We start from the raw sequence: 71,855 nt of genomic DNA, 5'->3' as shown, positions 1-71,855 counted from the left end.
TCGAATCGAGAACCCAGATATCAATCCAAATCACTATGCTCAATTAATATTTGACAAAGGAGGCATGAATATACAATGGAGTCAAGACAGTTTCTTCAATAAATGGTGTTGGGAAAATTGGACAGACACATGCAAAAGAATGAAACTAGATCACCAACTTACACCATTCACAAAAATAAACTCAAAATGGATACAGGACTTAAACATCAGACGGGAAACCATAAAAATACTAGAAGCATCCACAGGCAGCAAAATCTCAGACGTATGCCAAAAGAACTTCTTCACTGATACTACCCCTAGGGCAATGGAAGCTAAAGAGAAAATAAACAAATGGGACTACATCAAAATAAAAAGCTTTTTTACAGCAAAAGAAACCATCAACAAAACAACAAGAAAGCCCACAGTGTGGGAGAACATATTTGCAAATGATACCACTGATAAAGGTTTAATCTCCAACATCTACAAACAGCTTATACAACTAAATAAAAGGAAGATAAATAATCCAATTAAAAAATGGGCAATGGACCTAAATAGAACATTTTCAAAAGAAGACAGAAGGAAGGCCAAAAGGCACATGAAAACATGCTCAAAGTCACTAATTGTCCGAGAGATGCAAATCAAAACAACAATGCCGTACCATCTCACACCTGTCAGAATGGCCAACATCAACAAATCAACAAACGACAAGTGTTGGTGAGGTTGCGGAGAAAAAGGAACCCTCGTGCACTGCTGGTGGGAATGCAGACTGGTGCAACCACTGTGGAGAACAGTGTGGAGTTTCCTCAAAAAACTGAAAATGGAACTCCCATTTGACCCAGTAATCCCACTTCTAGGAATATAACCCAAGAAACTAGAAACACCAATCAGAAAGGATATATGCACCCCTATGTTCATAGCAGCATAATCTACAATAGCCAGAATTTGGAAACAGCCTAAGTGTCTGTCAGCAGATGATTGGATCCAAAAACTATGGTACATCTACACAATGGAATACTATGCTGCCATAAAAAAGAAGGAATTCTCATCATTTGCAGCAACCTGGATGGAATTGGAGAACATCATGCTGAGTGAAATAAGCCAATCAATGAAAGAGAAACACCACATGACCTCACTCATTTGTGGATAATAAAGAGCATTATAAACTGATGAACCAAAAGATAGATATAGAGACAGTATATCAACAAGTAGACTGTCAAATTACAGTGGGGAGGGGAGGAAGATCTGGGGGAGATAATAGATCAACTGAAGGACTTTTATACATGAATATAAGTACAACCAATGGACACAAAACTCTGGGGAGGGAGGGGATGTGTGGGAGGGAGGGAGGGGGGCAAAAAAAATTCAATAAAATATATTTAAAAAAAATACAGAACAAGCATCATCCAGAACCACCAGAAATCTGGCTTAATGGAGGCCCTACAACTAGAGAAGTAAGGAAGCACCCTGAGACTGATAGGAGGTGCATAGGCACAGAATGGGCTGGGCTGGCACCCATGTGTGTCACCTTTCTAACCAGGAGGGAATTTGCCTTGGTGGAGGCCACCCGGAGAACCAAAGAGTCCCAGCCCCCACTAGACGCCCAGCCCAGGGTCCCCGAGCTGGGAAAAGAAGTTGCTATGGGCAGTAAGAACTATGGACTGTAAAATCCAGTGCAGATAGGGGCTCAGTGACACAGAGGCTGCTGGAGACCCAGCTGCTCCTCTTAAAGGCCAGCACTACAAACTGAACTTACAAGCTTCTGCTTCCTCTGAACTCCACTGCTCAGTGAGGCTCTGGGGGAACCCAGACACATATGAGGAGAAACTGGGCTATTTGGCATTGGGGCAGGAACTCGGTGGTGGCTTTCTTAAAGACAGAGGTGGTTGCAGTTGTCATCGTTCCTGTGTTGGGCCCTCCCCAGTTGCAGGGCTGACTAGCAGCCATTTCTGTTTGCTCAGCCCTGGTGATTCCCTGAGACCCTGCCTCACCCAATTTACAACCCTACCCAAGCTGTGGCATATTATGGGCCTGTTCTTTATCAGGCTAAATCCTGTCAAAGGAGCTGCAGCTGGATTAAGGATCCCTAAACCTATCAATAAAAGGCCCAAGCCCCAGCCCCAGCACCAGCTTGCCTTGCTTCACAGTTGGGCCTTGTCTGGGCACCTCCGAACCCAATACAAAGAGGAGAAATCTTCAGATCTCTCTGTAGCTCCTGCTGGATGGCCCCAGGCAGTGACTGGTTTTGTACCTCCCTGGAGACCCAAGAGCCAGTGTACCCAGTGGTCAGTGTGAGACCACACCAGATTACAACTCTACACATCCATAAGCAACACACTCAAGGCGCAGACTCAGTGAGAACCAAAGCCCCACTGAAGCAAGTCCTGCCCCATAAGGGTGTCTCCTACATAGCAGCTTTCCACTGTAGTCGCAGTTGGTCCTCATAGACAATTTGCTTGGAGGTCAAATCCTCCCAGTGACACCAATAGTAATCAAGGCTCAACTACAATAAGACTTTGCACACAGCCCACAAAGGGGTGTATCAAGAGTATCAACCTCAGGTGATTGGGGAGGCTGAGCCGCTGGGCCCTATAGGACATCTACTACACAAGGCCACTCTATCAGTGTGGGGCATACAGGAGGCAGCCAATCAATGATTCTCTCCCATCATTGATGTTTCTATCCTCTCTCCCTCGCCCTTCCTCTCTGAAATTATATATAATTTATATAATTACTGTATATATAAAAATTATATATAATTTTTTTTAATAAGTCCTGGTTCTAACCAGTTTGGCTCAGTGGATGGAGCATTGGCCTGTGGACTGAAAGGTCCCAGGTTTGATTCCAGTCAAGGGCATGTACTTTGGTTGTGGGCACATCCCCAATAGGAGGTGTGCAGGAGGCAGGTGATCAATGTTTCTCTCTATTCCTCTCCTTTCCTCTCTGTAAAAAATCAATAAATTTTTTAAAAAAGTCCTGGATGGAATAAAAAATAATTTAGGTCACTGTTCTGATGACATTACAAGGGGACTATGCTACTTCCATATTGTTGTTCTTTCTCCTTTATTGCACATTTCCAGTATACATTCTCAACAGCCATAACGTGCAGTGCAAAATGTGGAGCTGATTCTTCCCATGAGTTTCCTATTAAGACCAAGGAACTGTCTACTAGAAACTACATGTTCTTTCAGACTCTGTTTCTACTGGGTGTATTCTGAATACATTATTAGTCCAGTGGGGAAAGACATAAAGGGTTCTCATCACATTCCATTCAGTAAAAGTTTCACATCCTTTCCTTTTGCCTTTTCATCCAGATGTAACCTTCATTGGAGGATTAAGAAATTAACCTATCCTCACCCTAACATCTGGTCTTCAACTCTGATACAATTTATTCAAAATGGTGTACCAGGTAATATATAAGTCTCTTGGAATTCAGGGCTCTTACTTTTATGGAGGTCAGTATAACAGAGACCATATCTATACTAATAAAAGGGTAATATGCTAATTAGAGTGGATATCTTTTGGATATCCAAACAAAGCTGCAATAGCTGTGAGGGCTAAGGCTCAGGCAGCTGTGGGCAGCTGCGAAGGGCTGAGGCTCAGGCCGACAGTGGCAGCAGCAGTGAGGTAATGGGGGTGGTGCCTTCCCCTGATCTGCCAGGTCACATCCCACAGAGGGAGGCCAGACTGAGGGCCAAGGAAGAGGTGGTTAGGGGTGATCAGGACAGCAGGGGGGCAAGGTAGGAGTGATCAGGCCAGCAGAGGGACAAGGTAGGGGTTATCAGACTGGCAGGGAGCAAGCTACGGGCAATCAGGCCAGAAGGGAGGCCAAGTAGGGGCGATCAGGCCAGCAGGGAGGCAAGGTAGGGCCGATCAGGCAGGTAGGCAGAGGGGTTAGGGGCAATCAGACAGGCAGACAGGTAAGCAGTTAGGAGCCAGCAGTCCCAGATTGCAAGAGGGATGTCTGGCTGCCGGTTTAGGCCTGATCCCTCAGGGGTCCCAGATTGGAGAGGGTGCAGGCCTGGTTGAGGGGCACCCCCTTCCCCATGCAGGCAGAGGTAGTTAGGGGGGATCAGGTAGTCAAGAAGGCGAGTGGTTAGGAGCCAGTGGTCTCAGACTGTGAGTGGGATGTCCAACTGCTGGTTTTAGATGTAGATTAATTTATTCTCTTTAATATATTCTATTTTATTATTGCAATATACCACAGATTATGATCCATTTTTTTGCTGATGAACATTTGAGGAATTTTTATTTTTTAACTGTGAACATTACTATACTTATACTAGAGGCCCTGTGGGATTGGGCCTAAACCGGCAGTTGGACATCCCCTGAGAGGTCCCAGATTAGAGAGGGTGCAAGCCAGGCTGAGGACTCCCCTCCCTGCTCCATGAATGAATATTGTGCACCAGGCCTCTAGTTAATAAAATAAGCAGTGCTACAATCTTAGAAGACATCTCTCTATCACAGGGCCATTCTGTGGGCCCTAAGAGAGAGCTTAGCCAGAAAAATTCACCTAAGGTTACCAGAAGTTAGGCAGGTGTAGGAAGAGGGTAGAGAGGGGTAAAGTTTTATTTTAAAAACCTGGTTATTGATTGGATGGATGTCTTAGGGGTGGTGAGAGTAGTGGAAGAGTATGAGATGGCTGGAACTGCTGGATAGATGAAGGTATCTTTCACAGAGTTACTGACATCAGAGAAGTCACATATTTGCCAAGGCTCAATTTAGGGGTGTACATGTTGAGTGTCAGGTGTTTATGGGACCATAAGATAAAGATGTGCAGAGGGTCACTGGATACTCAAGACTGTCATGAAGGAGAGAGACTGAGATGAAGATGTGGATCTGGGAGGCATCAGTGGATGGCAGCACAGCATAGTGGTTAAGGTCCAAGATCATCTTGAATCTAGGCTCCAACACTTACTGCATTTGTTAACTTTGTGTAGCATATTTAAGCTCTCTTAAGAACCTAAAGTGCCTCAGTTTTATTTATTTTTTGTTTTTTTCTTTCTATTTTATCATCTAAAACATAAGGATAATGACAACCATTTGCAATAATCACATCTGCGGTGAACACTTAGTATCAAATAATGCTTCATTTTTTAAATGTTATCTTTGAAATTCTAACCACTGAGCCACACTGACCAGGGCCATTTTTTTAGCCTTTAAATGACTGTCCAAGTGTCAGTTCTCTCCTAGTGCCTAGGCAAAAACGGGAACGAATCCCTGTGTGTGTGCTTGCATATGCATACAAGTTACATTGAGTTTTTTCAACATGTGTATGTATTCTCATTACAAATACTTGTAAATAAATGAATACAAAATTCATTCTTTACTGTGTATGCTAAAATAAATAACACTAGTCAGTCACATACAGATTTATGCTTCCTTTAAATCCTTCTATCCATCATCTCCTCCTACCTGGACATACCCTCCTCTCCTCCACAGCCCCCCACCCCTCCCCCATCACCACAGGTATGGGGTTTATGACCTATTTTCCAATCACTCTATTGTTACATCATCTCTAGTGCCTTGGAAACTCTTATTTTGTCATCAGGTGTCCCAAGCAGCTAAAGCCTGGAGGAGGGCCTGCTCAGTGGTGCCACTGTCCAGCTAGAGGTATGAAATGGGGTGTTAGTTTTAGGGGTCTCAATCAGGGTTAGTGATTTAGTTCACATGGAAAGAAAAAAATTCTAACCCGTTGTGACACCAACAAGCGGATCACCATTAAGCCCCTGAACATTAAGACCAAAGGGGGGAAATTTGGGGCCCTGTGTATACCATCCCTGTAAGGAAACCTCCAGTCCTCCAGAAAGTCCTGCTTTTTCTCAAGAATCACTTGCCACATCCAGTGAACACTCCCTACAGGTTGGCTGCTGGAAGACTCTGCTTCTCTAGAATCTCAAGAGGCCTGCTCCCAGTGGTCAAACTTCTATCTTCTCCACGCGCCAGCACTTCGAGACAAGTGATCCAGTGAGAGAGAGAAAGAGGATCTCCTGAAAAGGCCCGGTGAGAGTATCTCTCTCTATACCTTATGTGAATGTACTCTTTATTGCTAACCATACTTGCGGCTTTCTAAGTGAACAATTGTATTCCTCAGATGCCCTGCCTCCAATCTCAGATTTCTCATTTAAAACTCTGTGGAATATTTTATTTTTCTGGTTGTAGAAATAGGATCTTTAGGCTTTCTATGGAGCTCAGGAACGGAGTTTGTTAATCCTCACCTGAGGATATTTTTCTCTGATTTTTAGAGAATGGAAGGGAGGGGGAGAGACAGAGAGAGAAACATTAATGTGAGAGAGACACATCAATTGGTTGCCTCCCACACGCGCCCCAGTCAGAGCCTGGGATCAAGCCTACAATCGAGGTACATGGCCTTGACCAGTATTGAACCCACAATCCTTCAGTCCACAGGCTGACGCTCTCTCCATTGAGCCAAACCAGCTAGGGCAAGAACTAAATGAGCTTGAATCAGTGTCAGAGATCATTCCTTGGCACAGTGCCACAAAATTCACCAACATCCCTAAAAATAGATTAATAATAATAATTTTAGTAAATAAACGTGTGGTGGGCAAAATTCCAAAGATATTCTCACAAATTCCCATCCGCTGGTTATTCAACCAAATACATATCTAGGCACTACTGTTGAAAATACTTGGCAGCTGTAATTCAGTTGACTTTCGAACAGATGATCTTGGATTATCTGAGTGGGCCCATTGTAATAACATGAGCCCTTAAAAGCAGAAGAGGGAGGCCCGAAAAGTCAGTCAAAGAGATGCAGTAGAAGGGGAGGGCAGAGAGATTCAGAGTGTCACAGAGGGACTTGACCCACTGTTGCTGGAGAAAGCCACATGGAAAGTGTGAGAAGGAATGCAGGCAGCCCCTTGGATAGCTGACATCCAGCAAGGAACCATATCTACTAACAATCTGAATGAGCCTGGAAGCTCAATATATTAGGGTTAGGGTTAGGGTTAGGGTTAGGGTTAGGGTTAGGGTTAGGGTTAGGTTCTTTCTCTGAGCCTCCAGGAAGGCTTGATTTTTGGCCTTGTAAGACTCTAAGCAAAGAGCCAACTGCCCTTGGACTTCTGACACACAAAAACTGTGAGTTGAGAACTTAATATTGTTTGAAGCCGTGAAGTATGTGATAACTTGGTCAGGCAGTGATGTAAAATCAGTTCAATATGGACGCCTACATTTTCCACATTGAGGTCATTGAAAAACCTCACTGAAAAATTGTGTGTTCACCATCCAAAGTCAAGTCTCCTTCCATCACCATATATTTGACACTCTTTTCTACCCACCACCTGTATTTCCCTCTGGTAACCACCATACTACTGTCTGTATCAATGAGTTTTTGTTTGTTCGTTGCTTTCAGTTTTATATTCTACACATGAGTGAAATTATATGGTTTTTTACTTTCTCCATCTGATTTAGCTCGCTTAACATGATATTTTCAAGATCCATTCTTCTCGGCCACTGTGAATAGTGCTGCAGTGAACATAGGGATACATATATCTTTGTAAATAAATATGTTAAAAATTTTCAAATAGACGCAAAGAAGATAGATCGCTGGGTCATATAGTAACTCTAGTCTTAATTTTTTGACAACTCTCCATACTGTTTCCCATAGTGGCTGTACCAGTTTACATTATATGTCTATAGGAGAAGTATCTGTTCAGGCTCTCTGCCCATTTTTTCAAAATTAGATAATTTGTTTTTGCCTTTTTGTTTTGTTGATGGTTTCTTTTGTTCTGCAGAAGCTTTTGAGTTTGATATAGTCCCATTAATTTATTTTTGCTTTTATTTCCCTTGCTTTTGAGGCCAAATTAATAAAATCCTCTCTAAGACCAAGGTCCATAATCTTGGTACCTACATTTTCTTCTATTTTTTGTTTGTTTGTTTCAGTCCTTATATTTAGGTATTTTAATAATGATAACCTTTTCCTCACCCACAGCCACCTAGTTCAGCATTATCTAACCAGACTCAAATTCTCTCCATTTATTAGCATCTAATAGAGTGTTCAAAATAATTTTATCATTTTCATTTTCTAAGTTTTTCAGATTTTCCTTTAAGGTTTCTCAATATGTTATTTGAAGAGATTTTCCGACGTATTCTCTTGCCTCTCTCAGGTAAACAATAATATCAATTAAAATTAATGATGGGATATGCCAGCAGTAACACAGTATTTATTTCTAGTAGTTTTCATAGTATTCTATATATATAAAAACCCAGCAACTGGAATGCCATAACGACTGGAATGACCAGTTGCTATGACACCCACTGCTGCTAGTGAACCAGCCTGATCTGGGGTGGGGCCGGAGGCCAACCTCCCCAGCCTGGCCCCTGAGCAGCCTCTACCACCCCAAGGGAGGGCAGGGTGGCTGGCCAAATACCCCCCCCCCCCATAGCCCTTCCCCCAGGCTGGCCACACCCCCAATTGGCCAGCCCTGCCCTTGCTCACGCCCCAATCACAATAAGGAGTAGGGTTAACCAACCTCCTGCAGCCCCGCCCCTTGGCCGGCCCCACCCCTTATTGCCTCTCCCTACCCTAATAGAGGGTGGGACTGGCTGACCAACCTCCTGCAGCCCTACTGCCTGGCTGGCCCTGCCCTCTATGCCCCCCAACTCTGACCAGGGGCAGGGCCAGCTGGTCAACCATCCATGGCCCCTCCCCCAGGCTGCTGGCCCCCAATAACCCTCCCCCCCCCATGGCCCCTCTCCCCCTCCCAACCAGGCCAGCCCTGATCAAACTGATCAGTCTGATGGGGCCAGCCAACTGGCCAACTTCCTGCCATCTTCTCCCCACAGGTCTGGCTCCGATCCGCCCAAACAATCCTTTCTTTTGTTTTTTGGGGTGTGTGTGTGTTTGTCTTATGTTCTAAATCAGTCGTTGGCAAACTGCGGCTTGCGAGCCACATGCAGCTCTTTGGCCCCTTGAGTGTGGCTCTTCCACAAAATACCATGTGCGGGCGCACACCTACAGTGCGATTGAAACTTCGTGGCCCATCAGCAGTAGTCGTTTTTGGCTCTCAAAAGAAATTTGTTGATATTTGGCTCTGTGGACTAATGAGTTTGCCGAGCACTGTTCTAAATAATTACATTTATAGTTAGAAGAACTAAAAATAATTATATAAATGTGCTGAATGTAAAACTATATAGAGAGCATCATCTCAGTGGTGTAAATTATACATATACCCACAGCCACAAATAAAGACAGAAAAAAAAGATGAAAAGAAATATGTTTACTTAGGTGTCATTTATTTTTTCCCTTTTCATAGTTTATGACTCTTTAAATATTCTATTTCATAACCACATACAATCTTTTAGACATTTTGTGACACCCGAATAGTCTTTCATAACAAACCTAAAATCACTCAACCAAAATAAAATATTTTACAAACGTGCCTTCTAGCGAGACGAAGATATCAAGTGTAATAAGCAGAAACTACTTTTAAGTATCTTTTTTTTCCGAGCCAGAATTAGACTTTAGTCCATTCAGGAAATTTAAAACCAGCCTCCGTCATGTTCCCTCTGGTAAAATTTATGTGTTATTGCTGTTAATTTTTCAAACAGCTTGATGAATAGGAAACTGGCCAAGCATTCCAATCTGCCTATTAACCCCACCCCAGTAGTTGTCCTTCCTCTGCAGTACAATTTTCTCAGCAAAGTCGATATTATCACTTTGAAACGTGATGGAAAGTTCACAGGCTTTAGAGCCAGGCGTACCATGATTTAAATTAATGTTCTGTCATGTACGAGCTCTGTAACCTTAGTTCTGTCACTATGCTTGGTTGAGCTTTGTTTTTATCCTCTGTACAAAGGGGTTAATAGCTATTATTATAATGTTGACATTTTCAAGACAGTGATTGGAAATAAAATCCTTGTCATTACGCTTTTTTGTTGTTGTTGTCATTGTGTTAATAAAAATTACTTTCTGTAATGAACTCTTAGATCGATTCTTATTGAAAGAAACTGGAATTAGATTTTTGATCTTCCCAGATGGAATGCCTTCAATTCAATGATGAATTACCAGAGTCAGCAGTTATCTGACATTTTATTGCAGTGCACGGCATGGTACAAATTCCTTGTTTGTTGGCCTGACGTAGAGGGAAAGCAGACCCACTGGAGTGTACCTTGTAATTTAGTGTACCTGTTTGATAGAGGCTTTTTTTTCCTCTTTATTCAGGGAGAATTTGCCATTTTTAACATTTAGACTTATTTGTTCTCAAAACCTCTCTTGGGTCACTGTATTATATATAATGTTTTATTAATCTTCATCCGAAGATATTTTTCTATTTTTTAGACAGAGTGGAAGGGAAGGGGAGAGAGACACTGAGAGAAGCATCAATGTGAGAGACACATTGACTAGTTGCCTCCCGCACACACCCCAACCAGGGCTGGAGCTCAAGCCTGCAACCAAGGTATATGCCCTTGACCAGAACCTGGGACCCCTTCAGTCCTCAGGTGACACTCTACCAACTGAGCCAAACTGGCTAGGGCCACAGTGTGAATATTAACGACTATAAGCACATTGAGATACATTATTTTTGTGACTTGGGGCAGGCTATATTGCCTCCCTTTGTTTTCTGTTTCCTGGTCTTTGAAATGAAAGGATTACATCAGGTAGGTAGCTGTTTGCCAAAATTCTGTAGATGGCACAGTGTTAAGGAAAAAATTAGAGAGATGTTGGATTCAATGACGTCAGGACTTCTGCTTTTAACAATGCCAATTGTTCCTTTTATGTTTCTGCTCCAGCCCATAAAATAAGAGCTTATCTCAAAAGGCCTGCCCTCTCCAGAAAATATGGGAGCAGCTTTGACCCTAAACTCCTATAAATTGACAGATGAGAGGGGTTTATAATTTTCTCAGGCTAAGGACACAGCATCTACCTCGTAATTCTTCTTGATTGTTCTTTAACAAAAGGGAAGGATCATACTGCAACAAAACATTCATATTTCATGGGGTAATAAGCCTCTTGTTAATATTTACAACAATCGGTGACTGGGAATTTGAAGCATTTGTAAAGTAAACATGAGATTTTATGAGATGTCGTAGAGGAAGCTATAAAGGAATCCAGCTCCTGCTTCCCATTTGAGTGTTCCTTTACATGCTGGACAAACCTAGGAAGTAACATCTGGCTCCTGTAGAAAAGGGTGGATGGCCTGACTAATAAGGAAGACACCTCGTCTGGGGGGAGAGAGCAGCATCTACTTAGTTGAAAACAACTGCCAGGGCTTGGGTCGGGGCAATTAGATGGATGGTGCTTTCCTCCATGTTCAGCAATTTGCACTGTGCTGTCATCGACTGTGTCCTCTCCAGCATCACTGAACCAGGGAAGTAGCAATAATAAAGGCTGCCGTTCACTGAGCACCTACTCTGCACTAGGCACGTCATTCATTCCAGCCACGGATATTTCTTGAGATCACCTGCATGCTCAGCAGAGTTCTAGGAGCTGAGGGTGAACCAGTGAACTAAGCAGACGCAAGTGCCCACCTTTGTTGTGTTTATACTCTAGCTCAGTGTTTCCCAAAGTGTGGTACAAATACCCCCAGGGGTACAGGAAGAGTTTGGTGGGGGTACGCATTGCACCAGAGTTTGATGGAGATATGCACTGCTCCGGGCTTAGCTGTGCCTAATTCTATGTTCTCATGAGTACGAGGGGTACTCAGCGTTACAAAAATTATAGAAGGGGTACACATATGTCAAAAGTTTGGGAAACATTGCCTACCTGTAGAGAGAGCGATGAATATAAAAAAATAAAATGCTACAATGCAGTAGGAGCAATATAGTCCATTGGAAGAATAGATCAGGGAAGTGGGATTGGCAGTGGTGATCGGTTTGTATAGTTTTAAATATCTCACTGAGAAGGTGACATTTGAGCAGACCTTAAAGACGGTGTGAGATCAAAGCGCAAGGGTACTATCTGGAGGACTAGTGGGAACAGGCAGCACAAACATGTGAGGTGGGCATGTGCTTGGCATCTGTGCCAGAACATGCAAACAACCCTGTGCTAAGCATAGGAAATAGTAACTTAGTAGGGGAGATAGTTAACTATGGAAGCAATTACAAACAAATGGTAAATACTTTCTCTGATGTAGGGAATGACAGTTAACAGGATCATGGAAAGCTGGCTATTGGAAGTACCATGTGAGTTGAGATCTGAAGCATGACTAGAGTTTTGTCAGATGTGTTTGTGGGAGGGTGGTGATAATGGCGAAGTTTCAAGAAGGGTGGAACAGCATGTGTGATGTCCTGGGAGTCCAAGATAACACAGACAATTATTCAATCCTTTTCTACAGGAGTCAGATGTCACTTCCTAGGTTTGCCTGGAAAAGTGGAGGCACACTCAGAGGGTTAAAGTCATAACATACCATTGTAAATATGAAGGCTAATTTATCCAACCAAACCTGTACGCATGGTCTTTGTTTCCCATTTTCCACTGTTAAAAAAAAGCTTGGGTAAATATCTTTGATCATAAATCACTTATGCATCTTCGGGGTTTTTTTTAAACATATTTAAAAGGAAAAGTGTTAATATACCTAAAACCTCTATAATGGTGGGGTAGGCACAACAATCAAGTAACACTTATTCTGGAAAGAAACTGTGAAAATATGCAAGAACTAGGGAAATTGGAATATTGACTGGATGTGTGATATTAAGGATATATTATTTGTATAAAATCTAAAGCATAGCTTTTTTTTTTAAATGGTACAAGTAACCTAACTGTTCGTCAACAGATCAATAAAATCAAAACCTACATATAACAGAATAACATTCAGCTTTTAAAAAACACACACAAATAAAAGGTAAAAAACTTATAATGAACAGGCTCTGTGCTAATCAGACATACACAACATTCCTGGGAATGTTGATCTTATTAGCCTCATTTACAGAGAGCAATCAGATTCAGAGAGGTAAAGGGTCTTGCCAACAGCCTCTTCTTTCTCTGTTATAATGTTCTCTCTTGTTCTTCCAAGCATCAACCCCTTCACGTGAATGCTGAGTTCCCACCACCACATATTCATATCTAGGAATCTATAATAATAAAATCATAATATGCTAAATAGACCAGACAGCCGAACGACCTTCCAGACGTTCTTCCAGAAAAAGATGTGGCAGCAGGGGCTGAGTCAGAGGTGGTTAGAGGTGATCAGGTAGGCAGGTGAGCAGTTAGGGGTGATCAAGCAGGCAGGTGAGAATTTAGGGGTGATCAGGCAGACAGGCGAGTGGTTAGGGGTGATCAGGCAGGCTGGTGAGTGGTTAGCAGTGATCAGACAGGTGGGTAGAGTGGTTAGAGACAATAAATCAGGCAGGCAGAGTGGTAAGGGGCGATCAGGGAGGCAGTCAAAGTGATGAGGGGTGATCAATTAGACAGGCAAGTTGTTAGGGGCAATCAGGCAGGCAGGTGTGTGGTTATGGGTGATCTGGCAAGCACAGAGGCTGTTTGGGGCGATCAGGCATGCAGTGGTTAGGGGTGATCAGGCAATCAGTCAGAGTGGTGAGATGTGAAGGGGTTGTTAGGGGCAATCAGGCAGGCAGGTGAGTGGTTAGGGGAGATCAGGCAGGAATGCAGAGTGGTTAGGGACAATAAATCAATCAGGCAGGCAGAGTGGATAGGGGCTAACAGGCAGGCAAGTCATGTGGTTAGGGGCAATGAGGCAGGCATGCAGAATGGTTAGGGGTGATCAATCAGGCATGTGAGTGGTTAGGGGTGATCAATCAGGCATGTGAGTGGTTAAGGATGATCAGGCAGGGAGGCAGGCAAGGTGGTCAGGGGCAATCAGGCAGGCTGGCTGTGCTTAGTGGTGACCAGGAAGGTATGCAGAGTGGTTAGGGGTGACCATGCAGTTAGGCAGAGTAGTTAGGGGCAATCAGGCTGGCAGGTAGAGTTGGTTATGGATGATCAGGCAGGCAGGTGAGTGGTTAGGAGTGATTAGGCAGACAGGCAAGCAGAATGGTTAGGGGAGATCAGATAGGCTGGCGAGTGGTTAGGGGTGATCAGGCAGGCAGGTGAGTGGTTAGAGGTAATCAGGCAGGCAGGCGAGTGGGTAAGGATGATCAGGCAGTGGTTAAGGTGGTCAGGGGCGATCAGGCAAGCTGGCTGTGCTTAGGGGTGATCAGGCAGGTATGCAGAGTGGTTAGGGGTGACCATGCAGTCAGGCAGAGTGGTTAGGGGCAATCAGGCTGGCAGGCAGATTTGGTCAGGGCGATGAGGCAGGCAAGTCCTGTGGTTAGGGGCGATGAGACAGGCAGGCAAGTGGTAAGGGGCAATAAATCAGGCAGGCAAGGGGTTAGAGATGATCAGGCAGGCAATAAGTGGTTAGGGACTATCAGTCAGGCTGGTGAGTGGTTAGGGATGATGAGGCAAGCAGGCAGAGTGGTTAGGAGTGATCAGGCAGGCATGCAGAGTGGTTAGGGGCAATCAGGCATACAGGCAGAGGCGGTTAAGAGTGATCAGGCAGGAAGGTAGAATAGTATTGGCATTCAGGCAGGCAGAGTGGTTAAGGGTGATCAATCAGGCAGGCAAGATGTTAGAGGCAACAAGCAGTCAGGCAGAGTGGTAAAGAGGGATCAGGCAGGCTGGCAAGTGGTTATGGCCCATTGAGCAGGCAGGCAAAGTGGTTAGGGGCAATCAGGCAGGCAGATTTGTTGGGGTTATCAGCCAAGTAGGCAGAGACAGATGTGATCAGGCAGGCAGGTGAATGGTTAGGGTTGATTGGCAGGCAGGTAGGGTGGTTAGGGGAATCAGGCAGGCAGGCAGAGTGGTTAGTGGTGATTAGACAGGCAGGCAAGCAGTTAGGGACGATCAGGCAGGCAGGTGAATGCTTAGGGGCAATCAGGCAGGCAGGCAGGTTGGTTAGGGCTGATCAGACAGGAAGGCAAGTGGCTTGGGGCGATCAATCAGGCAGGCAGGTGAGTGATTAGGGCTGATCAGGCAGGCAAAGTTGTTAGGGAGGATCAATCATGCAGGAGAGTGGTTAGGGGCAACCAGGAAGGCAGGCTAGTGGTTAGGGATGATCAGGCAGGCAGGCATAGTGGTTAGGGGCAATTAGGCATGCAGGTGATCAGTTAGGGGCGATCAGGCTGGCAGGCAGAGTTAGAGGCGATCAGGCAGGGAGGTGAGCAGTTAGGGGGGATGAGTGGTTAGGGGCAATCAGGCAGAGGTGGTTAGGGGCAATCAGACAGGCAGACAGAGTGGTTGGTGGTGATCAGATGGGCGGGTGAGCAGTTAGGGGCAAACAGGCAGGCAGGTGAGTGGTTAGGGGTGATCAGGCAGGCAAGCAGAATGGCTAGGGGTGATCAATCAGGCATGTGAGTGGTTAGGGGAAATTAGGCATGCAGCAGAGTGGTTAGCAATGATCAGGCAGTCAAGCAGAGTGCTTAGGGATGGTCAGGCAGGCAGACAGACTGGTTAGGGGCAATGAGGCAGACAGGCGAGCAGTTAGGGACAATCAGGCAGGCTGGTGAGTGGTTAGGGGTGATCAAATAAGCTAGTGAGTGGTTAGGGGCAATCAGGCAGGCAGGCAGAGTGGTTTGGGGTGATCAATCAAGCAGGCAAATGTTTAGGGGCAATCAAGCAGGCAGGCAATCTGTTAGGGATGATCAGGAAGGCAGGCAGGCAGAGTGGTTAGGGGTGATCAGGAAGGCAGGCAGAGTTGTTAGGGGAGATCAGGTAGGCAGGTGAGTGGTTAGGGATAATCAGGTAGGCCGGCATGCAGAGTGGTTAGCAGCAATCAGGCAGGCTGGCGAGTGGTTAGGGGAGATCAGGCAAGCAAGCAGAGTGGTAAGGGGTGATCAGTTAAGCATTCAGAATGCTGAGGAGTGATCAATTAGGCATGTGAGTGGTTAAAGGCAATCAGGCAGGCAGGCAGAGTGGTTTGGGATCATCAGGCAGGCAGGCAGGCAGAGGTGGTTAGGGGCGATCAGGCATGCAGGCAGAAGCAGTTAGGAGCATCAGGCATGAAGGAAGATTGGTTAATGGCGATCAGGCAGGCAGAGTTGTTAGGGGGGATCAGGCAAGTAGGCAGAGTGGTTAGGGGCAATCAGGCAGACTGGGAAGTGGTTAGGGGTGATCAGGCATGCAGGCAGAGCGGTTAGGGGTGATCAAACAGGCATGTGAGTGATTAGGGGGAATCAGGCATTCAGTAGAGTGGTTGGTGATGATCAGGCAGGCAAGCAGAGTGCTTAGGGGTGGTCAGGTAGGCAGACAGAATGGTTAGGAGCAATGAGGCAGACAGGTGAGCAGTTAGGGGCAAGTCAGGCAGGCTGGTGAGTGGTTAGGGGTGATCAAACAGGCTGGTGAATGGTTAGGGGCAATCATAAAGGCTGGTGAGTGGTTAGGGGCAATCAGGCAGGCAGGCAGAATGGTTTGGTGGGATCAATCAGGCAGGCAAATATTTAGGGGCAATGAAGCAGGCAGGCGAGTTGTTAGGGGCAATCAGGCAAGTAGGCAGTGATTAGCGATGATCAGGCAGTCAGGCAGAGCAGTTAGGAGTGGTTAGGCAGGCAGGCAGATGTGGTATGGAGTGATCAGGCATGCAGGCAGAGGTAGTTTAGGGGTGATCTGGCAGGAAGATAGAGCAGTTAATGGCAATCAGGCAGGCAGAGTGGTTAGGGGGATCAATCAGGCAGGCGAGTGGTTACGGCAGTTAGGCAGGCAGGCTAATGGTTAGGGATGATGAGGCAGACAGGCAGAGTGGTTAAGGTCAATCAGGCAGGCTGGCTAGTGGTTAGGGGTGATCAGGCAGGTAGGCAAGTGATTAAGGATGATCAGGTAAGCAGGCAGGCAGGCAGAGTGGTTAGGACGATTTGGCAGGCTGGTAAGTGGTTAGGGGTGATCAGGGAAGCAGGCAGAGTAGTTAGAGACTATCAGGAAGGGAGGCAGAGTGGTTAGGGGTGATCAGGCAGGCAGGCGGGCAGAGTGGTTAGGGACAATCAGGTTGGCAGGTAGTGTGGTTAGGGATGATCAGGCATGATGGCAAAGTGGTTAGGGGTGATCAGGCAGCCAGGCGAGTGGTTAGGGGTGATCAGGCAGGCAGGCAGAGTGGTTAGTGGCAATCAGGCAGGTAGGCAGAGTTGTTAGTGGTGATCAGGCAGGCTGGATAGTGGTTAGGGATGATCAGAAAGGCAGGAAGGTAGAGTGGTTAGGGGCAATCAGGCAGGCAGGCAAGTGGTTAAGGATGATAGGCAGGCAGGCTGGTAGGTTGGTTATGGGAATCAGGCAGGTAGGCAAAGTGGTTAGGGGCGATCAGGCTAGAAAGTGGTTAGGGGCAATCATGCAGAAAGGCAGAGTGGTTAGGGGCGATGAGGCAGGCAGGTAAGTGGTTAGGGATGAAAGGCAGGCAGGCAGAGTGGTTAGTTGCATTCATGCAGGCAGGCAGGCAGTGTTGTTAGGGGGAATCAGGCAGGCAGGCAAATGTTTAGCAATGATTAGGCAGGCAGTCCAGCAAGCAAGTGGTTAAGGGTGATCAGGCAGGCATGCAGGGTGGTTAGGGCTAATCAGGCAGGCAGGAAGAGTGGTTTGGGATAATCAGGCAGGCAGGCAAGTAGAGTGGTTAGGGCAGTGGTCGGCAAACTCATTAGTCAACAGAGCCAAATATCAAGAGTACAATTGAAATTCCTTTGAGAGCCAAAAACCAACTTCTGCGCGTGGGCCACAAAGTTTCAATCACACCGTATGTACGTGCCTGCACATGGTATTTTGTGGAAGAGCCACACTCAAGGGGCCAAAGACCCACATGAGGCTCTCAAATCACAGTTTGCCAACCATTGGGTTAGGTCAATCAGGCAGGAAGGCAGAGTGGTTAGAGGCAATCAGGAGGCTGGCAGAGGGGTTATGAGGTGATCCGGTATATAGGCAGAGGTGGTAAGGAGTGATCAGGCAGGAAGGTAGAGTAGTTAGTGGCAAAAAGGCAGGCAGGCAGAGTGGTTAGGTGGGATCAATCAGGCAGGTGAGTGGTTAGGGGCAATCAGGCAGGCTGGCAATGGTTAGGGGTGATCAGGCAGGCAGGCAAAGTGCTTAGGGGCAATCAGGCAGACAGAGTTGATTAGAAGTGATCAGGAAAGCAGGCGAATGGTTAGGGGTGATCATGCAGGCAGGTAGAGTGGTTACAGGCAATCCATCAAGCTGGTGAGTGGCTTGGGGCAACCAGGGAGGAAGGCATAGTGGTTAAGGGCAATCAGGCTGGCAGGCAAGTGGTTAGGGATGATAGGCAGGCTGGCAGGCAGAGTGATTAGAGTCAAGCAGGCAGGCTGACAAGTGGTTAAGGGTGATCAGGCAAGCAGACAAAGTCATTAGGGGCGATCAGGCACACAGAGGCAATTAGAGGTGATCAGGAAGGCAGACGAGTGGTTAGGGGTGATCATACAGGCAGGCAGAGTGGTTACAGGCAATCTGTCAGGCTGGTGAGTGGTTTGGGGCGACCAGGGAGGAAGGCATAGTGGTTAAGGGCAATCAGGCTGGCAGGCAAGTGGTTAGGGATGATAGGCAGGCAGGCAGGTAGGCAGAGTGTTTAGGGGCAATCGGGCAGTCAGGTAGAATGGTTAGGGTCAAGCAGGCTGACAGAGTGGTTGGGCCTATCAGCCAGGCAGGTGGAGGGTGATAAATGTGATCAGGCAGGCAGACGAGTGGTTAAGGGCATCAGGCAGAGATCCAGAGTGGTTAGGGTCAATCAGGCAGGCAGGCAGAGTGGGTAAGGGCGAATCAATTAGGCAGGCTAGTGGTTAGGGATTATATGGCAGGCAGGCAGAGTGGTTAGTGGTGATAAGGATGGATGACAGTGGTTAGGGGTGGTCAATCAGGCAGGCTCATGGTTAGGGGCTATCAGGTAGGCAGGTGAGTGGTTAGGGATGATCTGGCAGTCAATCATGTTGTCAGGCAGGCAGAGTGGTTAGGGGCATTCAGGCAGGCATGCAGATTGGTTAAGAGGAATCAGGCAGGCAGGTGAGCAGTTAGGGAAGATCAGACAGGCTGGTGAGTGGTTAGGGGTGATAAGATAGGCTGGCAGATTGGTTAGGCACAATCAATAAGGCAAGCAAGTGCTTATGGATGATCAGGTAGGCAGCCAGGCAGGGAGTGTGGTTAGGGGCGATCAGCCAGGCTGACGAGTGGTTGGGATGATTAGGCAGGCAGGCAGAGTGTTTAGGTAGGAGCAATCAGGCAGGCAGGCAAAGTGGTTGGGGCTATGAGGCAGGCAGGCAGAGGCAATTAGATGTTTTCAGGCAGGCAGGTACGGTGGTTTGGGGCATCAGGCCGGCAAGTAGAAGTGATTAGAGGTGATCAGGCAGGCAGGTAGTATGGTTAGGGGCAATCATGCAGGCAGGCGAGTGGTTAGGGGTTATTAGCCAGTTAGGCATGATCAGGCAGGCAGGTGAATGGTTATGGGCAATCAGTCAGGCAGACAGAGTGGTTAGGGCTGATCAGGCATGCAGGAAGGCAGAGTGGTTTGGGGTGGTCAAGGATGCAGGCTATCGATTAGGGGCGATCACACAGGCAAGTGGGCAGTTAGGGTTGATCAGGCATGCAGGTGAGCAGTTAGAGGAGATCAGGCAGGCAGGCAGAGTGGTTAGGGATGATTAGGAAGTTAGGCAGAATGGTTAGGTTTGATCAGGTAGGCTGGTGAGTGGTTAGAGGCAATCAGGCAGGCAGGCAAGCAATTAGGGACAATCTGGTAGACAGGTGATCAGGCAGGCAGGTGAGCATTTAGGGTCCATTAGGCAGGCAGGGTGAGGGGTTATGAGCCAGTGGTCCTGGATTGTAAGAGGGATGTTCGACTGCTGGTTTAGGCCATATCTTGCAGGAATCCCTGAGGGATCGTCGAGCCTAACCTGGCAGTCGGACATCCCCCAAGTGGTCCCTGATTGCAAGAGGCTGAGGAACCACCCCTCTCCAGGTGCGATTTCATGCATCAGGCCTCTAATATATATACAACTAGTGGCTCGGTGTAGGAAATTTGTGCACATTAAAAGGGGATTCATTAGAGGAAATAATTTAATATTGCTATTTGCCCTTTCTCTATGATAGAAGTGTCAGAGATGAAAGAAAATTAGTGAAATGTATATGAAAACCTTCCTTCTGTCAGAGTCTGGGGCCTATCTAGTCCCGGCCCCTCCCCCAGCCCCTTGGGATAGGCTCCAGATGCAGGACTCACCGCTGATGGCTGGCGAGCTGAGGTGCAGCGCAAGCCTCTCCTGATCAGGAGTGAGTGGGCACAAGCCCACAGCAGGTGCAGTGGGGCCGGATGAGGGGAGCAGCACGCAGGAGCAGAAGGCAGCGTTGGGCTGCGGGTTTCGGCTGATACCTGGAGGGATCCCACCTGAGCATGCATTCATATACCAGGCCTCTAGTTATAAATGTATAAATATATAACCCCTTATATTGGAGGGATCAGTTGAGCATTCATTCTCAGTTCTGCCCCTAGAGAGATTGCAAATGTAACCACTTACTTGATGGAGAATGTTTCAGGCTATGTCTGTGCCTTTGTTGCTGCTCTTACCATGAAATGCAATGTGTCCCCCCCCCACCTCATGACCCGAGCTTCAGTGCCCTCCATTCTCAGCCCAATCTGACTTCCACATTCACAATTTTCATTGACATTGGCTTTGGTGTAATATGGAACACATATGAATTCCAGCGCTGGCCCTGACACTTAAGTCATTCCATTATTAAGCCTCAGTTTCCACACCTACAAAATGACAGCCTTACCTACTTTGAAGGTTTTGGGATAGAATTAATGAAGGATGGATGTAAAGCATCTAACTCACTGTGCTGCATCCAAAAGTATCCTTATATTAATAAATGGTGACTTTGCCCTGACTGGTGTGGCTCAATGGATAGAGCGTCGGCCTGCGGACTGAAGGGTCCCGGGTTTGATTCCCGTCAAGGGCATGTACCTTGGTTGCAGGCACATCCCCAGTGGGGGGTGTGCAGATCAATGTTTCTCTCTTAAATATGTTTCTAACTCTCTATCCCTCTCTGTAAAAATAAATAAATAAATAAATAAATAAATAAATAAATAAATAAATAAAATATTTTTTTAAAAATAAATGATGACTGTTATCTGTCACATACCTCTGTATCACCTGTCACAGGGGAGGTCATGCGACACACACTCAGCAATTATATTTTGGATTGGATTAGAGAGAAATGTTGTCAAAGGTTGGGAGAATAAAACATGAGAAATCACATACAAAACTGGATCTGTGGCCAATATCTTACTCTTTAGATTCCTTTCTCTCCTTTCAAGTTTTTTACTTGCCTTATAAAAAGGGGCATGCGATGGTGCAGGAAACCCAAGATAGTGGGCAAATTAAGCATATATTTATTTCTAGGAATTTCGGCAGTTTTTTCCCATCTGGGGAGAGGAAAATGGAAGTCTTGAGGAGTTAAGGACACTTAACTTTCATTGTTTCTGTCCTTCCTCCCCAAACAAGTGGCAATATGTCACTGTGCTTAACACCTTACCTTCTAGGATCAGGGATAAATTTCTTTATAGAACCTGAGAATCTCAAAGTCTCTGTTACATTATTACATTACACAAAGTTTATGAAGAGAATGAGGCTTCTTTTAAAAATATATATATTTATTTGTACCTTCAAAACTATGTCTATAGATAACAATACTGCACACTTTTAAAATTTGCTAAGAGGGTAGGTCTTACATTAAGTATTCTTATCACACCAAAAAATAATCCATGCAACTCATTAAACTAAAGAACAAAGGAGAAGAACCAGATGATCATTTCACCTCGGGGTGAAGGAAGAGAAAGAGAAAAAAACTGTAATCTCTACTCTCCACTTGAAGAAATGTGATTCTGCAGTTTCTTGCGCCATGTGTAATCCAGGAGGGAGGAAGTTGGCTTAAAGCCATTATTCCAAAATTTTAGCCTAGATTGCTTCCTTATGTTGGCATTCATCAAAAGAAATGACCAAATAATACCCTCGCTGGTTTGGCTCAGTGGATAGAGCGTCAGCCTGTGGACTGAAGGGTCCTGGGTTCAATTCCAGTCAAGAGCACCTGCTCGGGTTGCCAGCTAGACCCAGCCTATCAATGATTGTCTCTCCTCATTGATGTTTCAATTTCTCTCTCCCTTTCCCTCCCTCTCTGAAAGCAATAAAAATTTTTTTTTAAAGAAATGTAAATTTTTTAAAAAAGGAAATGACCCATCAAATAAATTTGAAATATAGATTTCAGTTGCTTAATTTATCAGGGACTCTTTCTGAAAGGTGTGCATATGTGTTTGTTAGTAGGTGTTCTATGAATGATATGACAAGGCATGTTTTAAATATACTCTTTGGATTTCTAATATATGTACCTTTTTAGAGGATGGAAGAAGAACACCAGTGGGAAAGTTCAAGGGTGCCTCAGAAGACAAGGGGGAAAAAGTTAGTAGAACGCTCCAGATGGAGATATCTCAAGTCCGCAGCACCTTATCAAACTGACAGAAAAGCAAAAACCTCTTCTACACGTGATACAGAACAGAACAGATTCAAGTGTGAATGCTACTACTGCCTGAAATGTGTGGGCACCACTTCTGGGATCTCCCCTGGGAAGGAAGCAACTACCTCCTGTGATAAGCTCATACAGCAACTCAACACCTTAAAGCTCAACTCAGATAACACCCACCCCCTCTCTGACAAGAGAGAGCAGGAAAGGGATGAGAAGAGAGAGACAAAAACAGAGAGCAAAAGAGCAAAAGGCTGTTTCAGAGGTTCCTAAAAGAATGGGCAGCTTAAATCTAAGACTTTCACCCTCAGGTGAAGAAAGACCAGAAGAGATGGGGTCGTGAGTGCCAACATTGCCAACCCCTCAGGTGGAATACTTTTGGGGACAGAGAACAAATAACAGCATCCAGTCTATGCCAAGGACTTATCAGCCGGCGAGTCAACCCAGCTCCAGAAACATAACCATCTTTCCTTTAGTAATTTTAGGACCACCTTGGGGCATGCTGGGAGCGGTTCCTCCACAGCAAGAGCAACTAGATAGCAATGTCTCCATACTCTCCACAATACTTCCTTTAGTGCAAAGACATCATTTTTCCTCTTTGGGTTTCAACTTTTCTTCCCTTACCTTGTCGCCAATAAATTATAAACCATCTATGTAGTATTTCTGGCTCATTTTTTTTAAATACTGTCATTACATTTTGTTGATTGAATCCCAGAAGAAGCACTAGGTCTGATGGTGTGTGTGTGTGTGTGTGTGTTTGCATGCGCGTGCGCAAGCGTCCTGTTTTTTTTGTTTGTTTTTTTTTTTAATTAAAAAATCATATATATGCGCAGGGAAGTTGCAAAGTTAGTGCAGGTAGGTCTTATGTACCCTTCACTCTGTCTCCCTCAAGATATTTACTATTCATATATCCCCCAAGGTAATTCTATCTTGCAGAATGTCATACCATCCCCAAACCAGGAAATTGGCATTGGCACAAAGCATGTGTGTGATTCTATGTGATTTTGTCATATGTGTAGCTTTGTATAACCACCACTACAATTAAGAGGCAAACTCTGTCCTCGCTGGTTTGGCTCAGTGGATAGAGCATTGGCCTGCAGACTGATGGGTCCCGGGTTCAATTTCAGTCAAGGGCACATGCCTGGGTTGCAGGCTCAATTCCCAGTAGGGGCCATGCAGGAGGCAGCGGGTTGATGATTCTCTCTCACCATTGATGTTTCTCTCTCTCTCTCCCTCTCCCTTCCTCTCTGGAATCAATAAAAATATTTTTAATAATTTTAAAATATATTTTATTGATTTTTCAGAGAGAAAGAGAGGAGGATAGAGAGTTAGAAACATCGATGAGAGAGAAACATCGGTTAGCTGCCTTCTGCACACCTCCTACTGGGGATGTGCCCACAACCAAAGTACATGCCCTTAACCAGAATTGAATCTGGGACCCTTCAGTCTGCAGGCCAACGCTCTATCCACTGAGCCAAACTGGTTAGGGCAGTGGTTGGCAAACTCATTAGTCCACAGAGCCAAATGTCAACAGTACAACGATTGAAATTTCTTTTGAGCGCCAAATTTTTTAAACTTCAACTTCTTCTAATGGCAATTCTTCAAAATAGACTCGCCCAGGCCATGGTATTTTGTGGAAGAGCCACACTCAAGGGGCCAAAGAGCCCAAGCTGCAGTTTGCCGACCACTGGGTTAGAGCAATAAAAAATGTTTTTTTAAAAAAAGAGGCAAGTCTAAGGCCATACCACCCTGAACGCGCCTGATCTTGTCTAAAAAAGAGGCAAAACTCTCCCATCCATCACCACAAAGATCTTCCTTGTGCCACTTCTTTGTTGTTACACCTACAGCCTTCCCTAGTACCATCCCTAAATAACCACTAAACTGCTCTCCATCTTTAGAACTGTTTCATTTTCAGATTGTTACATAAAAAGGAATGCAAGCCGAAACCGGTTTGGCTCAATGGATAGAGCAGCGTTTTTCAACCGCTGTTCCGCTGCACACTAGTGTGCCGCGAGATGTTGCCTGGTGTGCCGTAGGTGCAGACAAGACAAGAATTTTATAATTTTTCACTATTTTGTTTACTTAATATTTCATAATAAAGTAATTATAAAATACTTTCTTTGTGTTTATTTGATTCCTATTCAAGAGAATTACTTTATATATAGTCAATATAGGCACAGAGTTAAATTTTTTAACATTTTCTAATGGTGGTGTGCCTCGTGATTTTTTTCATGAAACAAGTGTGCCTTTGCCCAAAAAAGGTTGAAAAACACTGGGATAGAGCGTCGGCCTGCAGACTGAAGGGTCTGGGTTCGATTCAGGTCAAGGGCATGTACCTTGGTAGCAGGCACATCCCCAGTGAGGGGTGTGCAGGAGGCAGCTGATCAATGATTCTTTCTCATTGATGCTCTCTATCCCTCTCATTTCCTCTCTGTAAAAAATCAATAAAATATATATATTTTAAAAAGGAATACAAAAGAGGGGGAGGAATGAGGAGGAGGTGGGTAAAAGGGGTAAATGGGAGGAAGCCTGCAATAATGTCAACATTAAAAGTTTTTAATAAAAAAAAAGTAATCATGCACTATGTGACCTTTTGGAATTGGATTATTTTTATTTTTATTATTATTATTTTTTTACTCAGCATAGCTGTTGAGGTCCATATAAATTGTTGTATGTATCAAAAGTTCATTTCGTTTTATTGCTGAATAGTATTCCATGATATGGATGTACCACAGTTTCTTTAGCCATACATATGTTAGTGAACATTTTGATTTTCAGATTTTAGCTATTATAAATAAAGCTGCTATGAATGGTGGTGTACAAGTTTTTGTGTGGATATAAGTTTTCATTTATGTGGGATAAAGGCTCAGGACTATAATTGTTGGATCATAAGTTCAGTGTACGTTTAGTTTTTTTAACAAAATATTTTTATTGATTTCAGAGAGGAAGGGAGGGGAAGAGAGAAATAGAAATATCAATGATCAGAGGGAATGATTGATCGGCTGCCTCCTGCACGTTGAGCCAGCAACCCAGGCATGTCCCCTTGACTGAAATCGAACCTGGGACCCTTCAGTCATAAAGGGTCCTAATCACTGAGCTATAATCACTGAGCCAAACTAGCTAGGGCTTAGTTTTTATTTTTTAAGAAACTGCTCAACTGCTGAAACTGGTTTGGCTCATTGGATAGAGCGTCGGTCTGCGGACTGAAAGGTCCCAGGTTCGATCCTGGTCAATGGTATGTACACTGCTTGCGGGCACATCCCCAGTAGGGGTTGTGCGGGAGGCAGCTGGTCGATGTTTCTCTCATCATTGATATTTCTAGCTTTCTATCCCTCTCCCTTCCTCTCTGTAAAAAAATCAATAAAATATATTTTTAAAAAAGAAGAAAAGAAACTGCCCAACTAATTGCCCGAGTGACTTCCTTTTCATGTACCCACCATCAGTTTATGACACATTCAGTTTCTTCTAATCCTATCCTGCACTATGTTAATTTGCATTTCCCTCGATGTTGAATATATTTTCATGTGTTTGTTAGCCACCCATATGTCCTCTTTTGTGAAATTTCTTTGTGTCTTTTTCTAATAGGTACATTCGTATTTTCACTATTTTGAGGGACCTTTATATATTTGAAATAAGGGTCCGTTGTAGATAGGTGCTTGCAAATGTTTCCTCACAGCCTGGAGCTTGTCTTTTCATCCTCCAAACAGGGACTATATCATTTTTCTTTTTGTGAATTGTGCTTTTGTTGCATTTGTCTCACCAAGCGACAGAGGACTGAGCCTAAATGCTAGCACCGTTATCTAAGGATATTGGGAAACCATACACTGACCGAGTGACCACAGGTATGTTCAGAGAAACAGTAACCATCTGGAGATGCATGCATGGTAACACAAGCAGAGAAGTTAAGAAAATAAGGTGAATGTATTTAATTTATGGAAGTGAGTGAATTCCTTGTATGCATGACACAAAACCCAGAATCAGAAGGCAGTGATACGTGTAAACATGGTATTAAAATATGTTTCTGTCATGGCCATGTTTTTGAGACATGTTCTCCATGAAGGTTAAACTTAGAGTGTCTGTCCACAAAGTTTCTGAAATAAGAAAAATTGGGTGTAGGCAAAACCAAACTTAGAGCTGCTTTCTTGACCAGGGCTGACCTAGAGATTACAATGCTCTGTGGCCTTGGCAGGAAAACCTCAAAAATCAGTCCGTTTGCTCATACCTGTGCATGCCTGTATCTGCGCATGCGCACTTCAGAGCATGCCCACTGTTGCGCATGCCCATAGCTGCGCATGCGCTTTTCAGACCATTCACATTAATTGTGAAATCAGACTTCATCAGAAAAGTCCTCCGATTTTCACCACATGTGTAAGGCTGTATGATTGATGCTCACATAAACAAGGGCCTATTTGGCGTTAATAGAAAGCATGAGCATTTGCCTGGGACTTACCTTGAAAGTATTTTGAAATTAAAAAAAAATACATATATAGCTATCATCTTAAGTGAGTTTTCTAAATCTCAATATTTCAGGGTAAAATATGAGTGAGCAAGTAAAATCAGCACCCAAATCTAAAGAAGAAGGAGATGATCAAGAGTTTTCACACTTGGTTGGGCCTATAGCTGTAAGTGCTTTGATGTTTCATGTTTTCTATTTGCAGATATCTATTTTGGGGGGTAATGTTTTGGAGCTAGTATAGATACACTGATGAAAGTCTTCCATGCTCATAAGAAGTAAAAAATTGAATCTCATGAAGGAAACATTGATCCAGGTGGATTACATTCTCATGTTGCCTAGATGGATATTGTTATGATTCCTGGAAATTGTACAACTCCTTTCTCATGTTTAACAACAGATTGTTCACATCCATTCCAGTAGAGATTAAAATAGCTTCTAAAGTCCTCGTTGATAACTTTCCTTGGAGTAGCCTCTGATGGGAAGAACAACTTTGTTAATAATTATATAGAACTAGAGGCCCTTGCATGAAATTCATGCAAGGGGCTTGGCCTTTGCAGCTGCAGGAGCTTGCCTCAGCCCTCATATCCCCGGCTTCATCCGGATGTCCGGTCTAATGAGCATATTACACTTTTATTATTATAGATAGTACTGGAAAATGTCACTAGACTTACTTATGGCTACATTATTTATGTGTTATGTATATTTATATTATTGACACATACATTTCCCTAGGCTCAGCAGCCAAGCGATGAGCAAGTTGAACAAGCAGAGCCACCAGTTGAGAATCAGGATATCGTTCCTGGTCAAGAGCCAGAAGATGCAAGAGAATTGGAGGTTCAAGGTGAAAAGAGAGGGAAGAAGACTGCCTGTGTGTGTATGTGTGTGTGTGTGTGTGTGTGTGTGTGAAATTGTATGCGTGCATCATGCATTATGACACACCAGTAAAAGGAGGAAATATAGCATTAGAGAAGATATTAAACATTTCCTACAATTTGGCTGGAAAATTAAAGCAATCCTACAGCCAAGTGCAGTTAACCTACTTCATAAATGAGAAAACTGAAGATTGCTAATTGTGTCTTACCAAAGAGCATTTGAATGGTGGAGACAGAACTCAACTTTCACCCCAAAGTTTGTGTTCGTTCTACTATCCATGTTGCTATAAGAAAATCTCATTTTGTTTCAGATGCTTAATATTCAAGTTTTTGTGCTGTAAAATAGCTCAGTACTGGCCCAGGAATAGATTCAGTTCAAGGGAATAAAGTCTATATAAGGATTGGGTCTAGAAAAAGTTTAATGAATGGTAACCATTGCTTACTTTAATTGATATTTTTATGTGGTAGCTTGGCAAAAGCTGGATAGTTCAAGGTATTGGCACACAGGTATCTGGTTTAGTGTTATTATTTAAGTGGCTTTTAAATGATGGCTAAATCATTTTATGATTAAGAAAGTCAATAGGTTTTGTTCCTAAAATTAAATGCTAGTGAGAGACACAAATTCTGCCTTGAGCCCACCATCTAGTCAGAAAGGCTTAAATCACTGATTTAATGTGAAAAATATAGTGACAAATACAATAACAAAAGTACAGAAAGAGCAGCTAAATTGTCTGAGGACAGTGCTGAGAAAGAAAAAGGGTAATGACTTGAAAAACCTTGCTTTCTTTTTTTCTGACACCAGAGTCCTGAAATAATCCCTTTTGGGGTTCTAATGTATTATATTTATCACCACACTAGCCTACAGGCTTTCTTTTTTATAATACTGACAGGATGGAAATATATATATATATAGTGCTTAAATTGATAACTATTTTATTTGTAAGAGCCTGTCCTGGAGGCTGTTCAACAGGAACCAATTCTGGAAGATGCTAGGGATCAGTGTGGAGATGGCCCTGACATCGTGGAACACATTCTGTCAAATTTGGAGCCTATTATAGTGCCGGAAGCAGGTATGTGATCCATTCAGAATGAAAGTTAAGAGGTTTCTGTTTTCCACAATATTATATTTTTATTATTATAGAGGTATCATTACTGATACTTTAATTTACATATATTCTTTGAAAGGTAGTTTTGATTCCACATGCATGACTTATAAACTATGAGAGATAGAAACATTTGCTCAAATCCTTATCCTATCCTATATAATAAAAGCCCAGTGACCAAACAGCAGAAAGACCAGTTGACCAGTTGCTATGATGTGCACTGACCACCAGAGGGCAGACGCTCAATGCAGAAGCTGCCCCCTGGTGGTCAGTGCACTCCTACTGTGGGAGTGCCACTTGGCTGATCCGGATGAGCAGTGCTCCCACAGTGGGCTGATCCCTCCAGGTCATGCCCCCAACAGTGCACAAATCCCATGCACTGGGCCTCTAGTTGAATTATAAAATGTAGACTTTTTTTATTGTTTAATATTAAGTCCTTTAATGAACAGCTAATAATTTCCAGATACTATTATAAAGGTCTGCTTTTTACAAGTATATATATAGTACATTTGTAACACACATCAATTTGTGTGAAACATGTTGAAGCATGGAAGTAGGTTCGCATACCAGCTCTAACATAATTTGTATGACTGTACAATCTCTTTCTAATCCCCATTTTGCTGTTATAAAAAATAAAGTTGCCGAAACCGGTTTGGCTCAGTGGTAGAGCGTTGGTCTGCGGACTGAAAGGTCCCAGGTTCGATTCTGGTCAAGGCCATGTACCTTGGTTGCGGGCACATCCTCAGTAAGGGGTGTGCAAGAGGCAGCCGATCGATGATTCTCTCTCATCGATGTTTCTAACTCTCTATCCCTCTTTCTTCCTCTCTGCAAAAAATCAATAAAATATATATAAAAATAATAAAAAAATAAAGTTGAAATCAGGTATTTAATAATAAATTTCAATTTGTATTTTTGCATTCTCTGGTTCTGTTGAATACAGTGCATAGGATACAATGATAACCTGCTTCTCATGCGTTTTTTATAATAAATCATCAAACAATAGCCAGAGTCAAATTATAACATCTGAGATGAAGTTTCATGACTTCTAAGAAAGTGAACATTCTACTTGATGTTTGTTTTTCCATATGGAGACCTAGATTCTGTCAAATTTTTTCATTTTTATGATTATAAATAATAATTTTATTTTAAATTCTCCCCCAAATGAAACCTCAAATGACTGAATAATAAAATGTCAGGAAACAGTCTAGTTTCTAGTTTCTGCATTTGAATAGTAGGGACCAATACACATAGTCAGTGATGTTCAATGTGGGGATGAGTAAGATGCATAAGATAAGCACACTCCCGGTCTCTACCATCAGTATTAATGAGCTACTGTTTCAATAAAAAAATATGATCACCTCTAATCATGTCAAAGGTCGTATATCTCCAGTTTTTGTCCTTGAGACCCCAACTGATAAGATTTGAAGTTCAAAGTCTGTATAGGTGCTGTATTTTTTGAATAAGCAAAGTAAGTATTTCTTACACTTGTGTTTTCCAAAGTGCTTACTTTTAATTACACAGCTACTGAATTTAAAGGAGGCACTTGAATTTAGGAGAAAAATTATCCTGCATTATCTCCTATTTGTTCACTCTACATTTCTGATTCATTCCATCAGAATATTTACATTAAAATATTGTTTTCAGAACATGTTCATAAACCAATTGAATACAGCTAAAATACATTCATGTGTACAAGATGCTCACACATGTTAAGTATATTATACATTAAAAATTAATACATTCTTGAACTCTAAACATTTTTAAAATATGGATGAAATTTGCTAAGAAAACAAATTATTTAACATACCACAGGGGTAACTGCATGTCTAAACATTAAACCTACTATGGGTGGACTTTGAACATTTGTCCAAGTTACCCCTCAAAAGCACATATCTTTTAGAAGCAAATAATGATCTACATGAGATCATTCCTTATGTGTGTTGTCTCTCTCTCTCTCCCTCGTGCCCTCTTTTTACCATATCTCAAGAAATGGTAGTATTTTCCTTCATATTTTGTTGTTCGCATAATAATATGGCTTAAAAGTAATGTGGCCATATAGTTTATTTTGTAAACCAAAACACCTTTAACTGAATAAAGCTGCATTAATTATAATTAATCCAGGGATATGAGTGGAAAAGAGGACATTATTATACTAATTAAAACAAACACATAAAGCCTGAAATAGCCGAAATAAACATTTTTGCACTTTTACACAATACAGAGAAAACAATTGAACTGGCTTTTCTATTTACTTTACCTAAGCAGTTCCAAGTACGGCATTATTATTTTGCCTATCCTTCCCCCCCCCGCCCCCCCAGAGTGTTATTTCAAGTCAAAACATCTAAAATTATACTTAAAATTTTTCATTTTGTTTGCTAGGTGTTCACTTTACTTGCATTTTTACTCAAGTTACAGGATTTTTGCTTTCTACTTAAATCGCACTTTAAATAGTCTTCTTTGATTTAATCTGTTCTGAAGTCTTTGTGTCCTACACCGCTAGAAAGAGTAGTATGCTTTAAAATATCATTACTAGATCTTAAAGTCTACCTCCAAAGTCTTTACGGAGGTTAAAGTGTATGTAAGCCAAAGGATCACCCTTAGAATTCTAGTTTTAGTCCACTTAAAAAAACCAAACTGTAGTGTCCTTTGTATATCTATAATGTGAATAAAACTCTGCTAAGTGATGTTCCCAACTGTTATGTTTACATTCTAGGCGAAGGGCAACCTTACCTGTAAATGAAGACAAGCAGAAGCCATGTACCATACATGCTGTCCTTATTTTGGAAAGTGAACTATTTAAGTTCTCTCAATAAAGTTTGACAGTTTCTGCAAAAGAATCCTTGCTCATCTACTGTTAAATTTACTCATAGATGTTCAATGCTATCATAAATTGTCCCTTTTTCTGAAATTTTATATTCCTTTGGTCTGATATATAAAGGTACTTTTTTTTTTTTTTCCAGATATTGATGCTCTATCCTGAAACTTTGCCGAATAATGTTTACTAATTCCCAGTTCCCCCATCTTTCCCATGAGTAATCGGTGGATGTACATTCAGAAGAACTTGCAGGAAGATGCACTGACCCCTTGTATCTGTGACTCTCAAGAGTTCTGTACTCACATGCTAGCCCTCACTGGGCCCTTATCAACTTGTTAAAATGTTAACTGAAGTCTTCTCACCCACATGTATGATGTCCCAGTACTCTTCCTATCTCTGGCCTAGGTAAGTCAGCATTCTTGTCTTGACTTCCCCTGAAGTGCCTTTCCCCCCTTTGATTTCAGGGTAGTGCGTCACCTTGAAAGTTAAGTTCTATGGAGGGTTTAAGAAGAGTTACAATTTTGTACATTATGTGGCATTTTCTTTCCTTTAGCGTGGGAGTATGATTTCCCCCCAAAACAGCCCTTTGTGGTTACAGAAAATAGTAAATATTCTTATATGCTAAAGGAAGAAATTTGTAATTATTCCAAATTTTCATTATTATTCTTTACAGATGAGAAAACTTAACCACATGTGGGTAAATGATCATCTCCAAAGTCACATCAGAAGTAATTGTTGACAAAGCCATATGCTGATGAGTCGCTATCCATATTGTCAGCTCAGGCCTCTCTCCTAAGCTATAGGCTTACTGGACAACTGTTAGTCCCACAGGGAACTAATACTCAACATATCCACACTGAACTCATCTTCCCTCTGCTCTGAAAATGTGCACTCTTCTAGTGTAGCCTAACATAGTGAATTTCGCTCTATCAATTTTTACCAAGCCAGAAATCTTTAAGGCCATATATTACTTTGAGAGACTTATTCTGGCACCTCAGACTAAGGTGGATTTCTTCTGCTATGCACAGAGCAGAGCCCACAGAAAATTATTTTAATGAGCACTCTCCCCATCATTGATTGTTTCATTACCGTGTTCTCTAGTACCATGTATGTTTTGCTTGCCTCTTAAACCCAAGTACTAATGCAGTTTCTGGCACCCAGTTTTGGGGAAAGAAAACTGTGTCACCATTATAATAGGACTAATAATCCAGTGTGTATATGGACATAATTTTCCAGTTAATCAAGCAGAGTTTGAACCTTACTGAACAGATAAAACTAAAGGACTTGAAATTTTAAGTAATTAGAACATGTTGACTATTTATTGAACCCATTAGCCAATGTGGAAATCAATAAAGTGTTAACATGGGTTGGAAGAAGAATTGATAAACAGGGATGTATACACTGAGTGGCCAGATTATTATGACCTCTGAATGCATAATAATCTGGCCACTCAGTGTATATTCATGTAAATATATACTTTAAAAGGATTTTTTAATACCGGTAGATACAAACATGGTTAACAGCCTAAAAAGCCATAAACTATAGGATTTGGGGTTATCGTTTCAACCTGATGTAAATGAATTGCCTCTCTGCTGCTCTATACCACACAAACTTCACTTGCATTGAAATAGAAATGATTTATATTTCACTCAGACAAGAATTATTTTCATTTACACCAGTTTTCTTCAAAGTAATCTCTACCTCTATAGAATTGTAAAAGATCCCAGCCAATAGAAAGTCAATCAATACTATAATACCCAACACTGCACTAAAAGAACACTCAAATTTTGGATAAATTTTCAAGGTCTCCTCCATTGTGTGTACAAATAATTTCACAAAATCTCTGCGCTCATTTGATTTGGCATAATTATTTACATAAGTAATATGTAAATTACATTTAGCTAGTATAACTTTTTTTTTAAATAATATAGACATCAGTAAGTTTGCTTTTCAAATCTACAGTAATAAAATATTGAGCAATTCCTAATCCCTACTGATGAAATCTTCCAGGAAGTTGTCATAATGAATCTTGAATTAGATCTTTACAAATGTCTTCTATTATTTATTCTTCTACCCTAAAAATAGAAAACCAAGTCCAAGAAATTAACTTTGCCATATTTCATTTGAAGCCCCTGTAAATGTCAGAGGATTTTCTCTCTTTAAATCCCCTCAAATCTATGGCTCCTGGCCTGCCAGGAAATGTCCACCTTACCACCTCAAAGAATGGGACCCCACCCTGTAAGTTAAGTATGAGGATCCTTTTCCTGGGTATATGTTGCAGGCACTAGCTCACATGTAAAGTCAACACTTGCTTAGCAGTGGACTTGATATAACTAATTCATTGATAATCATTCAGAAGTGACACTTAAAGTGTTGCCTGGGTCTACAATGATTTGCACAAAGGTCTTCAATGAGAGGTGGAGGGGACCTCCCTTCCTACAGGGAATATTCAGCAACATCTGCAGGCATTTTTCCATTGTCATGCCTGGGGAGTATAGGTTACTTCTAAAACCTAGTGAATAGAGAAAGAAACCAAGGTGGAGGCATAGGTAAACACCTGAACTGCTGCCTCGTACAACAATTTCAAAGCTACAACTAAAAGACAAAACAGACATCATCCAGAACCACAGGAAGGCTGGCTGAGTGGAAATTCTACAACTAGAAGGAAAGAGAAAAGCACACTGAGACTCAGAGGAGCTGCGGAAGGAAGAGGTATGAAGGCACGCATGTGCAGAGAGGGTTGGCAACTGAGTATGTGGCTGGCTTTCTCAATCAGGAGGGAGACAAAAGCTCCCAACTGTTCTGAACTCCAGTTCCAAACGAGACTCTGAGGACTCAGACTCATACGGGGAGAAAATGGACTGTCTGGCAGTGGGTAAAACTCGAGGGTGGCTTTCTCTCAGAGGTTCTTGCAGAGATTACCATGGGACTCTGATAGCATGGTTTTGTGTGCTCTATCAACTCAGGGAAGCAGCCAAAATGCGGAGAAAAAGAAACAGGTCACAAATGAAAGAAATGGAGGAAAGCAAACCACTGGATATAGAATTCAAAACCACGGTTCTAAGGTTTTTCAAGAATTTTCTAGAAAAGGTCGATAAATTTAGTACAACCCTCGAGGATATGAGAAAGGATCAACTAGAAATTAAGCATACACTGACTGAAATAAAAAATAATATCCAGAGATCTAACAGCAGACAAGAGGATTGCAAGCATCAAGTCAAAGATTTGAAATACAAAGAAGCAAAAAACACCCAACCAGAAAAGAAAAAAGAATCTAAAAATATGAAGATAGTGTAAGGAGCCTCTGAGACAACTTCAAGTGTACCAACATCCGAATTGTGGGGGTGCAAGAAGAAGAGAGAGAGCAAGATACTAAAAACCTATTTGAAGAAATAATGTCAGAAAACTTCCCCCACCTGGTGAAAGAAGTAGACTTACAAGTCTAGGAAGTGCACAAAACCCCAAACAAAAGGAATCCAAAGAGGACCACATCAAGACATATAATAATTAAAATACCAAGAGCAAAAGTCAAAGAGAGAATATTAAAAGCAGCAAGAGAAAAATACTTACCTACAAAGGAGCCCCCATATGATTGTCAGCTGATTTCTCAACAGAAACTATTCAGGCCAGATGGGAGTGGAAAGAAATATTCAAAGTGATGAATAGCAAGAACCTACAACCAAGATTACTCTACCCAGCTAAGCTATCATTCAGAATTGAAGGTCAGATAAAGAACTTCACATATAAGAAAAAGCTAAAGGAGTTCATCACCACCAAACCAGTATTATATGAAATGCTGAAAGGTATTAAGAGGAGGAAGAAAAAGGTAAAGATAAAAATTATGAACAACAAATACATATCTATCAACAAGTGAATCTAAAAATCAAGTGGATAAAAAATCTGATGAACAGAATAAACTGGTGAATATAATAGAATCAGGGGCCTAGAAAAGGAGTGGACTGACAATTCTCGGTGGGGGTGGGGGGGAAGGAGTGTGGGGAGTGTGGGAAGAGACTGGACAAAAATCGTACACCTATGGATGAAGACAGTGAGGGGTGTAAGGGCAGAGGGTAGTGTGGGAACCGAGTGGAGGGGAGCTATGGGTGTAAAAAAGAGGAACAATTGTAATAATCTGAACAATAAAGATTTATTTTTTAAAAATAATAAAACCTAGTGAATAGAAGCTGCTAACATCCAGTAATTCACAGGATAGCTCCCCAACCCAAGCACAAAATAATTTTACCTGACTCAAATGTCAATAGTTCCAAGATTAAGGCACCCTGCCCCAGAAAATTAGTTATTAAACTTACTCAGAAAATTATGGAAATCATTAGGTAAGAAACAAATAAAAATAAACTTGCAGATGTCAATGCCTTTCATATATAAAAATATTCAGAGCATGTGATGGTTAGTTTGTAGATGTGATAATCAATTTTTAATTCTAAAAATCTGTGAGCAGTTATTTTTTGATATGCACTGATTGCTTGGGTTATTTGCTTCATGTGCAGCGGTGATAGCAACAAAAATAATGATGATGCTTTATATTTCCAAAGCACTCCTAATTTATTTTACCAGATGTTCCCAATAGCTGTGCCTTTACTCTTGAATGTTAAGTAAGTTCATGGCTGGAACCACAGTGTTCCGTTGCCATGGTTTCCCTGGATTTCATAAACTGTTGCTTAGCAATACTACTCATCATCCAGCTACTTTCTCTTTGTACTATCTACACATTTTGTCCTCAGTAAAATGTAGCTGGGCCTCTTAGCAAGGGAATATACTTGTACTAGTCCCTGAACATAATTTCATCTTTCCACTTTTTGCTTTCTTGTATTTTCTTCTTTTTAAAAAGTCAGGATGCCAGATGTCAGAGAGCTTTATAGTTTACTTGTAAAAATAAGATTTGTGGTGTAAAGTACACCTGGATTGATATCATGGGTTTGCTGATTTATTAGCAATTTGACCTGCAGTCTGTCATTTAACCTCTCTGTGTCTCCTAGTCCTTAATTGTAAAATGTGATAATTATATTCATATCATAGGTATAGTGTGAGGATTAAATCAGATAATACATAAAAAATGCTAAGTGACAAAGGTCAGATAGAAAAGGCCAAGCATCTTTTTTTTTTGGTATATTATAAATAACAGGAGAAAAACTGGGAAAATCACAACTATATGGAAATCAACACACTCCTGAACAACCAAGGGATCACAAAATAAATTAAAAGGGAAATATAAAAGTTTTTGAGGCAATCAAGTGTGAAAATATAATACATAAAAAACTTACAGAATTCAGCAAAAGCAGGTCTGAGAGGAATGTTTATTGCAATAAGTGCATATATTAAGAAGTTAGAAATATCTTAAATAAACAACCTAACTTTTTACCTAAAGGAACTAGAACAACAACAAACTAAGCCCAAATTCAGCAGAAGAGAGAAAGTAATAAAAATTAAAGTAGAATTTCCCTAACTGGTTTGGCTCAGTGGATAGAGTGTTCGCCTGTAGACTCAAGGGTCCCAGGTTTGATTCCACTCAAGGCATGTACCTTGGTTGCGGGCACATCCCCAGTAGGGAGTGTGCAGGACGCAGCTGATGGATGTTTCTATCTCATGGATGTTTCTAACTTTCTATCCCTCTCTCTTCCTCTCTGTAGAAAGATCAATAATATATATATATATATATATATATATATATATATATATATATATATATATATATTTTTTTTTTTTTTAAACACAGTAAACAAACGTCAAAAGTAATCACATGATTTTTGCTTAATGACAGTAAAAGTACACATGCTAAAGACTTCCAGGCAAGACCCTAATTCCTGAAAATTGTAAAATAAGTCCATACGTGCACTGTGAAATGATTCAGAGGAATCATCGAAGACTGGAAATAGTAAGGAGTCCTGAGTGAAGGACAGCAGATGGGGTCAGACTCACTTGTCTGAGTAAGCTGTGGCTCACAATCTGTGCACAGGTTGTTGCAAATAGGGTACTGGCCCAAGAGTGCTCTACACCCTGAGAGATGCTTGCTGGAATTAGAACAGGGTCCACAGAGTATCTAAAAAATGATTGGTTAGGATACAGCAGCAGGGGTAGTGCTGACTGATGCCTGAATTTCCCTCTCTATACCATTCCTAACACTTACCACTAGGTGGTGGCTGTGGCAATGGTGAGAGCAATGTTTGGAACCGGGTATACAGACAGGACAGTGCCTGGATAAGTGAGCTGGTAGACTGCCTCTCGGAAGAACACATTGGATCAACACCCACAAGAATTGCTGCCAAGGTACCCAGCCCAGTCTCATATTCCACCCCAATTGTTCCCACTACTTGCACTGAAAAGATGGCATTAATAGAAATTCACCTTACCAATAATCATAGCTCTTTTAAAAAATAAGTTTTCATTGATTTTAGAGAAAGAGGAAGGGAGGAGGCTAGAGAGAGACAGCAATCAGTCGCCTCCTGCATGCCCCCTACTGGGGATCGAGCCTGAAACCCGGGCATGTGCCCTGACAGGAAATCAAATGGGGGAACCTCTTGGTTCATGGGTAGTCACTCAACCACTGAGCCACACTAGCCAGGCCATGACTCTTATCAATTAAGCATGCCTTATTAGTGAGTCACAAACATGCCTTGTGCATTAGATTCTTTTTGCTGATGCAACAAATTATCATAAATTTAGTGGCTTAAAGCAAATACATTTATTATTTTATAGTTCTGGAGGTCAGAACTCTAAAACATATGTAGGTCTGCATTTATCCTGGAGGTTTTAGGGGAGAACCCATTCTCTTTTTTCCAGCTTCTAGAGATTCCCCACATCCCGTGGCTCATAGCCTCTTCCTGCATGTACAAGGCCAGGAGTGATGAATCTTCTTTCCTCTTTGATCTTTGTTTCCATTCTTAGATCTTTAACTAACTCGAACTCTATTACCCCCCCCCCCAAAAGGACTCTTGTGTTTGCATTGGGACTGCCCAGATAATCCAGGATAATCTCCCCATCTAAAGATCCTTAAATTAATCACATTTACGAATTCTGGGGATAGAACGTGAACATCTTTGGGATCTGGAGAGAATTTTTCAGCCTATTCCATCGTGCACAAGCTACTTCCATTTGACCTTCACAACATCACTATGATATACCCATTTTTCAGATGACAAAACTGAGGCTTAGAAAGGTCTTTTCTGCTCCTATCTCATAAGCTTCTTTGTACAATCAAATGTTGTTAATTGAAGCAACTGTGATGTGTGTGATGGCAGAAGCCAGGGCTTAGAAATCTGAAGTGTTTTTCACCAGCAATGCTATATTAGGCAAGAGAGTTACACTTTCTCTAGCTTCTTTGATAGCGTGAAGATATTGTAAAATTTTTAGTTTGGAGATAGTTTATGCACATAACCTTCCACTACATTAGTTTCCCTCCTCTACTTGTACTTCTAGGACTCGAATAAATTAGTTGACCTTGCTTTGTCATGTGCTACTTATTTCAAACAGCCCTGTGGTCCCAATGTCCCAAGGCATGGTTTTATTATTTCCTCCTGTTAATAGCATACCTCGTGATATTCTGGGTATTAAATAGACGGTGTTTATAGACTAAAAATCTCTGTGGCTGCCGGTTTGGCTCAGTGGATAGAGCGTTGGCCTGCGGACTGAAAGGTCCCAGGTTCAATTCTGGGCAAGGACATGTACCTTGGTTGCGGGCACATCTTCAGTGGGAGGCGGGGGGTGTGTGTGTGTGCAAGAGGCAACTGATCGATGATTCTCTCTCATCGATGTTTCTAACTCTCTATCCTTCCCTCTTCCTCTCTGTGAAAAATCAATTAAAAATTAAAAAAAAAAATCTCTGTGGCCTAACATGAATGTGATTTCTGTAAAGCTTTTGGGAACACTGAGAGTAGCTCACAACTTAAACACCATTGCTGATACTCCTTTGAGGAAATGGGTTGAAAGCTGCAGCCCTAAGTTTTACCCTCCTAAGGACAGGCTCTGATCTACTTGGGGATGTCCTGTTTCGTTGTGGACTGGAGTAAAGGTTTACTAAAATGAAGGCAGTAACTGGAAAATGGCACCTCATCCTCAGTCAGCTGCTTGGTAGGCAGAAGGCAAGGCAGCAAAGAGAATGCACTGCCCCCAGTTGCATTATGGGTAGGCTTCCCCAACAGGAGGCCTTGGTAAGCTCTGGGTATAAAGAGCATTTTCAATTAGAAAGTGACCTTTGGGAAGAAAATTCTTTTGCTGCATTACATTCTCATAAAAGCCCATCGGAATGAAGAAGCTGTTTGAAAGAATGCAGGCAATTTTGCAGTCCTCTAGGCACACAGATTCACAAACAGCAGACATAAAACAAGCCTCAAACAAAGAGCAGCTGACCTCAAAGGAACCCGCTCTAAGCCAGGGTCATTGGTACGTGCTGTTGAATTCCCAGAGAACCCTCACAACAAGTCTGGAAAACAAGACTGGAGAGATTAGCTTTTACTTTCTTTCTTTTTTTTCTTTTCTTTTTTAGAGGACAAATCACAGGACACAGACGCTAGAAAAATCATCCTGTGACACAGGCTGAGCCAGAATTCATGTTCCCAGGTCTGAGTTCAATGCCTGTACCAGGCATCCCCCTTCTACACATTTTACAGAGGACTTGTCCTCATTTGGGACAATTCAGCTGGCAATTCTGCTTTCTGAACAAGTCACAGGGCCCCAACCCATAACTTGTTCACCAGGCATAGAACTTAGTCCATAAATTCTACCAAGGCCTGGGAGACATCAAGAAGCTAGACAGGGCTCCTTCCCTCAGGAGGATTAGCCTGAGGCCCTGACGAGCAAGTTTAATCCTTTCCAGCGAAACTGTAAAAAGTATTCACTTGTTTTTTAATAGTTCAGGTAAAAACATGTGCAAAATCTTTTTCATCTTGTATTCCTTCCACATGCATTTACTAAACACCATACATTGCTGAAACATCTTGAGTGGCAAAGGCTGTGCTTCCTGTGTGATAAGCATTTTTCATTTATTATCTTATTTAATTCTCACAATCCCAGGAGGCCAATACTTTCATTAATTCTACTTCATTTTTAAATATATTTTTATTGATTTCAGAGAGGAAGGGAGAGGGAGAGAGAGAAACACCAATGATGAGAGAGAACCATTGATCAGCTACCTCCTGCACGCTCCACACTGGGGATCGAGCCTGCAACCCGGGCATGTGCCCTGACTGGGAATTGAACCTTGATAGGTCAACACTCAAACACTAAGCCATGCCAGCCGGGCTAATCCCACTTTAAAGACACAGAAAAGGAAGGTTAAAGAAGTAAAGTGGCGTGTGCAACATAGTATGTTGGGAATGACATAAGAAAGATATATAGCACTTTGCCTAAATACTCCTTTCTCAGAGGGGGCACATATTGACGCATTGCCCTTTGGGGCAGACCAACACAAGCTTCAGGGACAGAAAGGCCTGTGAGCAGACAGGTGGAATTTAGATACTCAGAGACGAGAGGAAAGAAGAGTCAGGCAGAGGAACCGGTGAGCAAAGACCTGGGCTGGGTAACTTCTGAATATGCTCCGAATCACATTCAGATTACCGAATGAAAGAAATGAGTAAAACAAATCGGGTATTCAGGGAGACAGGAGCCTAGAAATCTCAGAACCAACCTACATTCCACCCTCTCCCCATTTTCCACTTTCACCCAATCAGACTCTAAAGCCTGTCCATCATCACCCCTAAAATGCCTTTCTGCCTCTCCATCTCCTTGGCAACCGCCTTCAGGCTCATTTTCATTCCCTCTTGCTTTTCATCCTAATTGCTTCCTGAGTGACCTTCCAGACAATGGGCTGCTCCTCTGTGAGGCAGCCAATCAGTGGCCTGCTTGATCATCCCGTGAATACAGGACATTTTAAAGGCTCTGCGTCTGTTGTATGCTGCTTGCTTTTGCAGTTCTGTGTGCTCTCATCGCCATGTTATCTGGGTGTTAGATGGGCCCACGGATTAATTGGTATACACATGAATGCTTTCTGAAAACAGGGCCAGTGAATGAATGTGCTGTGTAAACCAAGACAGGAAAGAGGAGCTGATTCCTTCCATGAACACACTCTCCACCCTCCGAGTCCCATCTCCCTCTAACACTCAGTCTTGCCTCACCTGGGATTGGAGTAGAGACACACTCCTTCCAAAGATAAGCAAATTGATCATTATAGAATGCAAGGACCCATTCATTTTTCCCTTGGCCCACTACACCCTCCCTCTCTTTCCCTCCCACCTTCCCCCACTTGACTGCCTGCTTCCGGTTCCCTGTGACCTAGGAAGTTGGCAAAAATGGATAGCCCCACTTCCTCTGATGGAGACAGAGGGGACTTGCTGGAAGTAGGGAGGGGTGAAGCCATTGGAGTGGAGCTTTCTTGCTGGAGGCTGCTGAGAGGAAGTGAAGAAGGCCCAAGACAGGCACAGTTAGCCAGGAAGTAGCTTTGTTAGTGCTAGCCACTTAAGGGTAAGAGTGGCACTTGGTTGTCCCATGGCAGGGGCATCGTTGTCCATAGCAGTAGAAGTGATGGCAGCAGAGGGTGTAGCTGTGGTGGCAGATGTATGAAAGGTAGAAGGACAGAGGCTGTGACTGGGAAACTAGTGACAGTAGTCCTAGAGAGGAAGCAGTGATATCAGTGAGAGCAGTTTCAGTCTAAGAGACAAGTTTCCCATACTGGTTTATAGTACACTACTCTCTCCTGCTCTCTAGGGTGCTCTGATCTATGTACACCCTTCCCTGAGTTGCCCGAGCAACCTTCATCCCCCACCCCTGCCTAGATGGGCATAAGCCACAGGAATGGAATAGTGGGCCTCACTGCAGACCACGGGGTATGGTGGAGATCTGAGATGCCAGCCGTCCATATAAAGGTCTGATGGCTGCACATGAGAAGGATCACTCAAGCGTTTATATGGCAGGGGTACCTGGAATATAAACCAGGAAACGATGGAAATCCAGTGAAGTATACTCTTGGATGAGGCAGAGATGCAACCGGAGGCACGTCTGAAAGGTGACCTGGCATTCCTCTCAGTAACTACCCTCGGTGAGGGTGTACAAATTGTTTGAAAAGTGCAGTGTGCATGCATGTCCACGGGATGGGGTGGAATTAGCATTCTGGATGTCTCCTTCAGCCAGTGTGGTAAGTCCAGAGGACCAACTGGCATGGTGGTGGCCCCTGGTACATACTAAGTCATGTGGGATCCTCTTTCTACCCTCCTCCAGCTTTCAGACTAACCTCCTGGTACCAAGGATTCAATGCCCTCCTCATCCATCCTATCACCGGGCATTTGGAAGTCTCTACCTCACCCTGAAACAAAGGTGGAGATGTGAGAGTCATCCCTCAACTTCTTAACAGCTACTGGCAAACAACACACATAAGGAGCTGTGCCCCCCCCCAAAAAAAAAAGTGACCACATTTACCCCCTAAACCTTGGCACTTGATGGACAAAGTCCACTGATAGGGAACACAAGGAAGGGTGCCCCACCTGGCCTTGTGGGGCCCTGAGGCCACAGTTATCACACACAAAAGAGGGGCCAAGGTCCCTTCCTCTTCCTTTGCCTCCAGTCAGTCCTACTCTGCCTCCTGCTGTGTGCAAGGTCAAGTTGCTGAGACAGGCTGGCTAGCAAGTGACTTCCTGACAAGGGCTAAGGGACCCATAGAATGAAGCCTGCAGGCTCAGGGGGGCTTCAAAGGGAAGCAGAACTATGAATCCCACCAGCCTCAAATTCAGTCAGCGAACAAGGACGTAGAGGGCGCCCTGGGATTCAGGCAGAGTGACAGCAACTGGGCTGCAAAAAAATCAAAGGCAGGTGGCTGCCGTGGAGGGGCCATGTTTCTCAATACCACTTCCAGATGTAGACAGGTGTGAATCCCAGGTTCAGATCCCTAAGAGACTTTCCTGTCTGGAGCCACAAGGGAAACAGGTGACCTGTCCCAGACAAGGCCCCAGTCCATTCCCACAAACACAGTGTTTCCCTGCAGGCCACCTGCGGTCCCTCTCTGCCTGCCACAGCGCTCACAAGGGCCTTGTCTACTGAAGACACCGGAGGCGTCAGCGCAACAGGCCTCAGGAACCCCGAATGCAGCCCGAGTTCTCTTGGGGACAGAGCTGACTACAAATCCCCCCTTTCATAGACAGGGGCTCACAGAGGGCAGGCTGGACAGGCCAGGAGCTCTGTTGGCTAGAGCGTCTTCCCCCTCCACCAAGCTTGAGGAGAGCTGCAGAGCAAAGATGTACTGAGGATCTCCTCTGCACCAGGGGCTGGCCGTATATCATCTCTGCCAGGTCAGTAAAGTGACACACACACCCCAATTTATAGCACGCACCAGCTAGCTCAGGGAAAAAACACTGCCCGTTCATTCCAGTAATGTGGGTAGGATGGGAGAGCAGCGGGTCACCCTGGACATTGTGCTGTGACCCCCCTTGCCAGTTGGCTGAATACACACACACACACACACACACACACACACACACACACACACGGGAGAAGATAGCTACGTGCAGCTGCGAGCTGAAAATGTAACGTGGAAAAGGGAGGGGAGGGGAGGGTCTGCAGTTTGGCCTTCAGAGCTCAAAGTCCGATAACAAGGCGGCTACTCTTCTGTGATGTTACCAACAGCTCAGCCCCTTCCTGGGACCGGAGAATGGTCAGCGTTCCTGACAAACACGCCCGGAGCGGGTCAGGGTCCGGGCAGAGCCACCAAAGCAAAGCATGTCCTGTCTTGCTCTGTCCTCAAAAAATATTTCTCTTCTGAGCAATGGACCCATGGAGGCGTCCTATCTCCTGACAGTCTTGTTCCATCCTCCAGGCTCCCGGGGTCTGTAAGGAAACTTATCTGTGGTTGGCAAGGTGAATCAGACAGTGGTGGCTCCATTGTTCCTCCGTGCCCTTCCCCCTCCTAGATCCTGTCTGAGTCCACGTTCCCTTTGGCTCTGCTGGGCAGTAGCCGTCCCAAGACCTCCATGATTATTTGCAAGCGTGGGTCAAGAGCTTAACTCGGTCAGAGAGCCAGTAAATGGAAGAGAGGGTGGGGCATGCGACCCCCTGCACGGAAAGCCAGGGCTGCTGACTCCTGAGGGCCCAGGCAGGAGGCTCCACAGGGAACTGCAGAAGGTGGAGTGACCTGGCCAAACACAGCCAGGAAGCCATGACCACCCCAGGCACATCGCCTCCCCCCTGGCCTGGAGGTATAGTGAGTCCTCCTCCTCATCCCCCCCACCCCCTGCATCGGTGCTGCAAACAGCTAACCTTCAGCTGATGAGCTCACCACTGCACAAGGGCTGCACTTCCAGGGCCAGGGAATGGACAGCAGGGCGGAGGGAGAGGCAGGAAAGGGAAAGGCAGGAAAGGGGGCTCCTGGAAGGAGGGGAGGGAAACAGAATCTTCATGGTTTCTTCTCTTTCCCACAAATCCCCACACTCTCACAGTCTGTGAGCATCCAGATGGGAACCAGGCTGGGAGCCTCTGCTGTGTCAACCAACAGCCTAAGCAACCCCACCACCCAGCAGAGTTTCCAGGGAGTGAGTTAGAAAGATGCAGCTTTAGTGGCCAGCAGACCTCTGAAGTGCATTGAGATTCTGGGTCCTAGAACCCCCAGTTGTGTAGGAAGCTCAGGTAGAGAGAGCCCCACGCCCCCAGTGCCCAGCAAGACTGGCAGCTGCCATTCCCAGCTCGCCTAAGCTGTGCCAGCCACTTTGATGGCTGCTGCCATGTCTCTAACTCTTGTACCAGTCAGCAAGGTGGGCGCCCCAGGCCATGCTTACAGAGGGAGAAGCTCAGGTCAGATATCAGAGGCAGGTAGCTAGTTCCCCTGGTCAGTCACTGAAGGCCTTGGACATGGATTCAGGGCCAGCCCAGTCCAGAGCCCAGCAGTTTTACTAAAACAACCACTGCATCACAGGGACACCGGGCACTCCACCCGGCCCCAGGAGTCTTCTGTCTTCACAGTCCGCACAGCCCTGCCAGGTGAGGAAGAGCACGCTGGGGAGGGCAGAGGGGTGGGACTAGGAAGCCAATGAGGCATTTGGGGATCAGAGTGAAGGTCCTTCCTGCTGATTGGGTGCTGGCCCAGCTACCACGTGTCCTTGAGGGGTTGCCACGTGTGGACGGAGGATTTCTTTCCCAGACAAGTATGTCTCTCCCATCCCAGCACATGGCTCAGCCACTCCGTTGATCTTCAGATCCGAGGTCCTGGCTCTCTCACAGTGGACCCACCAAACAGCAGACTTTCTGGGCCTGCAACCTTGTTAGCTGATCCCCCTTTCCATCCAGAAGGTACAAAGGCCACATAACTCTTACCTTGAGCAGAGCAGGAGCCTGGGGGGAGGCTCAGGCAGCCAGCACTGGGTGTCAGAAAGGCAGGCTGAGGGGTGTGCTCTTTGGCCCAGGCTGTGGTCTTATACTCGGCAGTCTGGGGCAGAGGACAGACCACAGCCCTGGAGGAAGGCAGATGTGGATGCCGCCTGGTCACGTGTCCCCTGGAGGTGGGTAGCGGCCAGGCTCCCTCTGTCTCCTTCCTTTGGCAGGAGCACAGGGCCCCCGCTCTCTGAGGGCAATGGTTTTGACGCAGTGGGGCTGCTGGAGATCAGTGGTTGCCATGAAGATGTAATGAGATCTGAAGCAGGGCACTGCAGGGCTTGCCATGCGGGAACAGTGCAACACCAAAGAGCATAAAGAAGAATGGCTCTGGAGAGTCCAGGGCTGGGAGAACAGGCCTTGGGGGGGCTCATGCTCTGGGCTGGGAGGGCTCGCCACCCAGCAGGCACAGAGCTCCCTCAGGGCAGATTAAAGCAGGAGGCAGAACCCATAAATAGCTGGTGAAAAGGAGGCCCCGTTCTTGACAGGTTGGTTTTTGCCGCAGTTTATGACTAATGACACCCTAACCAATGTTATTTCAAAATAAGCAGTCCACGAGAAATGCCCGAAATCCCTCCCGCAACTCCTATGAAGGAGACTCTTGATCTATTCTCAGCCCACAAGGTCTCAAAAGTAACTGGGCCCACGGTATTTTGGATGCCGAGATTATCTAAGAATTCATCCATTCACTCATTCAACACGTTTTCAAGGGCCTATTTGTGCCGGCCACAGTTCCCGTTGCCTGGGAAACATACGTGACACATCGCAGGCTCTCTTGCTGGGAAACAGGAAATTGAAGGTAAACCTTTTCAATAACCAATTATGCAGTGCCTCCGGAGGACATTAGTCCTCTGCAGGGGCGTCCTCTGCCCGCAGAGAACAGACAAAGGTGCATGGGAGACGTGAGGCAAGAAAGGGAGCATTGCATTTCAAGCTAACACGTAGTCAGGCTGTCCTCATGGGAGGGGCGGCATCAGCTAAGGAAGGGGAGGTGAGGGGATTCGCTCTACTGATACAGGAAATGTTCCTGCAGCAAAGCCTGTGAGGCAAAGGCTCCCAGCCCGGGAGCTGGTAGCAGGTTTGGGGAACGGTGGAGAGGCCAGTGTGACTGGCATGGAATGAGCAGAAAGGACACGTTATGGAGAGACAGCCCGAGCATTAAGAGACGCCCACATTGTGTAGGGCCTAGTAGGCCATTGTAGACAACTGGCTCCTGATGGCAATGAAATGTGGGGGCAGGAGGAGAAAGACCAGGTAGGAAGCTACAGCTGTAAGTCCGGCTAGGGATGGGGGTGATCTTGACCATCCTGCAGCAGTAGATATGGTGAGAGCTGCTCAGTGTCTGGTTGACCTAACAGAATTCCCGTTGGTTTCCATGGGGAGTGTCAGAGAGGAGTCAAGGATGACACCAAGTGTTTCTCCTCACAAGGAGCAGAAGGGTATGATGGTCAAATCATATGGGCTTCATAGCTGGGAGAGGGGATTCAGAATGCAGTCTGTACATGTCCAATTAAGCAAATGTCCCTTTGACTCTGGCGGGGGTGGGGCAGGCAGGGTGTAATTCAGTTGTATGAAAGTCAGGAATGTGTCTGAAAGGTTTGCCTGAGATGCCCTGAGCTGCTAAGCAATCAGGTAGGGGGCGAGGGCACCCAGAGAGGCACAGAGGAGCGAGGATCACGGACAGTCGCCTGCAGCCTGAAGGTGAGGGACAACGGGAGGTACCGGCCCAGGACAGGGGTGTTGTCCCCAAAGCCGGAGATGGAGAGGGCAGTGACTGAGAAGCCAGGGGAGCAAAGTGTATCCAGGGAGAGCAGTGGGCAGCCATGCACAGAGGGCTGATGTGAGCGAGGGTGAGACGTGACCGTTGCATGTGGTGACGTAGAGGGTCCTCCAGACTCAATGAGAGACGCATTCCCCGAAGGGAGGGTCCAGCTGAGAGCAGTGAAGTCCACAGCACAGGGTGGCAGAGAAGGCCTGGCACAGCCACCGTGAGTGGCAAGGAGGGCACTGGATCCTGCGTGAAGATGGGGCCACCACACGCACAAGGAGTTGCAAGTCCTGCGGGTGCTGGATCAGAGGGAGCACAGCCAGCCTTCCTGGGCCCCTGCCCTCCTCCCCCTGAGGTCAGGCACCTGCCCACCTGATGTGCCTCCCTGGCTGTGGAGCATCAGTTATGTGCCAGGCTCTCTGGTGACATTTAATCCTCCAAACAACTCAATGTAGGTTACATCCTGGTCCCAGGACACCAGCTAGAGACGTGATGCACAAGGGGGCAGGTGGACTGGAAAGGGCCCTCAGCCATAGATTGGAGGATTAGATGCTGAGCCCAAACAGCCTCATTATCAATAGCGACTTATACCCACAGGCTCGAGCCTGCTGGCAATTTAGAGTGTGGCCCTGAGCTCGCTGCCTGTCACCCTGGTAACAAAGCTCCCGGCAAACCACAGCTGCTTCCAATGACCTCGCCACTGCCAGGCGTGGTGTCTGCACACCTGCCTCAGGCTCTGAGGGGCATGCCACCGCAGACTTAGAGTTCAGTCTCAAGTCTGAGACCGCGGGAGGCAGAGCCCCTGTGATGTTGACCTGCTTGAAACAGTCCTCTGCTCTGAAGGCGGCCGACTCCACATGGACCTGACATCCCAGAACCACTCACTGTCCTTCCTGGACTTAAACCAGCTCTTTGCAACAGCAAGGCCCGTGTCCTGAACAGGATTTCCTGGGATCATAAAAACTCTGATCAAACTGAAAGCCACTGTGCCATTGGGACACTACCCTTCAGACTGCTGGGCGCACTCTCTCTCTCTCTCTCTCTCTCTCTCTCTCTCTCTCTCTCTCTCTCTCTCTCTCTTTCTCTCTCTCTCTCTCTCTCTCTCTCTCTCTCTCTCTCTCTCACACACACACACACACACACACACACACACACCCCTTGGTCACCTTTGGGGGCTTTCTACCATGGCTTCATTCTGGTGTCTCCCACTCCACACCCAGCCGCTCTGGCAAACAGGCCACCTGCTCCCACGCCAAGATGAGCTTCCTGATGAGGGGAGGCCCTTCTGCAGGGAAAGCCTGAGGCCAGAGAAGATGGGAGGCTCTCAGGAGAGTGGGCCTCGGGTCACAGGGCCCCCTCTCCTTGGGAAGGAAAATCATGCAGCTGATCTGAGCCAGTGAGCATGGCTTCAGACTCCATGACAAGAAAGGAACAAGAGGAAGAGATGGTACTGGCGCCTTCAGAGACCCGGATTGGGAGGGCGGCTTAGTTCAAGGATGAGCTCCTGCAAGGCACACACCGCCTTCTACCCACACCTACGGCCCTGTCCCTGACACGTGGGTCAAGGCCTGAAGGTGCCCACTGCCCTGCAAATGGACATTCAGAGGCACCTCTCCGTGGTTTCCACGCAGACAGAGCCTCAGTTAGCAGGCGTGAAGCTGCCTCCCTCTTTTCAGAGAGGCATCCTCTGAGGCTCCCCAGCTTGTGGGCGAGCTCCTCCTGAGGCATCGCTGCCTCATAAGGTGTGCAAGGAGCAGAGCAGCCTCCAGGGCTGTGGCAGAGGCCCCTTTGAAGTCCTGGCTAGGTCAACTGGTTCGGGCCCAAGAGAACACAGTTGAGGGAAACTGGGCACATTGAGTGGAGACCTGCTGCTCCCCAACCCGAGGTGTTTACACAACAGCTCAGGGACCCATCCAAGTTCTCTAGCTCGTGGCAGCTTCTGGGAACACTGTCACACGCACGAAGGACGCCTCCTGCTCACAGACACACTGCGAATCCAGCCGGCTGACCTTCCCAAGGCCCTTCGACTGCTGCCTCTCAAACTGTCTGCTGAAAACCCAGGTTTGTTCTTTCCCAAGCCAGTCACTGCATCACCGCATTTGCTCCACGTGAGGAAAGTGGACTCCCACAAGAGGGAAAATGAGAAAGTGCAGCCCTGATGTTTTGACCATCATGGAAAGTCTTGCCGCTTGCTTTGCAATTTTCTGAGCCTGTAATCTCCAGCTCTTCCTCCCATCTATCAGATCGGCTCTTCAATGCAAGTCTGAGCCTGAGGGTGAGGTTAAGCCGGGAAAGGTGGCCCCACAGCCCAGCCTGTGTGTGCGTGGCCAGGGTCCCTTTCCCAGGACCCATCTCCTTATCTTCCCTTTGGAAGGGCTGCCTCCCGCAGTGCTTCCAGGAACCTGGGCCACAGCACTTCTTCCTGGCCACTGACCGCCTCTATCCTGCTCCTGGGCACCCCTCCCAGACCACTCCAGAGGCAGCTACAGAGGCCAGCATGCCGTGGGCCACTCTAGCACCCTCATGCTGACCCTGGACAAGATTGCTCTGTGCTCCCAGCCCTGGAAGGCTATCTGATCATCTGATTCTCCTGTGCTCCTCTGACCTGCTGACCTCTGATGCGCCCTCCTGTTTCAACATCCCCAGCACTCATTCCCAGCTCACTGAAGGCAGAGTTCTGACAGGCATAGCCTGGGCCCCCACAACGATACATAAGCCTCCCTTTCGCCCACGGGTGACAGCCCACTGTGCCCCTGAGGTCCTACAGATGGGCATCCACCTCTCTCTACAGGTGCACTCCCGCTCCCCATGCCACAGACAACCACCCCACACAGCTCCAGGCTCTCCTGAGGCTACCTTCCCCATATCCACTGCTGACTGTGTGCTCACAGGAACAGACATACCCCCAGATGGACACACACAAACATGGGCCCACTCACCATATGGACACCACAGAAACACCCGACATACACTTCCACACCCACCAACATAGCTAATAATGCACAGTCACAAGGCCACACACAAGTACACAAATATATACATGTGTGTACACAGGATGGGGAAAATCTCAGGGGGTTAGGTGTCCCAAAATACTCTTAAATGCACACATACATGAAAACTATCACACACTACAAAAACATATTTACTCACCAAGAAAACCCCACATGCACAGTACAGGAGAAGCATGTTATGTCTACCCACACTATCCAAGTTCTGAGATAAAAAGGATAAGGTTGCATTTGTAAGTCTTGGATTCTTTCCAGACCTAATGTACATTGTTCAATATCTCTCTCTCTCTCTCTCTCTCTCTCTCTCTCTCTCTCTCTCTCTCTCTCTCTGTCTCCACACACTCACACACACGCAAACACACACAGCTCCCAGGGACATGGCAAGGTGAGAAAGTGGAGGTGGGTTCCAGGGTTCCAGGCCCTGAGAGCAGTCACTGGGAGCAGGTGGCCCTGCAGCTAACCTGGAGCCCTGGGCCACAGGGGATCCCCATTCCTGGCCCCCAGCCTGGGCGGCTCCAAAAGCCAAAGGCAGGGCAGCCTGCTTCTCAGCTTCCTCTGTGCAAGGTCCCTGCTCCCTCTTCCTGCTCTGAGGGCTCTCTCACTCCCTCCCTCCCTCCTTCGCATGACCATCCTGGAATGCAGCTATGAAGAGAAAGCAGATATACTTGCTGTTCTGGTCAAACAGTGAGAAGTGTCAAGACCCGTGACTCAGAAAGAAGCCCGAGTGTTGGTGTGCAGGGGGATGAAGCAGGAAAAGCTATCTGCAGGCCAGCGCCCGAATGGGAGTTTCACAGGCAGAGCAGCACACAGCAATCTGGGAGGAAAGAGACCATGGAATCCTGCCCTGTGACCCGGAGCTGACAGCACAGCCAAGATGTCCCTAAAACTCCCAAGGGGTCTCCAGGCACGCCTCACCCCTTCCATCTCTGTGTGATCAGACAGATTCCCTGAGAAAGCCTCAGTCCCTGGCATGCTGACCTCTGACCTTAGGCTTGGGGCCTGCAGCTAAGAAGTGCATCAGCTGCAAACTCCTGCAGAAAGTCAACAGCCCAGGACTCTGGTCATCAGCTCATGTGGAGGATCAATGGCCCCCTCTCCTCCTCACCATGTGGCTGATGCCCCCAAAGGCCTCTGCCCCTTCCAGGAAGATGCCCGCCCACAGGGCAGGGTGCAGAGCTATGAGGGCTGGGACTGGGGCCACCCAGGGCACAACCTGAGGCCCAAGAACCAGGACAACCTTGACGCCCACTCTTCCCAGCCAGGCTGCTGACCCCACCCCATGTGTCTTTCCAGTCCGGGTGAGAATTACTAGTATGTGTTCAGTGATGAGATTATGTGAGGATAAAACCAGCAATGGATGTTGGAAAAGATGCCTCTGAATTATCAGTAATAATGAAATAGTCAGAACGGGGCATGCCAGCAAAGTGCAAGGAGCTGTACCTAGAACAGAAACCTCTTAGAGGGCTATGGTAGTGTTCTCCTCAACATAACCCACAGTCTATGCACATAAGTGACACTGTGCACACGAGCACACGGACAACAGCTCCAGGAGTGCAATTGGGAAAGGAATGGGGGAATAGGGGAGATGGGAAGGAAAGGGGAACAAGTGGAAATGAAATAGGAATGGGGCACTAGGGGAGATGGGAAGGAATGGGGAACTAGGGGAGATGGGATAGCAATGAGAAAACCAGTGGAGGTGGGATAGCTAGTGGAGATGGCACAGCAATGGGAGGTAAGGAAGTTGAGAAAGCAATGGGGGAGATGAGAAACAATGGGGGGACTAGTGGGATGCACCATATTTATCACACCAAGAACCCATGGACTGAGTAGCCTTCCCCTTCCAGTGCACTCTGCTGTGTCCCTCTTTGTTGGAGGGAGTAATCATCAGCCAGTCTTGTTCCTGCCTTTGGACTCCTACATTGGAACAAACTTAGAGCTATCACATCTCTCTCCTAAGGCAGAGAAGTGAAGGTTGGACTGGCTGTTCTGAGTTCCCTGTCCATATCTACTCCCCCCCCCCCCCCAGTCCCGACCACCAGGCTGGCAGAATACAGAAGGGGCTCATGTCTTAAAAAGAAAGGACATGGGTAAGAAATGACTACTATCTTTTGTTCATCTTCCACTGAGGATATTTTTTCCATTGACTTTTAGGTAGTGGAAAGGAGGGAAGGGGGATGGGGAGGGAGGGAAAGAGAAGGAGGGAGGAAAAGGGAGGTAGAGAAAAAGAGAGAGGGCAGGAGAGAAGTGTAGGGAGGGAGGGAGAGAAAGCCACATGGATTCCTTGCTTCCAGCATGGTTCCCAATGGGGCCTGGGATGGAACATGAAACCCAAGGATGTGCCCTTGATGGGGAATCACACCAGCTAACGTTCTGTGCATGCTTCAATGCTCTAAGTATGGAGCAGCACCGGCCAGGGTGGGGAAGTCTATCCTTCCCTGTCCCATGCATTCAGGGGTGTGGACCATTTTGCCAGTGAGATCTGTGCATAGTAAGCCTTGGGTGGGTCAGAAGTGGTGGTGCTTGGGGATGGAGGACTTGGCCATTTATCCCCAGACCAGGAGAGTCAGCCAGCAGGCCATTAGGTGTGGTACTAACTTCCTGACTGTGGTTGGGAGCTCCCAGGAAAGAGGGAACATCAGGAATTGAACTCAGGCCCTAGCCAGTTTGGCTGCATGGATAGAGCATCAGCCTGTGGACTCAAGAGTCTCAGGTTCAATTTCGGTCAAGGGCATGTACCTTGGTTTTGGCACATACCCAGCAGGGAGTGTGCAGGACACAGCTAATTTGTTTCTCTCTCATCGATGTTTCTAACTCTCTATTCCCCTCCCTTCCTCTCTGTAAAAAATAAATAAAATGTATTTTTTTTTTAAAATGAACTCAGGCAATTGCCTCTCATTCCCTGACAATGTGTCTTTCAGTGACCACACACACATACACACACACACACACACACACACACACACACACACACCTGCCCTCAACACCCTGGTGTATGATCATGCAATTTCTCAATTCTCATGTGTGTGGGCTGCAGGTACTACTTACACCCATTGGGAAAGGTTGGGATTTGGCATCAGAACACTTGACTGCCTCACTTTTGCTAGACTGTGTGACCGTGGACCAAGCCTTTCCCTTTTTGAGTCTCAGCATGCGCAACTGTACAGTGCTAACACCTACTCAAGGAGATGGCTGGGAAGGTGAAATGAGGTGCAGTGTACACAACTGCTTTATAGAGTTCACGGAGGTTAGGCACATATTCCGAGTCTGACCATTGCTGAAGACAGTCATAGATTGGAAGGAGGACTGTGACGCTGGTCCACTTTCTCACCCAGGTGGCAAGAAGGCCTGCCTGTCCCATCTGATTCCCATGCAGATCACAGCTGAACCTGGCACAGAGGGTGATTCCCTGGGGTCAATGCTCTCACCATCATTTCGCTGGACTGCAAGCTCCAGGGAGTCAGGCCTTTCCGGGTTTGTTTGCTTTATCTACTGATATAACCTAGGTGCCTGGAACGGTACCTTGGGAATATTCAACAGGGAAAATAGCTGGTGAGTGAGTCAATGAATCCTTTTGAGCATCTCGTGCAAAAGATGTCCAAGGTAATGATAATAAGCACTTTCAAGTTCTGATGTATTCCCACAAAGAAATCAGGTGGCAGCAGAATAATACCTCACTCATCTCCAAATGAAAGATATGGAATTATTTTAAACTTGAACGACCACTGAAGCTGAGCAGGCACGTGCCAGGAATCATTAAGCTAAGAGTCAATTGTGCAATAGCAAAGCAGGGAAGTTGCTAGGATACTCTGAAGGTGGTACAGAGTTCTCCACTTGATCCGGAGCAGATTCCTCAATGAGCAAGGAATGCACTTCACAGCTACAGCTTGTGTTGATTGAGCACAGGGATGTTGTGGGTGTGTATTTATAGAATTCATATTGGAAAATGCAACCCTCACCTCCACCCTATGGGATAGGGCTTATAATATTTACAGATGGCATGTCTGGAATTCACAGAGGGTAGATAGCTCACACAGGGCCATCCAAGGTGTCATTAAAGGGCAGAATGAAGATGTAACACCAGCTCTCTCCAAGACCAAAACCTGGACTTTGCTCTCAAATCTCAAAAGGCACCATCCACCCTTCACTGTCTGCGAGCTGGTTAAAGGGCTTCTATGGTATAGGCCCCTGTTCAGGTGCAGAGTGAAGTCACCTGAGGGATTAAGACACAATACACTGATAGCGAGGCCCTTACACAGACTATCTATGGGCAGAACCTCACACTTTCCTACAGAGTGCTCTCTGGTGCAAAGACAAGACAAGGTCTTCGTTTTCAAGAGGAATCCATATTGGCCCGGACACAGTGCAGAGGGTGCTGGAGGTGGCAGGGATCACCACTTACCTTTCATGATGGAAGATTCCTCAGGCTCTTTCAGTTTGGCTGCTTCATTTTAGGCAATGATGGTGTCCAGGCAGAGCTCTCCTCCTTCTCCTCCTCCTTTTCCTTTAGGAGAGGAGGCCTGGGGATGGAGGGAAGGGTGTGGTGTGCCTGATGTAGAGGTGGCAGCAAAAGCACCCTGAGTCTTAGGTTCTGGTGTTGGAGGCTGCCTATGCAGCTCTGCAATTTGAATGCTGCCTTCCTACTGGAATGTTCACTTGCTACACTCACGGGGCCCTCAGACTTGATTGCCATGCGGGTGCCTAGTGTATCATTCTGTACAGCAAGGGCCTCTGTCTGATTTTCCCTATATACTGTGTGGAGGAGTGTGCCCCCAAGATTCATGTCCATCCAGAACCTCAGACTAAGGCTTTATTTGGACATAGAGCCCATGCTGGTGTAATTAGCTTAATGAGGCCAGGTTGGATTAGGGCAGGACCTTAATTCAAAACAACCAATACATCTGTGGTCTTCCTGTAAAGTAAAGAACACACAGAGACACAGACTCACGCAGAGGAGCACGCCATACAAAGGGGAAGGCAGAGATTAGAGGGAGGCATGTACAAGCCAGGGGACTCCAAGGATGGGGGCAGCCACCAGAGGCTGGGAAGGGCATGGAAGGGTCCTCTCCCAAAGGCCTCAGAAAGAGTGTGGCTCTGCCCACACCTTGCTTCAAAATCCCAGCCTCCAGACTGTGAGAGAACATGTTCCTGTTGCTCAAAAGCCCCCCATTTATGGTCCATTGTTACAGCAGCTCTGAGAGCTCAACACCTGCCCCTGTAATCAAAGATTCTGAGCACAAGCCTCCACTGTGTGGACATGTATGAACTTACAGGTTATACAATGGTGAGTGACACTATGTTAGGATGCCATCTCTTCATCAAACATACACTATAATTAGAAGTTGAAAAGGACGTAATATCATAAAAATCCTTAGAATCTCTAATATTGAGGTCTTCCTAAGTCTCCATATCTTTTCTTACCCAGCCCCTTTGTAAACCAGGGTGCTCCAAGATCCCTTTCTCCAGGCTAGAGTGGCTCTGGTGTGCTCAACAGCAAACATCCAGTTGCCTTCCAACACGTCCATGAGGCTGGTGCCATATTCTTGACCTTCTGTAAAGCAAGTGGCAGCTGTGGGAAGGTTCATGGGTTCAGGCTCTGATCTCTCCACATCCACTCCGAGTGAGGTGTGTCCACAGGCTGCAAGACAGCTTTGTTCTCGCAGCAGCCATGTTGGCCCATTGTGGTGGGCAGGTGCCCATTCTTGTCCAGCTTTCCCATCTTCTAAATATGACCACTTACAGGAATTGTCAGAACATGAGGTCAGGACACACTGATGTTAAGTAAATTTCTCTTCTTTCCACCTCTTTCTCCCTGCCCCTTCCTTCCCACAATTCTTCTGAGAAAAATAAGCAGTTATTTTACTTCTTCTGTCTGAGTGTCAAGGACCTATTTCTCTTATAACATGGCATCCTTTTTCCTAAGGTTACTTGAACAAGTTCCCTCACCCCAGACATTTGAAGACTCTTGGGAGGCAAAATCTTTCTTGAAAATTTAATGACCCAAATACTTGCAGATGCTATTGCAAACTAGTACTCCATTATTCAACATGGCTTCTGGAAATCACACAATCCCGAAGGAAGCAGATAGAGAGACCATCTCTTAGCTTGAAAGGTGAGGATGGGACTGCTCCATTCTTGAATATAATACAAAAGGAGAGGGCAGGGAGCCCCCTGGGGGGTGGGGAACATGATAGCTGATAGACTAGTCTCCAACTTCTACTCTTAGCTCCTGGAAAACATAGTAGCCTCCTCATGCAGTGGGTCTGAGGGTCCTTCATTGCCTGGGAATACACAGGGACATGTTGGAGAATCTTCCCTCTGGGGTAAAGAAGAGCAAAATTTTCAGGGGATCCTGCCATGATTTCCCACACTTCTTCTGGCCCACTGCTGGCAAGGAAGGGAGGTCACTGAGTGACACAGTTCCCAAGATTGGTGTGGTGGCCAGTCAAAAAATGATCGGGAGTTGAGCCTGTATTCCTTTTAATGGAATGTAGAATATGTGCCCATTCCTCAGTGAGGGTCCTTATTTCCTTTTACTTTTCTATTTCTCATTGTAAGAGCTATACCCATTACACACTTAAAGCAAAATTTTAAAACAGAAAGAAGAAGGAAGATCTGACCCCAATGCTGTCTGCACACAACCCACTGGTCCAAGTACCGGGACACTCATGACTGTCATGATGCCCCAGCCGGGTTTCTAAACTGGCAAGAGAAGAGCAGATTACAAGTACTTAAAACAAGTCATGTCCTGGAGAAAATGATGGGGGAAGGCAGTGATTTAAGAGACACAATCAAACACCTGCAATGTGTGGTGGTTTTAGGATTTTATCTGATCAAACGATTTGTATCAATACATTTAGGAGACCATTGGGGAAATGGAAATGTCATTAGGCGGTAAGTAGGTGGTGGTAAATCAGTGTTGGTCCCTTGCTTGGGTGTGATATTGTGCCTTAGTTATGGAAAAGGGGTCCTCGTTTCTGAAAGTGATGAAATGAGTTGATGCCTACAATTTGCTTCATGGTACTCCAGGAAAAACATTTGCATAATGGGATGTACATGAAACACAACCTGAACAAGTTAATGATTGTCGAAGTTGATGACTCTTGAACTTAATGGGCACACAGAATGCATTATACTATTCCTTTTGCTTTCATGTGTCTGAATTTTTCCATAATAATCAGAAAATGAAATGCTTGACTTACTACAGGTAACGTGGGGGCAAGAGATGAGGGATGGAAAAAATAGTCACATTCATGGGAACAAAAGAGCCAGTGCAATATGCAAATGGCTGTGAACTATCAGTCATATATCCAGTGGCAGATTCTGGCAGATATAAGCCATCCTCAGACAAATGGGCTGAAAAGGATTTGGCAATGAAAACAGAGTTCATATAACCAGAGAAAGCATTTGGAAAGAAGGGGACATCTTCCTGATCTCTTAAACATGTGTTATTTTTAAAAATCACCTTTTTTTGTTCTTGTTGAAGGAGATAGAAGCAAATTACTTATACAGTAATATGCCCCACTGGTAAGAATATTGAGGGTGGTGTGCTTCGATTTCTCTTGCCTAAAAGACACAATGGAATAGGACACCGTGGTAAAAAAAAAAAAAAAAAAAAAAAAAAGAAGGAGTTCTTACCATTTGCAACAGAATGATGGAACTGGAGAACTCTATGCTAAGAGAAATAAGCCTGGTAGAGAAACATAAATATCACATGATCTCACTCATTTATAGAACATAATGAACAACATAAACTGATGAACAAAAACAGATCCATAGACAGAGAAGCATCTATCAGACTTACATACCTCAAAGGGATAGTCGATGAGGATGAGGGGAAGGGGAAGAGATCAACAAAAAGACTTGTATGCATGCATATGAGCCTAACCAATGGACTCAGACACCCAAGGGAGGGAGGGTGAAGGCTTGAGTGTGTGTGTGTGTGGTGGGGGGGGGTGCAATGGGGGTATAAGGACACATATGTAATACCTTAAACAATAAAGAATAAAAATAAAATAAAAGAAACGTGGTGAAAAGAATTACCATCCTTCTCATATGTAAGGTTACTGGAGAAATTCATTTTGGTGCAGAGAGAGGTTTTCAGGGATCAGAAGCAAGGGCACAGGACTTAAAGGCATCAACATCTTCAAGGCAAAAGGATGCAGTGAGGAATGTCTCCCTCTTTAGGAGCTTCTGCCTACAGGACACTCTGTGTCTGGGGATCCATGATTCTGGGACAGGAGGTGGCACTCTTTCCACTGTGCCCCTCCCAATATCTCCCTTCTGTTCACTGATGTGCCACTGGTACAACAGAATGCTACCTGACACAGGTTAGTGATAGTGAATGTGTGTGTGTGTGTGTGTGTGTGTGTGTGTGTGTGTGTGTGTTTATGGGGAGAGAGAGAGAGAGAGAGAGAGAGAGAGAGAGAGAGACCCTCACTGCAAAGGGGAGGTGAGAAGATGTTCCCGTCTACAGAAACTACATTTTAAATACAAAAATAGAGAAACTCATGCAAAAAGGGTGCCATTATTTTCTATCTTTCATTGAATATATAACATAGGCAAAGCTCTGATGAAGGCACCAGCAAAGGTAGGATGGGTCTCCCATCAGCCGCCCTCCAAAGAGACAGTCAGAGGGAGAAAAGGTCAGGTACCCAGGAACCAGACATCAGCAATTGGTGTCTAAACTGTAGCTCTATATAGGTGCTTGTTTGTATGATGTATGTGTGTGTATGTGGACATGCAGGTGGACATGGGAGGGAGGAGAGTGGATGAGTATGCATATGGGAGTGTGTGTATGTGGGGGTGTGTGGACATGTGTGTAAGCACACATGTAGGTGTGGGAGCAGGTGTGAATACGTTTGCATGTGTGTACGGGTCAATAGAACACTATATTCTTTTTCTTTCCAAAGGTCCCTAAAATCCACCATCTGGCCTGAGCTTCAGCCGTGGGGCCGTCTCTGTGACCAGCATCATGACTGCCATCACCACCACTGACGATAAAGTCCACTTCCTGGGGCTACAGCAGCTGAATGCTCTCCACATGTCCCTGCTGATCATCCTCCCAGCCAGGTGGCCTCAGCTGTCAATCCCATTCCCAGCCAAGGAGAGAGATCCACACCCCTTTGCCAGATACCAAGTCCTGCTGCACCCAGGGCACCAGGACACCAGCCAGAGGGTGTCCCGGGTTCTCTGATGGGGCAGAGGGAGGAGGCCCTGCAGCAGCAGAGGCGCTGAAAGGGGATCGTGAACTGTGAGAAGGGAGAGCACCCATTTTGTGTGATGACTTCCACGCGGGAGCTCCAGAGCTGGCCAGTCTGTCAGGAGTTGCTCCTTCAGCAGCAGCTGAGCTGCCGAGTGCAGGACAGGAAAAGGAAAGGGAGGAGACCCCTCTTCCTCAGCCTCTCAGGGAGAGGGGAGGACTTTCTCTGACTCACACACACGGTTCCTGGGGGCTTTAGGGGATGGGCCTGCAAGCTGATGGTCAGTGCTTCCTGAGGGGACCATGCTTCACGAGCTGGTCCCTGAGGGCCAGGAGCTGACCCGAGTGTGGGAGGGAGAAGGGGTGGAATCAGGCAGCTCTCCACCCCCCAGGAGGGTTCCTGTAAACCCGCAGGGTGCTGTGGTCCTCTGGTCCAGGGCGTGTGGGGCTTCGTGAAGCCCTCTGTATAGAACGCTCTGTGGTTCTTTGCTGAATGTTCTTTTCTAAACGAATGATCACATTAATTAGCAACGAGTAACTAACCCATCTTCGTTACTGTTTTTAGATAATACAAATTTACAAGGTTTTAATCCAGACATATATAAAACCCCAAACCCATACATAAATGCATGGGTAATAAAATATCTTCTAACTGTGAAAAAAAAAAGAGAGAGAGAAAATATAACGTAGACACAGGATAGCAATATGTGGAAACAAAGGGGAAAATATAGATATGATGTCATCACCATAAATTCTCATGGTGTGTATTGCAGTACACTTGTTTCCCTCATGTGCCCTGTGAATATGCTTGGTCTAGGTGGCTAAGATCATACAATAAATAGGATACTATGCCCTGCCTTTCTACTTTCTTTTCCTTTTGAACGTAGGCGTATGAGTCCTCACAAAGATATGAAGTAGGGAATCAGATTTGCTCGTACACTAAACAGACTGCAGGTTTCAAAATGACAGCCTTAGATGTAATCATCAGACCTGTCCCTGGAAGCACAGAGCATGTGATCTCTGTGCCTGAGGGGCTCTGAGGGCGCATGGCAGGAGCCTCACGTCTCCATCCCTGCCTGCTCTGGGTGGGGCCGGCACGGGGGAGGGTAAAGAAGAGGGTCTAGGGTTCCGCCTAACACCGAGCCTCTTGTTCCTCTTACCATCCAGCTCATACTTTCTGGGAAACCCCTGCTCCTGGGTCTGCAAAATGGTTGAAGACCCAGCTGCAAGGGAAAAACGCTAATGAGCCGTGGCTGAACCCACTGAGAGCTGAAGAGAATGTGTGCAGGTCTCCGGAGCCCCTGCCACCTCTAAGGAGGCCCCCAGGGAAAGAAACAGGAGGCCACAGGCATGCGAAGGTCAGATTCCAATACTTGGCCAATTGCGGGGTCTTTCCCATCAACACACCCATCAGCATTTAAGTGAAAAATTCAGAGACGTTCCTGTTTGTCCCCTGCATAACTTCAGCATCGCAGCAGATCTGTACTGAAGTGTACAGACATTGCTGGGTATGGTTTCTGAAGCCTTTAGCAGCTCTGTCCCTAGAGCGAGGCTGCTGAGGGCGAAAAGTCATCCTATTTTCTCGATTTCCATGTCTAGCTTTGGAGAACATTGTCTGTCTTCGGGTTATTCAAAGCAAGGAGGGAAACATAACGTTGGCTGGGGAAAGGCTTTGGAATATTCACTTTGCTGCTGCTTGTGTGCCAACCAGAGACCGTTGCACATGAACACTTGTTGCCAAACCAAAGCATCTGAGCAATTCCCTGGCAGGTGGCTGACTTTCTCCCTTCCGTACACTGGTTACATCTTTGCAAATCCAGTGCATGCTCATCGGAGTGTTTCCCCATCAGCCCCATCTCTCAGCCAAAGACAACACTGGTGAGCCCTGTCAGTCGGTGTGCCTTCTGAACTTCACATCTGCAGTTAAAATGGACAAAGAATTTTGGTTGAAACAGTTCGAACCGACCTATGGATTGGCTCAGGGCTATCCCATGTTAGCCCCAAAGGCCCCGGGTCCCGGGAACCTCTTCCTGGGACAGGGAGAGCCCGGTCTCACATAAGGAGGCAGCGTTTGGGGAGGGGAGCACACAACTCCACGGCCGCTCCAGGACAGGGGCTGAGAGGCACTGAGCTTGCTGTGTCCAGTGGGTCCCCATGGGTCACAGCCTTGCCTAGAGGCTGGCATGTTTGGTCCCTGCCTAGTCACATGGTCAGGCATGATTTGGGCTCCCAGGGGGGGATCAGGCACTGCTGCTTCCCTGTGTGATGTGCCCTGAGTGAGCAACCTAAGCACCTGTCATTCTGAGCGTGAACCCCAGCCTGGCACTCCTTCCACCTGCAGGGAACAGCTTTGGCATGAATTTCTGGGTACTGGATCCACTGGTGGAGAGGCAGACGTGTGACGTGACTTTGTACAAGTGCATCCTTTGCAGCTTTGGTTGCAGTGACAAAAAGTGGAAAACAACCCATTGTTCTGCCTTAACAATGGAACTCGTTAAAATGACCAGGTTAGAAATCTTGGGCATCCATTCCAATATAAAACAACCCTTTGCATTTTGTATAAAAAACTATAATTCCCCATTGCACTGTTTAAAAGAATGATTTCTTAAATTAATATTGTATCTATTTAAGGTGTAGAGCAGGGTGGCTTGATTTGCATATACATATTTAAATGAGCACTGCATTCAAACTAATGAACATATTTCCTCAGTTGTGTGTGTGTGTGTGTGTGTGTGTGTGTGTGTGAGAGAGAGAGAGAGAGAGAGAGAGAGAGAGAGAGAGAGCGAACATTTCCAAGGGTTTCCACAGAGTTATAAGTATGATTACCAGTTCCATTAGATGTACAGACTTATAAGTCCTACCCAAGAGCAATTTTGTGGTGTGTGCTGCAAAAGGGTTTGGAAATCACAGCAACGAGTTGTGTTCTGCTGCGGGATGCTTCCTGGGACATGTTGTTTGTCTGAAAAGCACTTTCAAGCACAATGTTTCTAATTGTTGCCATTTGTGATAAAAATGAACTCGACAACATCCATTTAGAGCTGTTTTTCTGTAGAATAACTCTGTGAGGACAGCATGGAGCTTAATAAACCTGGCTGTCTCCAGGAGGGCAGGTTGGAGAATGCGTCAGGAGAGGGAGGAAAACATTTCACTCTACACAATTGTGTCCATTTTGAATTTCCTGCCTGTGCATATGATCTACCTAAAATCTCAGTTTTGAAACCTGGCCCATAAACTAATCCACTGCTTTCTAAAATTAAATAATTAGCTGGTTTGACTCAGTAGATTAGAGTGTCTGCCTGCAGTTTGAAGGGTCCTGGGTTCTAATTTGGTCTAGGGCAAGTGCCCAGGTTGCAGGCTGGATCCCCAGTAGGGGGCATGCAGAAGGCAGCCTATGAATGATTCTCAGCACTGATGTTTCTACCTCTCTCTCCCTCTCCCTTCCTCCCTAAAATCAGTAAAAAATATATATATTTTTTAAAGATTGGAAAATAAACTGGGCTGGTACCATGAAGCAGGTCAATCAGTGAGCAGGTGGCTGTGTCTCAGACGGCACAGGAACAGGACGTCCACTCAGCGGGGCCCAGTGAGACACGGTCCATGTGACAGTTTATGTCATGACTGTGCCACTACTCACAGGTACCAGAGTAGCCCTTGCTGACTTGTAAATGTTCCAGTGTTTAATGACAAAATGTGTTCCCGGTGTGTGCTGTCTGTGTCTCAGCTCCACATTCCTGCCCTCTATTGAGTCCGCAGGGAAGCCTGCCTTTCATTGTCCCTGTAGTCAGACCTGAGGGGACGGCAGTGATGTCATTCCCACTCCTCCCCTACCTCATTGTCCTTCATCGTCAGACCTGAGGGGACCCTCTGGTGATGGTGCTCACATCCTCACTCCTCACTCCTTCCCTACTGAGACCTGCAATCTGTTGGCTCCTTCCCTGAATAAGGTTTCCTGACTCCCTCACACGAATACTCAGTTTACTCAGAATTCTGTGGAAATGTAGTGAACTGAGCCCATGCCCCATGACACCCTACCCTACAAAGAGCTTAAGCAAAGAACTGACTAGGAGACAGAACATATCAAAAGTTCTGGGGGCTTCCGGGCCAGCACCCCCCTCTCCCATTCTCATCTGTGAGGTCTTAGGTCAGTATGAAATGATCCCTCTGTTGTTCCATCTGGAAGGTATGAATAACAATACCTACCTTGGCACCCCAAGTGATAGAATACATTTGAATGGGTGGAACAAGAAGAGCACATCATATGCACTTAGTAGATTGTAATACATTTGACCATTAAGGGCATTAAGAGGCAAAAGCAGTAGAAAATGGAATTCAAAGAGGTCTATGCAAATGGATGGGAAATAGACCTGTCTTTATTTTCAGCTACATGTTTTCTAAATTGTGCATGTCCAGTTATGAAGCTAGGCAAGAGATCACAGTAATATTAGTATTACCTTGGTCTAGATTAGTATTCCATTGCATTGGCAATGTCACCAACAAAGATTTTTACTTCACATTATATTGGTTTGCATTTCTCAAAGTATTGTTTATGCTCACTACTTTGAAACTGAGGTAGTTATTATGTCAATCACTAGATACTGTCATTTAATGTGTTAATATATAAGTACATATGCTATGTATTCAGTATTTCAAAAATTTAAGCCTTATTTCAGTATAACAAATGTTATAATCCTGTGCATTTCATTTTATGCATTTATTAAAAATAACATTATTATCTTAAGGGAGCCACAGGCTACCTGTAGCTGCCAAAGGGACTCAAAGTGCCAAAAGTTTGAAAATGACTGTTTTTAAAACACATTTTATTAATTTTTACAGAGAGGAAGGGAGAGGGATAGAATTAGATGCATAGATGAGAAACATCCGTCAGCCGTCTCCTGCACACCCCCTACTGGGGATCAAGCCCACAACCAAGGTACGTGTCCTTGCCCAGAATTGAACCCCAGGCTGACACTCTACCCACTGAGCCAAACCGGGTGAAGACAAGAATGTTTTTAAATGGAAGTCCACGGGGAAGGGAAGGGAAGCGATTGGGCTGACATGCTAGGTGTTTTCACATGTTATCTGACAGACAGGAACACTATGGAGGCTTCTGTGGCTGACTCATGAAGAGCAAAAAGTGAAGCCGAGCTGATTTTTATATCAACAATAATAATAGCTGATTATTATTGTTACCAGAAGTTCTTTGAAAACTCCAGAGGAAGAAAAACGATGAATCGCATTGTCCCATCTTTTGAGCCTCTTGTACTGAGAGCTTACCTGCATCTGGAGAAGCTAAAACTTCTAGCCTGAAAACAGTAAGCCTCTCTTCTCTGATGGCGGTTGTGACAGTTAGAACCATGAGAGTGACAGTGGCCTTTCCAGTACGCTGTGTGGCCCCTCAGCTCACTTGGTGGCCAAGTAGCTGTGAACTGGAGACCTCACTGCGACCCCTTTTGAGTTGCCATGAGTTTATGGTAAGAACTGCTAACAGGTGAAACCAGCTCTTTTCTGATTGGTTCTCCAGATGACTGCGGAGCTTGCTTAAAGTTACAAACACGGCTACTAATGAACACAGAAGTATAAGCGAATCGCTCTCTTATATCCCAGGTACGTGTTCCTGAAAATACATTCCTGTGAAGGAGACTAACGGTTATTGGAACCTCTCAACCTATAGTCATTCTGGGGTATGGCACAGTTAGGGTGGTTCTTCTCTCCAGGATTATGTGGATCTGTGCTTAGTCTGAACATTCACAGATTATTGACTCTCTTTGAGCTCCTGACATCTACCCTGTTTCCCCTAAAATAAGACAGTGTCTTAAATTATTTTTTTCTCCCCAAGTTGCGCTAGGTCTTATTTTCAGGGGATGTCTTATCTTTCCATGAGCTAGGTCTTATTTTCGGAGGATGCCTTCTTTTCGGGGAAACATGGTATTTTAGGAAGGCACCTACAGGATGCCACTCGCAAGCCTGAGAAAACGGAAACCCGATTGTGAGGTTTAGGAAAATGGTGCATGAGTATCCCGGAGAGATTCGATGTAATATGAAATATCCTCACTGATAAGCATGAATATTGCTGGGATTGGACATGGAGGGCAACAAGTCCTGGGAGGAGCCCTTTCATGCAGGTGGTGCCCCTGGAAGCTGGATCTCTTAAAGGGAATGAAAAAATCTCTTGGGCTACGAACTCCCGGAGGACACAAATTGCTTTATTCGGCATTTCTCACAGTTCAGCCTAGCCCAGCAGGACTGTTCTGAGCCTTGTATATATGTGGACTGCACGCTCAGCCACATGAACTGCCTGGGAAGGATAATCCAGTGAGCTGAGCGGTAACTCTGAGAGAGCTTCAAAAGAGAGCTGTTCTCTTTTCTTGTCCTTTTAAGTCTCCCTATTATGCGATAGGCTGATTGTAAGCTGGGGATTGAGAGAGGTAGAAAAGATAAAGCTGGCCACAAAGCTTCTTTAGTCTGTATATACTGATTCAGTGTTCTTAACTGGTTAGATGATTGTCATTTTTGTGCAACGAATGATGTAACTAAGGTTCAGAGGGGTTGGGAGCTTTATCTGAGCTCACACAGCTAGCAAGTGCCTGAGGCTCTCTCTGAGCCCTTCTTATCCTCCCTCTCCCCGCACTCCAGCTTCTCTCCACTCAACTCCAGACACCGGACTCGGATGCGTCCCCGAGGGATCCCTGCCAGGGAGCTGCCACCCCTGAGCTGCCACCCCTGAAACCCCCTTCCCCAACGAATTTTTCGTTCGGAGCGCGTGGGCCGGGAGCCAGGTGAGGCTGGAACCTCCATTTCCGAAGCTCTCTCTCCAATCCGTCACTGCGGTTCCTCCCAGTAGAATCCGTTTCAGGAAGAGGTTTGTCTGCGCGGGACAGCCTTGCCATTCATCACTGCGGGAGGGCAGAATCGGGGGCCGGGGGCCGCCCGGCGAGAGGGGAGGGGCCAGGGGCGGCCCCCTTGTGACCAGCCCTGAGGAGAGGTCAGGAGAGGAGGCTGGCTGAGTGAGGAGCGCCTGGACAGCAGCGGCTGCTGACGTTCGGAATCACGCGCCCGGGGCCCAAGGTAACCCGGACCGTTCCGAACGCGGCGGGCCGGGGGCGCCGCGGGGCGGGGGCGGGAAGAGGCCGGGACTCTGGGGGGCTGAGCGGTGAGGATGGGGGTGGCCGCGAACGCGTGGAGGGCGTGAGAAGGGCTCCCGATTCCCGGAGGGATCCCTGGGAATGAGGGTGCTGGAGCCAGAAGCGAGGTGAGGAGCGCGCTGAGAGGGCGCAGGAGCGCGGCTGACCCTAAGACCGCGCCTGGAGGAGGGGGAGAAGGTGGAACCCCGACAGCCCCGGAGCCTAGGTAAGGTGGGAGCGGGGGGCCATTTTCTTCCGGAGCCCATTTCCCAGAGGGGGTCCCCTTTCAGCCATTTTTCAAGGTAGAAATGTAGACGCGGTGCGTTTTAAGGATCTAAGGGACGAACGTCAGAGGAAGCGGTACCAGCGTGAGGCTGCTCCGGGCGCAGTCCAGGCAGGCAGAGGGTGGCGCCTTTTTTTAAAGATTCCATCTCCTTCCACCCTGAAGCTCAGGCCGTACCCCCCCTTCCCGCACCTTTCCCATCCTCCTTCTGCCTCCCCCTCCCCCACCCCCACCATCCCTCCTCGGCCCGGGCACCATCCGATGGCCTTTGGAGCAGGTAAACGCCTGGGTGGCTCTGCACACTAGCTCGGGAGCCTCTGAATAGAAGGGGTGGAGGCTGCGGCGGCCGCAGCTCCGCTCGGGGGGGCCGGCGGGAGGGTTCCGGGGGGCTCTCACGGCCCGCCGCGGCCCCGGAGCCGGCCCGATCGCTCAGAGCGATCGTCTTTTTCCTTCTGCAGCCGCAGCCCGGTTCCGGACGCCTCTCTCCCCGGCCCAGCAGCGGAGCTGATGGCCCAAGTTCCAGAAGCTTCCTCGCCCTCCACCTCTGCGGTCCGCTGGAGCTTGGGAGGTAGGGGAGGAGCCTCCCCCGCGGAGGCGGCGGCGAAGGCAGGGGAGATGGAGGAGGAGGAGGCGGCGGCGGCGAGGGCGATGAAGGCGAGCGCGGGCCAGGAGGCTGCGGAGGGGAAGCCGCAGCCATTACAGGAGCGCAAGCCCGCGCCCGAGACCTTGCCCTGGAGGAGCGGCGGCCGCGGCGAGGAGAAGGTGCTCCCCTCCGCCCCCCCGCGCTGGCTCGGCGGCTCCGCGCCCCTGTGCCCGCGCCGCAAGCCCCGCCCTCGGCCCCAGCCCTGGGCGCGCGCCCGCGGCCCGCCCGCGCTCTCGCTCCCGCCCCCGCCCCCGGTGCATCCCTCCCCGGTGCCACCCCGGCCCCGGGCCTGGCGCAGACCCAGCCGCAGGGCCCGCCCCGCGGCATCCAGGCCGCCGCTGCGGCAGAGCGGCCCCGGGCACTCGGGCAGCTCCGGGGACCGCAGCGGCTTCGGGGACTGGCTGCTGGAGGTGGAGCTGGAGCAGGGTCCCACCGGCTGCTCTCACGTGGAGAGCTTTAAGGTAGCCAAGAACTGGCAGAAGAACCTGCGGCTGATCTACCAGCGGTTCGTGTGGAGCGGGACCCCCGAGACTCGGAAGCGGAAGGCCAAGTCGTGCATCTGTCACGTCTGCAGCACCCACATGAACAGACTGCACTCGTGTCTCTCCTGCGTGTTCTTCGGCTGCTTCACGGAGAAGCACATCCATAAGCATGCAGAGACGAAAGAGCACAACTTAGCGGTAGACCTCTACCACGGGGTCGTGTACTGCTTTCTGTGCAAGGACTATGTGTATGACAAAGACATAGAGCAGATCGCCAAAGAGACAAAGGAGAAGCTTGCGAAGTTAGCTTCCACCTCCGCAGATGCTGCTCAGCAGCAGGGTCTGGAGTCTGGTGCCGAGGAGAAGCGGTCCAGCTGTGACTCAAAGGAACAGGAGCCCAAATTGGTGAAACCCAAGAAAAAGAGGAGGAAAAAGTCTGTCTACACGGTAGGCCTGCGAGGGCTCATCAATCTCGGGAACACCTGCTTTATGAACTGCATCGTGCAGGCCCTCACCCACATCCCGCTGCTGAAAGATTTCTTTCTCTCTGACAAGCACAAGTGCATCATGACGAGCCCCAGCTTATGTCTCGTTTGCGAGATGTCTTCGCTGTTTCACGCAATGTACTCTGGGAGCCGGACCCCTCACATTCCCTACAAGTTACTGCACCTGATATGGATTCATGCCGAACACTTGGCAGGGTACCGGCAGCAGGATGCCCACGAGTTCCTTATTGCGATATTAGATGTGCTGCACAGACACAGCAAAGATGATGGTGTTGGGCCGGAGGCCAATGCCTTCAACTGCTGCAACTGCATCATAGACCAAATCTTTACCGGTGGCCTGCAGTCTGATGTCACCTGCCAAACTTGCCATAGCGTCTCTACCACGATAGACCCGTGCTGGGACATCAGTTTGGACTTGCCTAGCTCTTGTGCCACATTCAATTCCCAGAGTCCAGAGAGGGCTGACGGCACAGTGGGTAGGAATGACCACATACCAGGCATCCCGTCACTCACAGACTGCCTGCAGTGGTTCACCAGGCCAGAGCACTTGGGAAGCGGTGCCAAAATCAAATGTAGCCATTGCCAAAGCTACCAGGAATCGACCAAACAGCTCACAATGAAGAAATTGCCCATCGTGGCCTGTTTTCATCTAAAGCGGTTTGAACATCTCGGCAAGCAGAGACGAAAGATTAACACTTTTATCTCCTTTCCCTTGGAGCTGGACATGACCCCGTTTTTGGCCTCCACGAAAGAGAGCAGAATGAAAGATGGCCAACCACCACCAGAATGTGCACCCAACGAGAATAAGTATTCCTTGTTCGCAGTGATTAATCACCATGGAACTCTGGAAAGTGGACACTACACCAGCTTCATCCGGCAACAAAAGGACCAGTGGTTCAGCTGTGACGATGCCGTCATCACCAAGGCTACCATCGAGGACTTACTCTACAGCGAAGGATATTTACTGTTCTATCACAAAAAGGGTCTCGAGAAAGACTAGTCTTATCAGGCCACTTTCCAGAACCAAGTAAAAGAAAGAAGTAGGCAAGGATCCTACATGGAATGGACAACAACAATACCTATACAACAATGAGCACCTCTTGAAATATCACAAAAACCTCCTGGAATGGACAATGACAACAGCACCTATATGACAATTAGCACCTTGATGTAATGAACTCTTCCCACAGGCCTGTGGGAAAAATGAATACTAACTAGTGACCAGCCTTAAATGGGAGGAGGAAGGAGTGGTCGAAAATGGTCACATAAAGCATAGTTAAGTGAAAAGAATATTTTAGGTAGGCAGAGTGGGAATAGAAATGTTCTAGAACTACTATATGTCATTTGTTTCTGTAAAACATACTGTGGGAAATCAGGGAGTATTGTTCAGCAAAAAGCTTCACAATTGGTATTCTAGCTGTGGCTGACCGAATAGTTTTTGAAGAAAGAATAATATTTTAAAAGAGATTCTAAAAAGCTTTAAAAGAGAAACATTTAAAAAACATTTCTTTTTATTTTAAAAGAAAAATGTTTTTAAATGTTGGAAGTTCTTAAGTTGGATATTTTTAAATGTTTTAAAAATTAAAGTTTTTTTTTTAAACTTCAAAACTATTAAAATAAGGCTTAAAAACATTTTCAAAGTTCTTAGTGTGAAACAGGTAAAATGAATAAAATAAGGAAAAAGATTAAAAATGGAAGTTTACCCAAAAAGTTAGTGAAAAAATCAGCTTTAAAATTAAAAAGTTAAAAAAGAACAGAACTTAATTTTTTAAAGAAATAAAATGTTAAAATAAAACATGTAAAATTGGAGTATAAAATATGCGTGTTGAAAATCAAAAGCTAGCAAAATTCATGAAAATGTATTAAATAAATTTTCAAAAAGTATAGATTTAAGTTTAGAGAAAAGTATAAAAGCAATGTTCAGAATTAGTCAAGAAAAAGATAAAAAAAATTTTAAAAATTTTTAAATTGAAAAAATCTAAAAAGGAATATTAGAGAATAGAAGATTTTAAAATATACCAAGAACTTTAGACAAGTTGAATTTGAAGGAGTTAAATAAAAACTAAATATTTAACAAAGGGTAAAATTTTAAGACCTTTAAAAATAGCATTTAAAGAAAAATTGAAAAATGAAAAAATCACATATATTTAAATAGAAAAATCCTAAAATTAAAAGCTTAAAAGTTTGTTTTTACAAAAATTTAAGCATATTAAAATACATACGGGTATGAAAGAAGTGAAAGAGACAGAAGTAATTTGACAAAAGGGTTTGTAAATATATATTTTTTGAGTTTTATGTTACACAAATAGAATTTTGTAAAATATATATAGAGAGAGACTTTAATAATCATCATTTCACAATTCAGTTGTGAGATCACTGCAAGCCTCAACCCTAACCCACCCTCTCTTTTCAGGTTCCACATGCCATCTGATTTCCTGAAGGAACTAGAGCTATTTCTTAGGCATCTGAGAAAGATGAATACAGTAGGGACTCTCTCCCATTTAGAACTGCATTCATACAAATTATTCCCTTCTGAAGGGGGCTTTTCACAATTTAGTGGCTTATGGATATTAGATCCCAACTGTGAAGCTCTAGCCTTGATGTTGGAGCCTGATGGCCATTGAGAGGTGGCAGGGACCCATACCTTAGGACCTCCCACCTTACCCCCTCCCTCTTCCCTCTCCATGGAGAAACAAGACCTTCACGTTTCCACAGTAGAGCTATAGGTTTGTGCTTAACAGTTCTACTCATTCCTTACTCACTTTTTCCTTCTTCCGTCTTTCATGCCTGGTTTCCTGAACCCCTCACTTACTTGATTGACCTT

At 45.8% G+C, this 71,855-nt stretch overlaps 2 protein-coding genes across 2 annotated transcripts; both read left to right on the top strand.

Moving 5' to 3' along the window:
* The first annotated feature begins 26,952 nt into the window (after positions 1-26,952).
* Positions 26,953-31,581, top strand: PAGE2B (PAGE family member 2B). Its single transcript, XM_036415677.1, has 4 exons — positions 26,953-27,036; positions 27,603-27,711; positions 28,687-28,812; positions 31,559-31,581. Exons 1-4 carry the CDS (start codon positions 26,953-26,955, stop codon positions 31,579-31,581), a joined length of 342 nt encoding a protein of 113 aa, XP_036271570.1.
* A 35,054-nt stretch (positions 31,582-66,635) lies between these two features.
* Positions 66,636-70,558, top strand: USP51 (ubiquitin specific peptidase 51). Its single transcript, XM_036415806.2, has 2 exons — positions 66,636-67,061; positions 67,859-70,558. The coding sequence occupies exon 2, from the start codon at positions 67,908-67,910 to the stop codon at positions 70,029-70,031; it is 2,124 nt and encodes a 707-aa protein (XP_036271699.1). The 5' UTR covers positions 66,636-67,061; positions 67,859-67,907; the 3' UTR covers positions 70,032-70,558.
* The last annotated feature ends 1,297 nt before the right edge of the window (positions 70,559-71,855 follow it).

Source organism: Pipistrellus kuhlii, unplaced genomic scaffold, assembly GCF_014108245.1.
Source record: "Pipistrellus kuhlii isolate mPipKuh1 unplaced genomic scaffold, mPipKuh1.p scaffold_m20_p_51, whole genome shotgun sequence".
In the NCBI taxonomy this organism is placed as follows: domain Eukaryota; kingdom Metazoa; phylum Chordata; class Mammalia; order Chiroptera; family Vespertilionidae; genus Pipistrellus; species Pipistrellus kuhlii.
This window is presented reverse-complemented; position numbering and strand designations above follow the sequence as displayed.

Coding starts and splice junctions, on each gene's coding strand:
- PAGE2B (XM_036415677.1), top strand. CDS start 26,953: ATGAGTGAGCAAGTAAAATCAGCACCCAAATCTAAAGAAGAAGGAGAT. Junction 27,712..28,686: donor AAGAGAATTGGAGGTTCAAG/GTGAAAAGAGAG, acceptor TTTATTTGTAAG/AGCCTGTCCTGGAGGCTGTT. Junction 28,813..31,558: donor TATTATAGTGCCGGAAGCAG/GTATGTGATCCA, acceptor TTTACATTCTAG/GCGAAGGGCAACCTTACCTG.
- USP51 (XM_036415806.2), top strand. CDS start 67,908: ATGGCCCAAGTTCCAGAAGCTTCCTCGCCCTCCACCTCTGCGGTCCGC.